Source organism: Nannobrachium achirus (assembly GCF_963921795.1).
Source record: "Nannobrachium achirus genome assembly, chromosome: 5".
In the NCBI taxonomy this organism is placed as follows: Eukaryota; Metazoa; Chordata; class Actinopteri; order Myctophiformes; family Myctophidae; genus Nannobrachium; species Nannobrachium achirus.
The window spans coordinates 72,173,010-72,245,098 of NC_137814.1; the positions used below are offsets into that span (position 1 = coordinate 72,173,010).

Here is a 72,089-nt window from a genome sequence, read left to right on the forward strand (position 1 = left end):
AGCACAGCCTTTACCACATACTGTACAAGTAAATAGCTTTTCCCCTGTATGTGTCCTCATGTGTATTTTTAAATTACCCATGAGATTAAATCCTTTACCACATACTGTACAAGTATAGGGCCTTTCCCCTGTGTGAGTCATCATGTGTTTTTTTACATCACTCTTTTGAACAAAGCCTTTACCACATACTGTACAAGAAAATGGCCTTTCACCTGTATGAATCATCATGTGTGTTTTTAAATAACTTGTTCCACTAAAGCCATGACCACAAACTGTACAAGAAAAGGGCTTTTCCCCTGTGTGAATCATTGCGTGACTCTTCAGATGTGCATTACGACTAAACATTTTGCCACACTCTGTACAACTAAAACTTTTCTTTCCTGTGTGACCCTTCTTGGAATGAGTTTGTTCCAGTGATTGCAGGTCCTGGGACAGCTTGTCCTGTCCTCCCACATTTTGTATCTTGTGTGATTTCAGTGTCATTAAAGCTGACTGATCTCCCCTATTCTCCTCCCACTCATCACTGTCTTCAGTGTCTGATTGAGAACAGTGTGAAGAAGAGAGGAGCTGGTCATCACTGGTTGGTTGTGATGTTCCACAGTCCTCTACACCAGCTTGTGTTTTCATGTGTTCAGTCGAGGTACTGGCTACAGGCTCTCTGATTTCATCATCGCCCTCACTTTTCACTGCTAGTAATGTCAACATTGACCCACCAGCCTCTTCTGGTCTATGAAGTAGCTCCTCCAGTTCCTCTTTAATCTGTGGAGGTTGTGGTTCCTCCTGGACCAGACTGGAGCTCCACTCCTCTTTACACACAGGGATGTACAAGAAGTCTACGGGGGGAAAAAATACAATGAGACTCTATAAAATGTTTTAATCTATTGCAGTGGAGTGCAGTACCTCAGTGCAGAGAAGTAGCTGGATAAAGTATCAACATATTGCTCTTTAATCAAATTGGTGGGCTGATATTATAGAAGATGCAAAACGAGCTGAATGAGAGGTGGCCTCTATTCATTTTCAAGTAATAAATTAATAACATGTAAATGTTCTATCATGGAATCTTCTGCAGCCGTCAATTACTGAAGTAGAAATAACTGCAAAGCGTTAGTTGAACCCATTACTAATAATTGTCTGATTAATGGTACCGTACATTTAGATACATTCAGGGGTTCATTCATCAATGTAGTCACATTGTGAATGCTAAAATCGATGAACTAGGTATAGATTCATGTCGATAACATTATGTTTTTGGATAAAGTGCTTTAAACTTACTTAGATCCAGTTGGTCTCCAGGTTCCTGTTTAAGGTGGTCTTCAGGTTCCTGTTTAATATCTTCAGGTTCCTGTTTAACAGAAACAGTCCTGGCTGGAGAACTGATTTTCACCTGCAGCCCGGACTCCACACTCTGATCTGGAAAGAAGGAATACATTGAGGACTAAAAAAGGCTCAGGCTCACCTCACCGGCACCGCTATTCACTTTTCAAGCATGGGGTGACTCAAAGTACATGACTGAATACAGAATCATTCAATGGGCCTGGAGTACAAAATAAACCACACCACTAAGATACCAGTGTACCTGACAACATATCTCTGTCATGGATGTTGTTCATGATTACATCATGTTCAACCCAGATTTGTCTCAAACAGGATCAAATTTGTTCTTGTGCTATACCACTAAAATGTGGAACGCCCTACTGCAGGCCTTAAAGGAGTGTAAATCTCTAACTTTCTTTGAAACTGCCCTGAAAAAACACTTACAAGGAGCTGCTACTCGAAACTGGCAACCTTACCCTTCTATTGTAAACATAATTTATTTTGCATTGTATTTTTACAACTGTTTTTCTGATGATATCCTCTGCAGAGTACAGTGTTCTGTCTTTCATTCAATGTTATATGCTTGAAACTTACTGAGTTCCGGGTGGTCTTTAGGTCTTAGTCCTGGTTTGTGTGATTAACTTAAACTCAAGGCTTTTTGAATATCCAAAGTACACAAACAATGGTTAAAGTGGTTACATGACACAGACGCGTTCCCGGTCTTAATTATTTGAGGCAGAGGACAAAGGACTTGAGGTTGGAAAAAAGTGGGGATTTAAAAAGAGAAAAGTAATGCCTTTACATGTATTTCCTGTACTTATTTATTCTAATGTAATTACATGCTTATTACTGATTTGTATGCAAAAATGTAACTGCTTAAAATGATTGTAGTCTTAATGTCTTAGTCCTGGTTTGTGTGATTAACTTAAACTCAAGGCTTTCCCCTTGTATGTGTTCTCAAGTGTCTTTTTAAATTACCCATGGCAGCAAAGCCTTTATCACAAACTGTACAAGAAAATGGCTTTTCCCCTGTATGAATCCTCATGTGTCTTTTTAGATGACTTGTGGTAAGACAACCTTTACCACATACTGTACAAATATAGGGCTTTTCCCCTGTATGTGTCCTCATGTGTGCTTTTAGATGTGACATTCTAGCACAGCCTTTACCACATACTGTACAAGTAAATAGCTTTTCCCCTGTATGTGTCCTCATGTGTATTTTTAAATTACCCATGAGATTAAATCCTTTACCACATACTGTACAAGTATAGGGCCTTTCCCCTGTGTGAGTCATCATGTGTTTTTTTACATCACTCTTTTGAACAAAGCCTTTACCACATACTGTACAAGAAAATGGCCTTTCACCTGTATGAATCATCATGTGTGTTTTTAAATAACTTGTTCCACTAAAGCCATGACCACAAACTGTACAAGAAAAGGGCTTTTCCCCTGTGTGAATCATTGCGTGACTCTTCAGATGTGCATTACGACTAAACATTTTGCCACACTCTGTACAACTAAAACTTTTCTTTCCTGTGTGACCCTTCTTGGAATGAGTTTGTTCCAGTGATTGCAGGTCCTGGGACAGCTTGTCCTGTCCTCCCACATTTTGTATCTTGTGTGATTTCAGTGTCATTAAAGCTGACTGATCTCCCCTATTCTCCTCCCACTCATCACTGTCTTCAGTGTCTGATTGAGAACAGTGTGAAGAAGAGAGGAGCTGGTCATCACTGGTTGGTTGTGATGTTCCACAGTCCTCTACACCAGCTTGTGTTTTCATGTGTTCAGTCGAGGTACTGGCTACAGGCTCTCTGATTTCATCATCGCCCTCACTTTTCACTGCTAGTAATGTCAACATTGACCCACCAGCCTCTTCTGGTCTATGAAGTAGCTCCTCCAGTTCCTCTTTAATCTGTGGAGGTTGTGGTTCCTCCTGGACCAGACTGGAGCTCCACTCCTCTTTACACACAGGGATGTACAAGAAGTCTACGGGGGGAAAAAATACAATGAGACTCTATAAAATGTTTTAATCTATTGCAGTGGAGTGCAGTACCTCAGTGCAGAGAAGTAGCTGGATAAAGTATCAACATATTGCTCTTTAATCAAATTGGTGGGCTGATATTATAGAAGATGCAAAACGAGCTGAATGAGAGGTGGCCTCTATTCATTTTCAAGTAATAAATTAATAACATGTAAATGTTCTATCATGGAATCTTCTGCAGCCGTCAATTACTGAAGTAGAAATAACTGCAAAGCGTTAGTTGAACCCATTACTAATAATTGTCTGATTAATGGTACCGTACATTTAGATACATTCAGGGGTTCATTCATCAATGTAGTCACATTGTGAATGCTAAAATCGATGAACTAGGTATAGATTCATGTCGATAACATTATGTTTTTGGATAAAGTGCTTTAAACTTACTTAGATCCAGTTGGTCTCCAGGTTCCTGTTTAAGGTGGTCTTCAGGTTCCTGTTTAATATCTTCAGGTTCCTGTTTAACAGAAACAGTCCTGGCTGGAGAACTGATTTTCACCTGCAGCCCGGACTCCACACTCTGATCTGGAAAGAAGGAATACATTGAGGACTAAAAAAGGCTCAGGCTCACCTCACCGGCACCGCTATTCACTTTTCAAGCATGGGGTGACTCAAAGTACATGACTGAATACAGAATCATTCAATGGGCCTGGAGTACAAAATAAACCACACCACTAAGATACCAGTGTACCTGACAACATATCTCTGTCATGGATGTTGTTCATGATTACATCATGTTCAACCCAGATTTGTCTCAAACAGGATCAAATTTGTTCTTGTGCTATACCACTAAAATGTGGAACGCCCTACTGCAGGCCTTAAAGGAGTGTAAATCTCTAACTTTCTTTGAAACTGCCCTGAAAAAACACTTACAAGGAGCTGCTACTCGAAACTGGCAACCTTACCCTTCTATTGTAAACATAATTTATTTTGCATTGTATTTTTACAACTGTTTTTCTGATGATATCCTCTGCAGAGTACAGTGTTCTGTCTTTCATTCAATGTTATATGCTTGAAACTTACTGAGTTCCGGGTGGTCTTTAGGTCTTAGTCCTGGTTTGTGTGATTAACTTAAACTCAAGGCTTTGTCCCTGTATGTGTTCTCATGTGTTTTTTTAAATGACCCATTCGAGCAAAGCCTTTATCGCATACTGTGCAAGAAAAGGACTTTTCGCCTGTATGAATCCTCATGTGTCTTTTTAGATCACTTGTGGTAAGACAACCTTTACCACATACTGTACACATATAGGGCTTTTCCCCTGTATGTGTCCTCATATGTTTTTGTAGATCACCTGCGGTAAGACAGCCTTTACCACAGACTGTACAAATATAGGGCTTTTCCCCTGTATGCGTCCTCATGTGTGTTTTTAAAGTTCCCATTCTAGCAAAGCCTTTACCACATACTGTACAAGTAAATAGCTTTTCCCCTGTATGCGTATGCATGTGTGTTTTTAGATTCCCTCTGGTAAGACAGCCTTTACCACATACTATGCAAGTATAGGGCTTTTCCCCTGTATGAGTCATCATGTGTGTTTTTAGATGACTTGTTCCACGAAAGCCATTACCACATACTGTACAAGAAAGGGGCTTTTCCCCTGTGTGAATCATTGCGTGACTCTTCAGATGTGCATTACGATTAAACATTTTGCCACACTCTGTACAACTAAAACTTTTCTTTCCTGTTTGACCCTTCTTGGAGTGAGTTTTTTCCGGTGATTGCAGGTCCTGGGACAACTTCTGTTGTCCTCCCACATTTTGTATCTTGTGTGATTTCAGTGTGTTTAAAGCTGACTGATCTCCCCTATTCTCCTCCCACTCATCACTGTCTTCAGTGTCTGATTGAGAACAGTGTGAAGAAAAGAGGAGCTGGTCATCACTGGTTGGTTGTGATGTTCCACAGTCCTCTAAATCAGCTTGTGTTTTCATGTGTTCAGTCGAGGTGCTGGCTACAGGCTCTCTGCTTTCATCATCACCCTTACTTTTCACTGCTAGTAATGTCAACATTGACCCACCAGCCTCTTCTGGTCTATGAAGCAGCTCCTCCTGTTCTTCTTTAATCTGTGGAGGTTGTGGTTCCTCCTGGACCAGACTGGAGCTCCACTCCTCTTCAGGTGAAACCTGCTCTTTACACACAGGGATGTGCAAGAAGTCTATGGGGGGAAAAATACAATGAGACTCTATAAAATGTTGTAATCTACTGCAGTGGAGTGCAGTACCTCAGTGCAGAGTAGTAGCTGGATAAAGTATCAGATTGCTCTTTAATCAACATTTCTAAAACATTGAATTTAATGGTGGGCTGATATTACAGAAGATGCAAAACGAGCTGAATGAGAGGTGGCCCCTATTCATTTTCAAGTAATAAATTAATAACTTGATTAATCTGTCAGAGAGCATTGGTAAAGGAAATGGTATTGACTGTGGTCAGTCAGAGCATGGCTCACAACAGCGCAAGGCGTTGTGAGCTTGTAGATTGGCTATTCTTGTAAATGTTCTATCATGGAATCTTCTGTAGCAGTCAATTACTGAAGCAGAAAGAACTGCAAAGCTTTAGTGAACCCATTAGTAATATTTGTCCGATTAATTGTACATTTAAATACATTCAGGGGTTTGTGCATCCATGTAGTCACATTGTGAATGCTAAAATCGATGAACCAGGTATAGATTCATATCGATACCATTGCTGTTGTTGTTTTTTTTTGGAGAAAGTGCTTTAAACTTACTGAGATCCAGTTGGTCTCCAGGTTCCTGTTTAAGGTGGTCTTCAGGTTCCTGTTTAACATCTTCAGGTTCCTGTTTAACAGAAACAGTCCTGGCTGGAGAACTGATTTTCACCTGCAGTCTGGACTCCACACTCTGATCTGGAATGAAGGAATACAATGAGGACTAAAAAAAACCTTGGGCTCACCTCACCGCTATTCACTTTTCAAGCATGGGGTGGCTCAATGTACAAGACTGAAAACAGAATCCTTCAATGGGCCTGGTGTAGAAAATAAACTACACCACTAAGATACCTGTGTACCTGACAAAATACCTCCACATGTCACGGATGTTCATGATTACATCATGTTCAACCCAGATTCGGCTCAAACAGGATCAAATTCGTTCTCTTGCTATACCACTAAAATGTGGAACGCATTACTGCATGCCTTAAAGGAGTGTACATCTCCAACTTTCTTTGAAACTGTCCTGAAAAAACACTTACAGCGAGCTGCTACTCGAAACTGGCAACCTGACCCTTCTATTGTAAATATCATTTATTTTGCATTGTATTTTTACAGCTGTTTTTTCTGATGATATCCTCTGCAGAGTACAGTGTTCTATCTTTCATTCAATGTTATACCCTATGATGTGTGCTTTCCTGGGCATATCCTTTTAGTAGCCCTTGTGCAAATGTGCCTATGCAAACTCACTGAATAGTCTACTTCAATCAAGTACAAATAATGCAACATAACAACACCTAACCGTGCAAACACTGTAGACCTATCATACCTGCAGCGTGTAGTTTAATGTTGTGTGTGTAACAGACATACCTGCAGTGTGTAGATCGATGTCCATATCAAAGTCAATGTCCAGCAGTTTGTTGTGTTTCTCCAGCAGAGTTTCTAGTGTCTCCATCTCTCTCTGGAAGAGGTTGCACATGAATTCTGTGGCCGCACGAAGGCGCTCCAACACAAACACTCTGACATCAATCTTCACACAACAAACATCAGCACCACGCTGCTGTTTGTCCAAAACACACAATATCTCCTCTCCCACCGACGTCATGTGTTCATTTATCTTCAGCCGTACAGACTCCATTTGACACGTTTTCACCTCCTTTATGAGACGTTTTTCACCACGATCACAACACGTCCAGGAGTTTTCCACTACAAGACTACAACACGCGCTTACTTTCTGCCGGGTCAACGTGTTTCACACATGCGCATTGAAGGATCCAGGCACGCACTGTTGTCTTCTTACGGTGTTTCGCCCCCTGGTGGAAGGAGTGTGTAAGTGAAGATAGAGCCTCCTGTAGCTGTGGAAAGACAGTGTGTCCTTGTGTGTTTGGGTGTCCTGCAGAGTGTAACTGTGGTGTGTCCTGGAGTCTGAGCAGGAGGACAGTGTGGAGATGTGCAGTGATAACACCATGCTTTTATCTTGGAGTGGAGAAACATCTCCTCCCATTCTTCCAGTTCACTGCAGTCAGGGCTATTTCAATGTGAAAGGCTCACAACTAAAGACACAAAAGACAGTGTAGGCCTATGGGCCATCACCAGAGACATTTACATGAATGCAAATTTCTATTTAGCTTCATCAACATATTGGGAAAAGCACTAGCCTATTCTGCTTTCACAGCCACTTGAAGCATGGCAGCTTCCCAGCTTTGATATTTTTGTATGTGATTGATGTTGCATATGGATTGGCTCTTGTTCCAGTACTTTCCATTCCAAGCTCACTATGTCCTTTAATTAAGGAACTCAAACACTCACCTCCCACCACTAACCCCTTTTAAGGAGAAAATACCCATATCCTTATGTAGTATACTGTTCTATAAGCCAAAGTGCAGTAATTACGTTTTTGGTCACACTGACTTATTTGTTGTATCCCAAAGGTCAAATTAGCCTTTGGGATTTTACCTCAAGAACAAAACATACAATTAGTTTTGCTTTGTCGTATGTGCTGTGGCTTGGGGTGCCACTGCTCTGGGCTGGTTAGTCCATTCCCTCTCCCCCTCTTTAAGCCTCAGCATCGAACACTGTAGAGGTAGGATTTATTGTTGAACCACAGTCCATCATTCCAAACTGTTGGTGCATCATTGATTTACTCATTCTTAATAATGCTTTAACTCTTGTATTGAATAAAATAAATGTGCATTTGTCCTTTGTCTTTTAATAAACTTTATTGAACATTTGCAGTTTATAATCATTTTAAGCAGTTACATTCTTGCGTACAAATCATTAATAAGCATGTAATTACATTAGAATAATACATGTAAAGGCATTACTTTTCTCTTTTTAAATCCCCCTTTTTTTCCAACCTCAAGTCCTTTGTCCTCTGCCTCAAATCATTAAGACCGGGAACGTGTCTGTGTCATGTAACCACTTTAACCATTGTTTTGTGTACTTTGGATATTAAAAAATAGAAGATTATTCAAGCTCATGGGCTTGTCTGCTATTTTTGAAGACAAAAAATGTAAGTTTGTGCAAATCTTTGAAATATTATTTTAAAGCAAACAATTTTACTCAAATATTTGCTTCTGGGAGGTCCCTGGAACAAAATATTTTGAGATGGGGGTCTGTGGTAATTCTAGGGGTCCTTGACATTAAAAACTGTGAGTGCCACAGATAAAGAAACATTTTTAGTTATTTTTCAGGTCTTAATGGGTTGAAGGTACAAGGACAGTATGAGGAGAATTTATAATAATGTGTATTCAGGTGATTTGCTTTAGTTTGGATTGGATTGTTAAAACCATTTAGCGAGCCCTGGGTGGCGTAGTTGGCTACCCTATTCATACTAGCCCTGCTACACATGTAGGTGATGCTCTGTTGTTTTTACAAATACACTAGATTCAGTAATACCTGTCTAGTCCATATTACCACCTTAACTTAATCCATTGTTGTTTTTAAAGAAATTAACCCGTTGTCAGCCTTCTGGTTGGTCCCTGACTGACCAAACAGCAGGCTCTATCTGCCTTGTCCCGTCCTGGTTTCGGTCTTTTTATGTTGAATTTTATAAAAACGTGCCGAGTCACTATACTGCCCCTGAGCAGCTCCATTTTACTGAAACCAAGTTTGAAATTAGAATTGAACACACGGAATAACAATACGAAGCAAAATAATTAACATGGTAGTGGATGGAGTGTCCCACCAAGATACAGCAACCAATGGAAAGCCCTGATTACCGAACCATTGTCCGATTAATGGTACATTTAGATAGATTCAGGGGTTCATTCATGCATCAATGTAGTCACATTGTGAATGCTAAAATCGATGAATCAGGTATAGATTCCTATCAATAACATATTATTTTATTGTAAAAAGTGAGCCAGTAGCCTGCCCTCATCAGCTACCGGACCACTTGCTCTGATAAAATAAATACAGACAGTGCTTGAAACTTACTAAGTTCCAGGTAGTCTTAGTCCTGGTTTGTGTGATTAACTTAAACTCAAGGCTTTGTCCCTGTATGTGTTCTCATGTGTTTTTTTAAATGACCCATTCGAGCAAAGCCTTTATCGCATACTGTGCAAGAAAAGGACTTTTCGCCTGTATGAATCCTCATGTGTCTTTTTAGATCACTTGTGGTAAGACAACCTTTACCACATACTGTACACATATAGGGCTTTTCCCCTGTATGTGTCCTCATATGTTTTTGTAGATCACCTGCGGTAAGACAGCCTTTACCACAGACTGTACAAATATAGGGCTTTTCCCCTGTATGCGTCCTCATGTGTGTTTTTAAAGTTCCCATTCTAGCAAAGCCTTTACCACATACTGTACAAGTAAATAGCTTTTCCCCTGTATGCGTATTCATGTGTGTTTTTAGATTCCCTCTGGTAAGACAGCCTTTACCACATACTATGCAAGTATAGGGCTTTTCCCCTGTATGAGTCATCATGTGTGTTTTTAGATGACTTGTTCCACGAAAGCCATTACCACATACTGTACAAGAAAGGGGCTTTTCCCCTGTGTGAATCATTGCGTGACTCTTCAGATGTGCATTACGATTAAACATTTTGCCACACTCTGTACAACTAAAACTTTTCTTTCCTGTTTGACCCTTCTTGGAGTGAGTTTTTTCCGGTGATTGCAGGTCCTGGGACAACTTCTGTTGTCCTCCCACATTAGTAGCCCTTGTGCAAATGTGCCTATGCAAACTCACTGAATAGCCTACTTCAATCAAGTACAAATAATGCAACATAACAACACCTAACCGTGCAAACACTGTAGACCTATCATACCTGCAGCGTGTAGTTTAATGTTGTGTGTGTAACAGACATACCTGCAGTGTGTAGATCGATGTCCATATCAAAGTCAATGTCCAGCAGTTTGTTGTGTTTCTCCAGCAGAGTTTCTAGTGTCTCCATCTCTCTCTGGAAGAGGTTGCACATGAATTCTGTGGCCGCACGAAGGCGCTCCAACACAAACACTCTGACATCAATCTTCACACAACAAACATCAGCACCACGCTGCTGTTTGTCCAAAACACACAATATCTCCTCTCCCACCGACGTCATGTGTTCATTTATCTTCAGCCGTACAGACTCCATTTGACACGTTTTCACCTCCTTTATGAGACGTTTTTCACCACGATCACAACACGTCCAGGAGTTTTCCACTACAAGACTACAACACGCGCTTACTTTCTGCCGGGTCAACGTGTTTCACACATGCGCATTGAAGGATCCAGGCACGCACTGTTGTCTTCTTACGGTGTTTCGCCCCCTGGTGGAAGGAGTGTGTAAGTGAAGATAGAGCCTCCTGTAGCTGTGGAAAGACAGTGTGTCCTTGTGTGTTTGGGTGTCCTGCAGAGTGTAACTGTGGTGTGTCCTGGAGTCTGAGCAGGAGGACAGTGTGGAGATGTGCAGTGATAACACCATGCTTTTATCTTGGAGTGGAGAAACATCTCCTCCCATTCTTCCAGTTCACTGCAGTCAGGGCTATTTCAATGTGAAAGGCTCACAACTAAAGACACAAAAGACAGTGTAGGCCTATGGGCCATCACCAGAGACATTTACATGAATGCAAATTTCTATTTAGCTTCATCAACATATTGGGAAAAGCACTAGCCTATTCTGCTTTCACAGCCACTTGAAGCATGGCAGCTTCCCAGCTTTGATATTTTTGTATGTGATTGATGTTGCATATGGATTGGCTCTTGTTCCAGTACTTTCCATTCCAAGCTCACTATGTCCTTTAATTAAGGAACTCAAACACTCACCTCCCACCACTAACCCCTTTTAAGGAGAAAATACCCATATCCTTATGTAGTATACTGTTCTATAAGCCAAAGTGCAGTAATTACGTTTTTGGTCACACTGACTTATTTGTTGTATCCCAAAGGTCAAATTAGCCTTTGGGATTTTACCTCAAGAACAAAACATACAATTAGTTTTGCTTTGTCGTATGTGCTGTGGCTTGGGGTGCCACTGCTCTGGGCTGGTTAGTCCATTCCCTCTCCCCCTCTTTAAGCCTCAGCATCGAACACTGTAGAGGTAGGATTTATTGTTGAACCACAGTCCATCATTCCAAACTGTTGGTGCATCATTGATTTACTCATTCTTAATAATGCTTTAACTCTTGTATTGAATAAAATAAATGTGCATTTGTCCTTTGTCTTTTAATAAACTTTATTGAACATTTGCAGTTTATAATCATTTTAAGCAGTTACATTCTTGCGTACAAATCATTAATAAGCATGTAATTACATTAGAATAATACATGTAAAGGCATTACTTTTCTCTTTTTAAATCCCCCTTTTTTTCCAACCTCAAGTCCTTTGTCCTCTGCCTCAAATCATTAAGACCGGGAACGTGTCTGTGTCATGTAACCACTTTAACCATTGTTTTGTGTACTTTGGATATTAAAAAATAGAAGATTATTCAAGCTCATGGGCTTGTCTGCTATTTTTGAAGACAAAAAATGTAAGTTTGTGCAAATCTTTGAAATATTATTTTAAAGCAAACAATTTTACTCAAATATTTGCTTCTGGGAGGTCCCTGGAACAAAATATTTTGAGATGGGGGTCTGTGGTAATTCTAGGGGTCCTTGACATTAAAAACTGTGAGTGCCACAGATAAAGAAACATTTTTAGTTATTTTTCAGGTCTTAATGGGTTGAAGGTACAAGGACAGTATGAGGAGAATTTATAATAATGTGTATTCAGGTGATTTGCTTTAGTTTGGATTGGATTGTTAAAACCATTTAGCGAGCCCTGGGTGGCGTAGTTGGCTACCCTATTCATACTAGCCCTGCTACACATGTAGGTGATGCTCTGTTGTTTTTACAAATACACTAGATTCAGTAATACCTGTCTAGTCCATATTACCACCTTAACTTAATCCATTGTTGTTTTTAAAGAAATTAACCCGTTGTCAGCCTTCTGGTTGGTCCCTGACTGACCAAACAGCAGGCTCTATCTGCCTTGTCCCGTCCTGGTTTCGGTCTTTTTATGTTGAATTTTATAAAAACGTGCCGAGTCACTATACTGCCCCTGAGCAGCTCCATTTTACTGAAACCAAGTTTGAAATTAGAATTGAACACACGGAATAACAATACGAAGCAAAATAATTAACATGGTAGTGGATGGAGTGTCCCACCAAGATACAGCAACCAATGGAAAGCCCTGATTACCGAACCATTGTCCGATTAATGGTACATTTAGATAGATTCAGGGGTTCATTCATGCATCAATGTAGTCACATTGTGAATGCTAAAATCGATGAATCAGGTATAGATTCCTATCAATAACATATTATTTTATTGTAAAAAGTGAGCCAGTAGCCTGCCCTCATCAGCTACCGGACCACTTGCTCTGATAAAATAAATACAGACAGTGCTTGAAACTTACTAAGTTCCAGGTAGTCTTAGTCCTGGTTTGTGTGATTAACTTAAACTCAAGGCTTTGTCCCTGTATGTGTTCTCATGTGTTTTTTTAAATGACCCATTCGAGCAAAGCCTTTATCGCATACTGTGCAAGAAAAGGACTTTTCGCCTGTATGAATCCTCATGTGTCTTTTTAGATCACTTGTGGTAAGACAACCTTTACCACATACTGTACACATATAGGGCTTTTCCCCTGTATGTGTCCTCATATGTTTTTGTAGATCACCTGCGGTAAGACAGCCTTTACCACAGACTGTACAAATATAGGGCTTTTCCCCTGTATGCGTCCTCATGTGTGTTTTTAAAGTTCCCATTCTAGCAAAGCCTTTACCACATACTGTACAAGTAAATAGCTTTTCCCCTGTATGCGTATTCATGTGTGTTTTTAGATTCCCTCTGGTAAGACAGCCTTTACCACATACTATGCAAGTATAGGGCTTTTCCCCTGTATGAGTCATCATGTGTGTTTTTAGATGACTTGTTCCACGAAAGCCATTACCACATACTGTACAAGAAAGGGGCTTTTCCCCTGTGTGAATCATTGCGTGACTCTTCAGATGTGCATTACGATTAAACATTTTGCCACACTCTGTACAACTAAAACTTTTCTTTCCTGTTTGACCCTTCTTGGAGTGAGTTTTTTCCGGTGATTGCAGGTCCTGGGACAACTTCTGTTGTCCTCCCACATTTTGTATCTTGTGTGATTTCAGTGTGTTTAAAGCTGACTGATCTCCCCTATTCTCCTCCCACTCATCACTGTCTTCAGTGTCTGATTGAGAACAGTGTGAAGAAAAGAGGAGCTGGTCATCACTGGTTGGTTGTGATGTTCCACAGTCCTCTAAATCAGCTTGTGTTTTCATGTGTTCAGTCGAGGTGCTGGCTACAGGCTCTCTGCTTTCATCATCACCCTTACTTTTCACTGCTAGTAATGTCAACATTGACCCACCAGCCTCTTCTGGTCTATGAAGCAGCTCCTCCTGTTCTTCTTTAATCTGTGGAGGTTGTGGTTCCTCCTGGACCAGACTGGAGCTCCACTCCTCTTCAGGTGAAACCTGCTCTTTACACACAGGGATGTGCAAGAAGTCTATGGGGGGAAAAATACAATGAGACTCTATAAAATGTTGTAATCTACTGCAGTGGAGTGCAGTACCTCAGTGCAGAGTAGTAGCTGGATAAAGTATCAGATTGCTCTTTAATCAACATTTCTAAAACATTGAATTTAATGGTGGGCTGATATTACAGAAGATGCAAAACGAGCTGAATGAGAGGTGGCCCCTATTCATTTTCAAGTAATAAATTAATAACTTGATTAATCTGTCAGAGAGCATTGGTAAAGGAAATGGTATTGACTGTGGTCAGTCAGAGCATGGCTCACAACAGCGCAAGGCGTTGTGAGCTTGTAGATTGGCTATTCTTGTAAATGTTCTATCATGGAATCTTCTGTAGCAGTCAATTACTGAAGCAGAAAGAACTGCAAAGCTTTAGTGAACCCATTAGTAATATTTGTCCGATTAATTGTACATTTAAATACATTCAGGGGTTTGTGCATCCATGTAGTCACATTGTGAATGCTAAAATCGATGAACCAGGTATAGATTCATATCGATACCATTGCTGTTGTTGTTTTTTTTTGGAGAAAGTGCTTTAAACTTACTGAGATCCAGTTGGTCTCCAGGTTCCTGTTTAAGGTGGTCTTCAGGTTCCTGTTTAACATCTTCAGGTTCCTGTTTAACAGAAACAGTCCTGGCTGGAGAACTGATTTTCACCTGCAGTCTGGACTCCACACTCTGATCTGGAATGAAGGAATACAATGAGGACTAAAAAAAACCTTGGGCTCACCTCACCGCTATTCACTTTTCAAGCATGGGGTGGCTCAATGTACAAGACTGAAAACAGAATCCTTCAATGGGCCTGGTGTAGAAAATAAACTACACCACTAAGATACCTGTGTACCTGACAAAATACCTCCACATGTCACGGATGTTCATGATTACATCATGTTCAACCCAGATTCGGCTCAAACAGGATCAAATTCGTTCTCTTGCTATACCACTAAAATGTGGAACGCATTACTGCATGCCTTAAAGGAGTGTACATCTCCAACTTTCTTTGAAACTGTCCTGAAAAAACACTTACAGCGAGCTGCTACTCGAAACTGGCAACCTGACCCTTCTATTGTAAATATCATTTATTTTGCATTGTATTTTTACAGCTGTTTTTTCTGATGATATCCTCTGCAGAGTACAGTGTTCTATCTTTCATTCAATGTTATACCCTATGATGTGTGCTTTCCTGGGCATATCCTTTTAGTAGCCCTTGTGCAAATGTGCCTATGCAAACTCACTGAATAGCCTACTTCAATCAAGTACAAATAATGCAACATAACAACACCTAACCGTGCAAACACTGTAGACCTATCATACCTGCAGCGTGTAGTTTAATGTTGTGTGTGTAACAGACATACCTGCAGTGTGTAGATCGATGTCCATATCAAAGTCAATGTCCAGCAGTTTGTTGTGTTTCTCCAGCAGAGTTTCTAGTGTCTCCATCTCTCTCTGGAAGAGGTTGCACATGAATTCTGTGGCCGCACGAAGGCGCTCCAACACAAACACTCTGACATCAATCTTCACACAACAAACATCAGCACCACGCTGCTGTTTGTCCAAAACACACAATATCTCCTCTCCCACCGACGTCATGTGTTCATTTATCTTCAGCCGTACAGACTCCATTTGACACGTTTTCACCTCCTTTATGAGACGTTTTTCACCACGATCACAACACGTCCAGGAGTTTTCCACTACAAGACTACAACACGCGCTTACTTTCTGCCGGGTCAACGTGTTTCACACATGCGCATTGAAGGATCCAGGCACGCACTGTTGTCTTCTTACGGTGTTTCGCCCCCTGGTGGAAGGAGTGTGTAAGTGAAGATAGAGCCTCCTGTAGCTGTGGAAAGACAGTGTGTCCTTGTGTGTTTGGGTGTCCTGCAGAGTGTAACTGTGGTGTGTCCTGGAGTCTGAGCAGGAGGACAGTGTGGAGATGTGCAGTGATAACACCATGCTTTTATCTTGGAGTGGAGAAACATCTCCTCCCATTCTTCCAGTTCACTGCAGTCAGGGCTATTTCAATGTGAAAGGCTCACAACTAAAGACACAAAAGACAGTGTAGGCCTATGGGCCATCACCAGAGACATTTACATGAATGCAAATTTCTATTTAGCTTCATCAACATATTGGGAAAAGCACTAGCCTATTCTGCTTTCACAGCCACTTGAAGCATGGCAGCTTCCCAGCTTTGATATTTTTGTATGTGATTGATGTTGCATATGGATTGGCTCTTGTTCCAGTACTTTCCATTCCAAGCTCACTATGTCCTTTAATTAAGGAACTCAAACACTCACCTCCCACCACTAACCCCTTTTAAGGAGAAAATACCCATATCCTTATGTAGTATACTGTTCTATAAGCCAAAGTGCAGTAATTACGTTTTTGGTCACACTGACTTATTTGTTGTATCCCAAAGGTCAAATTAGCCTTTGGGATTTTACCTCAAGAACAAAACATACAATTAGTTTTGCTTTGTCGTATGTGCTGTGGCTTGGGGTGCCACTGCTCTGGGCTGGTTAGTCCATTCCCTCTCCCCCTCTTTAAGCCTCAGCATCGAACACTGTAGAGGTAGGATTTATTGTTGAACCACAGTCCATCATTCCAAACTGTTGGTGCATCATTGATTTACTCATTCTTAATAATGCTTTAACTCTTGTATTGAATAAAATAAATGTGCATTTGTCCTTTGTCTTTTAATAAACTTTATTGAACATTTGCAGTTTATAATCATTTTAAGCAGTTACATTCTTGCGTACAAATCATTAATAAGCATGTAATTACATTAGAATAATACATGTAAAGGCATTACTTTTCTCTTTTTAAATCCCCCTTTTTTTCCAACCTCAAGTCCTTTGTCCTCTGCCTCAAATCATTAAGACCGGGAACGTGTCTGTGTCATGTAACCACTTTAACCATTGTTTTGTGTACTTTGGATATTAAAAAATAGAAGATTATTCAAGCTCATGGGCTTGTCTGCTATTTTTGAAGACAAAAAATGTAAGTTTGTGCAAATCTTTGAAATATTATTTTAAAGCAAACAATTTTACTCAAATATTTGCTTCTGGTAGGTCCCTGGAACAAAATATTTTGAGATGGGGGTCTGTGGTAATTCTAGGGGTCCTTGACATTAAAAACTGTGAGTGCCACAGATAAAGAAACATTTTTAGTTATTTTTCAGGTCTTAATGGGTTGAAGGTACAAGGACAGTATGAGGAGAATTTATAATAATGTGTATTCAGGTGATTTGCTTTAGTTTGGATTGGATTGTTAAAACCATTTAGCGAGCCCTGGGTGGCGTAGTTGGCTACCCTATTCATACTAGCCCTGCTACACATGTAGGTGATGCTCTGTTGTTTTTACAAATACACTAGATTCAGTAATACCTGTCTAGTCCATATTACCACCTTAACTTAATCCATTGTTGTTTTTAAAGAAATTAACCCGTTGTCAGCCTTCTGGTTGGTCCCTGACTGACCAAACAGCAGGCTCTATCTGCCTTGTCCCGTCCTGGTTTCGGTCTTTTTATGTTGAATTTTATAAAAACGTGCCGAGTCACTATACTGCCCCTGAGCAGCTCCATTTTACTGAAACCAAGTTTGAAATTAGAATTGAACACACGGAATAACAATACGAAGCAAAATAATTAACATGGTAGTGGATGGAGTGTCCCACCAAGATACAGCAACCAATGGAAAGCCCTGATTACCGAACCATTGTCCGATTAATGGTACATTTAGATAGATTCAGGGGTTCATTCATGCATCAATGTAGTCACATTGTGAATGCTAAAATCGATGAATCAGGTATAGATTCCTATCAATAACATATTATTTTATTGTAAAAAGTGAGCCAGTAGCCTGCCCTCATCAGCTACCGGACCACTTGCTCTGATAAAATAAATACAGACAGTGCTTGAAACTTACTAAGTTCCAGGTAGTCTTAGTCCTGGTTTGTGTGATTAACTTAAACTCAAGGCTTTGTCCCTGTATGTGTTCTCATGTGTTTTTTTAAATGACCCATTCGAGCAAAGCCTTTATCGCATACTGTGCAAGAAAAGGACTTTTCGCCTGTATGAATCCTCATGTGTCTTTTTAGATCACTTGTGGTAAGACAACCTTTACCACATACTGTACACATATAGGGCTTTTCCCCTGTATGTGTCCTCATATGTTTTTGTAGATCACCTGCGGTAAGACAGCCTTTACCACAGACTGTACAAATATAGGGCTTTTCCCCTGTATGCGTCCTCATGTGTGTTTTTAAAGTTCCCATTCTAGCAAAGCCTTTACCACATACTGTACAAGTAAATAGCTTTTCCCCTGTATGCGTATTCATGTGTGTTTTTAGATTCCCTCTGGTAAGACAGCCTTTACCACATACTATGCAAGTATAGGGCTTTTCCCCTGTATGAGTCATCATGTGTGTTTTTAGATGACTTGTTCCACGAAAGCCATTACCACATACTGTACAAGAAAGGGGCTTTTCCCCTGTGTGAATCATTGCGTGACTCTTCAGATGTGCATTACGATTAAACATTTTGCCACACTCTGTACAACTAAAACTTTTCTTTCCTGTTTGACCCTTCTTGGAGTGAGTTTTTTCCGGTGATTGCAGGTCCTGGGACAACTTCTGTTGTCCTCCCACATTTTGTATCTTGTGTGATTTCAGTGTGTTTAAAGCTGACTGATCTCCCCTATTCTCCTCCCACTCATCACTGTCTTCAGTGTCTGATTGAGAACAGTGTGAAGAAAAGAGGAGCTGGTCATCACTGGTTGGTTGTGATGTTCCACAGTCCTCTAAATCAGCTTGTGTTTTCATGTGTTCAGTCGAGGTGCTGGCTACAGGCTCTCTGCTTTCATCATCACCCTTACTTTTCACTGCTAGTAATGTCAACATTGACCCACCAGCCTCTTCTGGTCTATGAAGCAGCTCCTCCTGTTCTTCTTTAATCTGTGGAGGTTGTGGTTCCTCCTGGACCAGACTGGAGCTCCACTCCTCTTCAGGTGAAACCTGCTCTTTACACACAGGGATGTGCAAGAAGTCTATGGGGGGAAAAATACAATGAGACTCTATAAAATGTTGTAATCTACTGCAGTGGAGTGCAGTACCTCAGTGCAGAGTAGTAGCTGGATAAAGTATCAGATTGCTCTTTAATCAACATTTCTAAAACATTGAATTTAATGGTGGGCTGATATTACAGAAGATGCAAAACGAGCTGAATGAGAGGTGGCCCCTATTCATTTTCAAGTAATAAATTAATAACTTGATTAATCTGTCAGAGAGCATTGGTAAAGGAAATGGTATTGACTGTGGTCAGTCAGAGCATGGCTCACAACAGCGCGAGGTGTTGTGAGCTTGTAGATTGGCTATTCTTGTAAATGTTCTATCATGGAATCTTCTGTAGCAGTCAATTACTGAAGCAGAAAGAACTGCAAAGCTTTAGTGAACCCATTAGTAATATTTGTCAGATTAATTGTACATTTAAATACATTCAGGGGTTTGTGCATCCATGTAGTCACATTGTGAATGCTAAAATCGATGAACCAGGTATAGATTCATATCGATACCATTGCTGTTGTTGTTTTTTTTTGGAGAAAGTGCTTTAAACTTACTGAGATCCAGTTGGTCTCCAGGTTCCTGTTTAAGGTGGTCTTCAGGTTCCTGTTTAACATCTTCAGGTTCCTGTTTAACAGAAACAGTCCTGGCTGGAGAACTGATTTTCACCTGCAGTCTGGACTCCACACTCTGATCTGGAATGAAGGAATACAATGAGGACTAAAAAAAACCTTGGGCTCACCTCACCGCTATTCACTTTTCAAGCATGGGGTGGCTCAATGTACAAGACTGAAAACAGAATCCTTCAATGGGCCTGGTGTAGAAAATAAACTACACCACTAAGATACCTGTGTACCTGACAAAATACCTCCACATGTCACGGATGTTCATGATTACATCATGTTCAACCCAGATTCGGCTCAAACAGGATCAAATTCGTTCTCTTGCTATACCACTAAAATGTGGAACGCATTACTGCATGCCTTAAAGGAGTGTACATCTCCAACTTTCTTTGAAACTGTCCTGAAAAAACACTTACAGCTAGCTGCTACTCGAAACTGGCAACCTGACCCTTCTATTGTAAATATCATTTATTTTGCATTGTATTTTTACAGCTGTTTTTTCTGATGATATCCTCTGCAGAGTACAGTGTTCTATCTTTCATTCAATGTTATACCCTATGATGTGTGCTTTCCTGGGCATATCCTTTTAGTAGCCCTTGTGCAAATGTGCCTATGCAAACTCACTGAATAGCCTACTTCAATCAAGTACAAATAATGCAACATAACAACACCTAACCGTGCAAACACTGTAGGCCTATCATACCTGCAGCGTGTAGTTTAATGTTGTGTGTGTAACAGACATACCTGCAGTGTGTAGATCGATGTCCATATCAAAGTCAATGTCCAGCAGTTTGTTGTGTTTCTCCAGCAGAGTTTCTAGTGTCTCCATCTCTCTCTGGAAGAGGTTGCACATGAATTCTGTGGCCGCACGAAGGCGCTCCAACACAAACACTCTGACATCAATCTTCACACAACAAACATCAGCACCACGCTGCTGTTTGTCCAAAACACACAATATCTCCTCTCCCACCGACGTCATGTGTTCATTTATCTTCAGCCGTACAGACTCCATTTGACACGTTTTCACCTCCTTTATGAGACGTTTTTCACCACGATCACAACACGTCCAGGAGTTTTCCACTACAAGACTACAACACGCGCTTACTTTCTGCCGGGTCAACGTGTTTCACACATGCGCATTGAAGGATCCAGGCACGCACTGTTGTCTTCTTACGGTGTTTCGCCCCCTGGTGGAAGGAGTGTGTAAGTGAAGATAGAGCCTCCTGTAGCTGTGGAAAGACAGTGTGTCCTTGTGTGTTTGGGTGTCCTGCAGAGTGTAACTGTGGTGTGTCCTGGAGTCTGAGCAGGAGGACAGTGTGGAGATGTGCAGTGATAACACCATGCTTTTATCTTGGAGTGGAGAAACATCTCCTCCCATTCTTCCAGTTCACTGCAGTCAGGGCTATTTCAATGTGAAAGGCTCACAACTAAAGACACAAAAGACAGTGTAGGCCTATGGGCCATCACCAGAGACATTTACATGAATGCAAATTTCTATTTAGCTTCATCAACATATTGGGAAAAGCACTAGCCTATTCTGCTTTCACAGCCACTTGAAGCATGGCAGCTTCCCAGCTTTGATATTTTTGTATGTGATTGATGTTGCATATGGATTGGCTCTTGTTCCAGTACTTTCCATTCCAAGCTCACTATGTCCTTTAATTAAGGAATTCAAACACTCACCTCCCACCACTAACCCCTTTTAAGGAGAAAATACCCATATCCTTATGTAGTATACTGTTCTATAAGCCAAAGTGCAGTAATTACGTTTTTGGTCACACTGACTTATTTGTTGTATCCCAAAGGTCAAATTAGCCTTTGGGATTTTACCTCAAGAACAAAACATACAATTAGTTTTGCTTTGTCGTATGTGCTGTGGCTTGGGGTGCCACTGCTCTGGGCTGGTTAGTCCATTCCCTCTCCCCCTCTTTAAGCCTCAGCATCGAACACTGTAGAGGTAGGATTTATTGTTGAACCACAGTCCATCATTCCAAACTGTTGGTGCATCATTGATTTACTCATTCTTAATAATGCTTTAACTCTTGTATTGAATAAAATAAATGTGCATTTGTCCTTTGTCTTTTAATAAACTTTATTGAACATTTGCAGTTTATAATCATTTTAAGCAGTTACATTCTTGCATACAAATCATTAATAAGCATGTAATTACATTAGAATAATACATGTAAAGGCATTACTTTTCTCTTTTTAAATCCCCCTTTTTTTCCAACCTCAAGTCCTTTGTCCTCTGCCTCAAATCATTAAGACCGGGAACGCGTCTGTGTCATGTAACCACTTTAACCATTGTTTTGTGTACTTTGGATATTAAAAAATAGAAGATTATTCAAGCTCATGGGCTTGTCTGCTATTTTTGAAGACAAAAAATGTAAGTTTGTGCAAATCTTTGAAATATTATTTTAAAGCAAACAATTTTACTCAAATATTTGCTTCTGGGAGGTCCCTGGAACAAAATATTTTGAGATGGGGGTCTGTGGTAATTCTAGGGGTCCTTGACATTAAAAACTGTGAGTGCCACAGATAAAGAAACATTTTTAGTTATTTTTCAGGTCTTAATGGGTTGAAGGTACAAGGACAGTATGAGGAGAATTTATAATAATGTGTATTCAGGTGATTTGCTTTAGTTTGGATTGGATTGTTAAAACCATTTAGCGAGCCCTGGGTGGCGTAGTTGGCTACCCTATTCATACTAGCCCTGCTACACATGTAGGTGATGCTCTGTTGTTTTTACAAATACACTAGATTCAGTAATACCTGTCTAGTCCATATTACCACCTTAACTTAATCCATTGTTGTTTTTAAAGAAATTAACCCGTTGTCAGCCTTCTGGTTGGTCCCTGACTGACCAAACAGCAGGCTCTATCTGCCTTGTCCCGTCCTGGTTTCGGTCTTTTTATGTTGAATTTTATAAAAACGTGCCGAGTCACTATACTGCCCCTGAGCAGCTCCATTTTACTGAAACCAAGTTTGAAATTAGAATTGAACACACGGAATAACAATACGAAGCAAAATAATTAACATGGTAGTGGATGGAGTGTCCCACCAAGATACAGCAACCAATGGAAAGCCCTGATTACCGAACCATTGTCCGATTAATGGTACATTTAGATAGATTCAGGGGTTCATTCATGCATCAATGTAGTCACATTGTGAATGCTAAAATCGATGAATCAGGTATAGATTCCTATCAATAACATATTATTTTATTGTAAAAAGTGAGCCAGTAGCCTGCCCTCATCAGCTACCGGACCACTTGCTCTGATAAAATAAATACAGACAGTGCTTGAAACTTACTAAGTTCCAGGTAGTCTTAGTCCTGGTTTGTGTGATTAACTTAAACTCAAGGCTTTCCCCCTGTATGTGTTCTCAAGTATTTTTTTAAATTACCCATTATAGCAAAGGCTTTATCACAAACTGTACAAGAAAATGGCTTTTCCCCTGTATGTGTCCTCATGTGTGTTTTTAGATCCCCTGTGGTAACACAACCATTACCACATACTGTACAAATATAGGGCTTTTCCCCTGTATGTGTCCTCAGGTGTATTTTTAGATTCCCTCTGGTACGACAGCCTTTATCACATACTGTACAAGTATAGGGCTTTTCCCCTGTATGAGTCATCATGTGTGTTTTTAAACTACCTGCTCTACTAAAGCCATTACCGCAAACAGTACAAGAAAAGGGCTTTTCCCCTGTGTGAATCATTGCATGTCTCTTCAGATGTACCTTTTGGTTAAACATTTTGCCACACTCTGTGCAACTAAAACTTTTCTTTCCTGTGTGACCCTTCTTGGAGTGAGTTTGTTCCAATGATTGCAGGTCCTGGGACAGCTTGTCCTGTCCTCCCACATTTTGTATCTTGTGTGATTTCAGTGTCATTAAAGCTGACTGATCTCCCCTATTCTCCTCCCACTCATCACTGTCTTCAGTGTCTGATTGAGAACAGTGTGAAGAAGAGAGGAGCTGGTCATCACTGGTTGGTTGTGATGTTCCACAGTCCTCTACATCAGCTTGTGTTTTCATGTGTTCAGTCGAGGTGCTGGCTACAGGCTCACTGCTTTCATCATCGCCCTCACTTTTCACTGCTAGTAATGTCAACATTGACCCACCAGCCTCTTCTGGTCTATGAAGTAGCTCCTCCTGTTCTTCTTTAATCTGTGGAGGTTGTGGTTCCTCCTGGACCAGACTGGAGCTCCATTCCTCTTCAGGTGAAACCTGCTCTTTACACACAGGAATGTGCAAAAAGTCTAGGAGAAAAAAATACAATGAAAATCTATAAAATGTTGTAATCTACTGCAGTGGAGTGCAGTACCTCAGTGCAGAGTAGTAGCTGGATAAAGTATCAGATTGCTCTTTAATCAACATTTCTAAAACATTGAATTTAATGGTGGGCTGATATTACAGAAGATGCAAAAATACAATGAGACCCTATAAAATGGGGGGAGTGCTTTAAACTTACTGAGATCCAGTTGGTCTCCAGGTTCCTGTTTAAGGTGGTCTTCAGGTTCCTGTTTAACATCTCCAGGTTCCTGTTTAACAGAAACAGTCCTGGCTGGAGAACTGATTTTCACCTGCAGTCTGGACTCCACACTCTGATCTGGAATGAAGGAATACGATGAGGACTAAAAAAAAGGCTCGGACTCACCTCACCGCCATTCACCTTTCAAGCATGGGGTGGCTCAAAGTACAAGACTGAATACAGAATCCTTCAATGGGCCTGGAGTACACAATAAACTACACAACTAAGATACCCGTGTACCTGACAAAATACCTCCACATGTCATGGATGTTCATGATTACATCATGTTCAACCCAGATTCGTCTCAAACAGGATCAAATTTGTTCTCGTGCTATACCACTAAAATGTGGAACGCCCTACTGCAGGCCTTAAGGGAGTGTAAATCCACAACTTTCTTTGAAACTGTCCTGAAAAACCACTTACAGGGAGCTGCTACTCGAAACTGGCAACCTGACCCTTCTATTGTAAAGATCATTTATTTTGCATTGTATTTTTACAGCTGTTTTTCTGATGATATCCTCTGCAGAGTACAGTGTTCTGTCTTTCATTCAATGTTATATGCTGTGTGCTTTCCTGTGCATATCCTTTTAGTAGACCTTGTGCAAATGTGCCTAAGCAAGCTCAACTAGAAAAGAACATTTCTAAGAAATTTTAAGTGTGCATGCAGCTCGCTAAGTCTGTGCAACCTTGTGTGAGAGAAAAAAAAACATTTTGAGAAAAAAAAATGTTGAGAGAAAAAAAATTGAGAAAAAAAAAATTTGAGAAAAAAAAATTTTGAGCAAAAATTTTTTTTGAGAAAAAAAGATTTTTGAGATAAAAAAATTTAAGAAAAAAAAATTGAGAAAAAAAATTTTTTGAGAAAAGAAATTGAGAAAAAAGATTTTTGAGAAAAAATTTTTGAGAAAAAAAAATGTTGAGAAAAAATATTTTTGAGAAAAAAAAAATGTTGAGAAAAAAAAATTTTTTGAGAAAAAAAAATTGAGAAAAAAAAAATTATGACACCAGCCGCGAGTCTGTACGACAAACGGTTCATGAGATGTAGAGGCACTTCCTGTTTGGCAAAGGGCACTTCCTGTTATAGAGGGGGCGGGGCTTAATCAATTACAGCTCATCCCTATTGGCTGGAAAAAGACCAAAGTTGTGTGTGCATTTTAAAGTTTAAATCACGTTGCTATGCAAAAGTATGGCAGAGTTATGTGGCGCCAAAGTTTCTAGTTTTTTTTCGGAGTCCCCCATGCAAAGTCAATGGGGGTTTTTGAGCGTAGTTTTTTGCCTAACCCTAACCCTAACCCTTTACCACAGACTGTACAAATATAGGGCTTTTCCCCTGTATGCGTCCTCATGTGTGTTTTTAAATTACCCATGAGATTAAAGCCTTTACCACATACTGTACAAGTACATGGCCTTTCCCCTGTGTGAGTCACCATGTGTTTTTTTACATCACCCTTTTGAACAAAGCCTTTGCCACACACTGTACAAGAAAATGGCTTTTCCCCTGTATGAGTCATCATGTGTGTTTTTAGATGACTTGTTCCACGAAAGCCATTACCACATACTGTACAAGAAAAGGGCTTTTCCCCTGTGTGAATCATTGCGTGACTCTTCAGATGTGCATTACAATTAAACATTTTGCCACACTCTGTACAACTAAAACTTTTCTTTCCTGTGTGACCCTTCTTGGAGTGAGTTTTTTCCGATGATTTCAGGTCCTGGGACAGCTTGTCCTGTCCTCCCACATTTTGTATCTTGTGTGATTTCAGTGTCATTAAAGCTGACTGATCTCCCCTATTCTCCTCCCACTCATCACTGTCTTCAGTGTCTGATTGAGAACAGTGTGAAGAAGAGAGGAGCTGGTCATCACTGGTTGGTTGTGATGTTCCACAGTCCTCTACATCAGCTTGTGTTTTCATGTGTTCAGTGGAGGTGCTGGCTACAGGCTCTCTGCTTTCATCATCGCCCTCACTCTTCACTGCTAGTAATGTCAACATTGACCCACCAGCCTCTTCTGGTCTATGAAGTAGCTCCTCCTGTTCCTCTTTAATCTGTGGAGGTTGTGGTTCATCCTGGACCAGACTGGAGCTCCACTCCTCTTCAGGTGAAACCTACTCTTTACACACATGGATGTGCAAGAAGTCTAGGGGAAAAAATACAATGAAAATCTATAAAATGTTGTAATCTACTAGGGATGTTCCTAGCGACTAATTTCACTGACGTGTACACGACAATTTTGTAAACGAATATTCGACTACTCGAAAATTAATTGTTGTTTTTTTTTTTTTTTTTTAATTGTAATTTCACACAGAAAATAGCCAAAACTGAGCACTTCGATCTGTTAGGGCAAACCTCGTTTGAAAAAAGTATCAAGAGTATATAAAAGCCTTTTAAAATGTTATATAATATTGAAATCTTGCTCAAATTAATCAATTACGTCATTGCGTGAATTTAGGTCAGATCAATAATTAGCGCATCAGTCTCAGCTTGGTCGCTACAACAGCTGCTGACTGGAGTCGCTATACTAACTGAGTAACAGCTCTGTTCTCTGCAAAGTTAGCTACATAATGGTATTCCATTCGATTAAGCATTCTCCTTGGCTTGTTCTCACCCCAAAATATGGATTAATTCATGGACCGGATCACAGATGCAGCATGCAGGCTATCCTACTCGAGGTAACGAGTGATTCACATACAGTATCTTTAAGATACACGTCGCTGCGGACAGCCTGCTTGGTGTGTGTCTGCTATGGTCTGCGTGCAGTGGCATGCACACTCACTGCAGGTCAGCGCGATCACTCTGACCACTGCGCGCAACAGTCAGATTGTGACACAGACACCGCAAATCAACAAAGGGAATGCTTAATTTGCTTGTTAAAACATAACATTTTATTAAGACAAGACAGTAATATGGGCACAGAATTTAAATGTTTAATAAAGTTAATATCTCAATAATTAAAAATATATTTAATAGAATAAGCGAATTGTATTTTCAAAACGAATAGTGGTTTACAAACCGTGTAATCGGATAACCGAATACACGCGCACATCCCTATAATCTACTACAGTGGAGTGCAGTACCTTATGAGGGGCCCTTTAGGCCAAAAATAGTGAGACACTTTTACACACACTAATGAGACAGTCTTATACGTACTACTGAAATGCTTTTACATTCAATATTGAGACACTTTGACACACGCTGTTGAGACACGCTTACATATACTAATGAAATGTTATACGCTCGATAATGAAACACTCTTACGCTCACTACTGAAACACTCGTACATACATACATACTTAGTAAATCTATGCGCGTTCGTATATGAAACCGTATACATACTCAACTGAACACTTACGCATGCATATGACAAACACATACACATACCTATATACTTCTGTGCCATATACACATACGTACAAAATTATTTACACATATATATATCTGAAACACTCACACATCCACCCATGAAAAGGCTGCATATATATTACTGAACACTCGTACGTGTACAACTGAATTTATTGTATTTCACATATATTCATGCAAGTAGTTTCACTAGTATGTATAAATGAATTCAATGATGTATAAACGTATCATTTCAGTGCTATGCATACGTGATTTCAGTGTAATGTATGAAAGAGTTCCACATGTAATCGTACGAGTCATTTCAGTACTATATATATACGTTATTTCGATATTATATATATACATTATTTTGATAGCAATATATAATTTCATTACTATATGCAAATAAATCACATGTATTCATACAAGTAATTTCAGTTATATATATATAAGTCATTTCAATAGTATATATACATGATTTTAATAGCATGTATATATATAATTTCATTACTATATGCAAATAAATCACATGTAATCAAAAAAGTAATTTCAGTACTATATATATAAGTTATTTTGATAATATATATACATTATTTTAATAGCATGTATATATCATTTCACTAGTATGTATGAAACCTCGCCTCACCAGGCTTTCCCTGAGGTTTTCAGTAGCACATACAAATCATTTTCACTGTCAACGGAAGGTGACCAAAGTCATGTGACCGAAGTCACGTGACTTCGTTTTCTTCCTGGCTTCAGACTGCAGACCACAGCTCCATCAGATGTAAACAACATTTGCTACAGACATGGAGGTAGGTGAGGGCAAATCTTCTATTGTTATTATTATAGAATGATAGAATCTATTTAATAAACTAACGTTTGTAAAGTGTTTTTTGTCAGTTGTGTCTTAAGGGTTTTGGTTTTGATTTGATGTAAAGAGAGTTTACTGTTAGCTAGCGAAATTAGCATTTTAGCTAAGTCTTGTTGCTGAGTTGGCTTTAGCCTGCAGTTTTTACAAGCCATGGCTCTATCTGCTTACCCTAATCTGTTCAGAGAGATGACAGTGCAACGTTTTTGCTCATCTATATCAGGCAATCAGGGCAATGAGAACAATGCTAATGACAGCGATTTTTTTCATTGTATTTATCATGGAAGGTGTGAATCTGTGAACAATATCAACAGACCTGACACAATCTAAATGCAAATACTCAAAGCATAAGTTGACGGTCGTTCACACTTAATGCTTGGCGTGAAGAACGGGCCGTTATTCTTTGAAGATATAATGAAAATACATGTGTGGTCACGGTGTTGCACCACGATTGGTTGCCTATAGAATTCCAGCCCGCCACGGCTGCCATGACATAACTGCACTCAGTTTGGCTCTGAGGTCACAGAATCGGATGGGTCACCAATTGCTGTGTAACGGCAATACGTGAAATGTCTGGATTTGCTAGGAGGAACGAGTACATACGTGGAGATGACATGTACACGTCTCGGTTTTAATGCGTGTTCATGTAGGACGGTGGTTCTCAACCTGTGGGTCGGGACCCCGAGGGGCGTCCCCAAGTTATTTTGTGGGGTCCCCAGATGATTAATTTAATGTGCAACATTGTTTTCTCGCTCAACTGTAAACAAACCAACATGGGGTTCAAGTGTATAGAGTGCACATTTCTTAAGTGACAATTTAAGGACTATTTACAACCAATAAAATGACAAACATTGTCCAATTTGTCAAATATTAGTGTCAGAAATTGTGAAAATAGCCGATCTACATTGTAGATGTAATGCCTCAACTCTTAGTGCTCATCAGGGTGGGGGGTCCCCAGTTAAAATATGACAATTTAGGGGGTCGTGGCCTGAAAAGATTGAGAACCAGTGATGTAGGACAGGCAGCGACCCCCAAAATAATCATTTTGTTTTTGCTTCCTTAAAGAATATTATACCTTAATGCAGACTCCAATGCTATTTCCACTATAGTACCTTATTTTATTGGTCATTGTCAGTAATTTTTCTTTTATTTGAGTAATTTGTAGTAGTATTTATTGTAACACCTGGGGCAAACGCTCCACATGTCCCAGACGCTTCCATAGAGCCATTGTTTGGCTCCCAAACTATGTAATGCACTCCTGACTCCTCATTGAAATAGCTCTGCAGACTCACTCCCAATCTTCCACCATAATCTGAAGACTCGCCTCTTCAGACTCCACTTTAGCCACTTGCCCTAGCCTTTACGACTTTGAGGGCTTATCCAAAGGCTAAATGTAATTTAAATGTCATGTTTTATAGAAAGGTGGTCATTCATCCTTTAGTGTATCGTTTCAATGTACAATTTCTTTATTTATTATCTGCTGTTTGTTCATTAGATACTTTCGATTCTTATTTCTATGCATTTGATTTATTACCTTGTGTTGTCCAATGCTTACTGTAAATCGCTCTGGATTCTAAATGTCTGCTAAATGCCTACATTTTAACATATGAGCACTGACCCCTACAGCCTTGGACCGATGAACACTATCTCCAGCAGGCGCCCCCCAGCCTGACATTATCAACACCATGGCATCGACCAGCACAGCGCCCCCCAGCCGTGAAGTGAACACCATGGCATCGACCAACACAGCGCCCCCCCAGCCATGAAGTGAACACCATGGCATCGACCAACACAGCGCCCCCCCAGCCTTTGCCTTTGTGTGGCTTTAGTCACCAGCATGGAAGACCAGTATAGTGAGTATTATAGAATGTTGCCTTTTTGCCACTGTTCCAACACACATTACTTAGACGTTGCATTCATCCGACTCTCATTATTATTAACCTTCACTGCACGTGTAGCCACGTAGTCTGAGTAATGAGATGTTTTGACTGACAACTCAGAAATTGAGCTTGTCATATCATCAGGTGTGTTGCCAGGACATCGACAGGACAGGACATAAAGACAGGATAGAGTCACATAGACAGGATAACCTTTAAAATCAACCCATAGATTAACCAATACGACAGGTAAGGGATAAAGACGAGGCGCAGCCGAGGGGGGTTATCAGGCTGAAGGGATGTTATAGTGTACATGGAGTACCACCAAGGAGGCAGTCTTTATCCTGCTTATTACCCGCAATACCCGGCTACTGAATAAAATTAATAATTTGACTCAAAACTAAAAACAAAACAAAGTACCGGTATTTCCTTGTTTACAGACAGCTGAAAGTATTCCACAAGTGTTGCGCTGGACGTAGCAGCCAGTGGTGTAAAGTACATTTACTTAAATATTGTACTTAAGTATAATCTTTAGGTATTTGTTCTTTATTTGAGCATTTTCTTTATTTACTTTACTCCACTATACAGATCTCAGATCCAAATATGGTACTTTTACTCAATTTATTTGCAAACTTTAGTTATTAGTTACTTTGTAGATTTACAAGCTCACAATGCGAAGCATTCTGAGCTTGCAGATCTGCTATTTTCAAAACTGGGACATCTGCATAATGAGTACTTTTAATTCTTTTTACTTTTTTGATACTTTTACTCAAGTACATTTAGAATTCCGCCTTATTCCGGACATTTACTTGTAACTGAGTATTTCTTCATTGCAGTATTGAAACTTTTACTTGAGTAAAACATTTTTACTTTTTCACCACTGATAGCAGCTATTGTATGCCTGTCTGTTTTTTATGTGGGGGGTGGGGCAGAAGTACACTGCTCTGTTCTTCAGTACCGTGATTGGTCTTGATCAAGGAATTGACGCTCGACTGCATGGGGTTTTCAAGGAAAAGCCCATGCCCTTGTCGAGTCGGGCTTTGCGATCCTGGCTCGACAAAGTCTCTTTCTCAGCCTGGCTTGGCGTTAGTGGAACAGAATAAACCAGGCTATACAGAGGAGGCTTTGTCAAGTCTGGATTTGGCTTAAATCCTGGCTTATTTAATTCAGCTTTCGTGAAACAGGCCCCAGGAGGATGTAGTACAGTTATTGTTAAAGATAAGGATGCTCTCGTCTTTCAATTTTCAACCATAAAGACACTCCTATATTAAAAGTTTGCTAATATCTGCCTAATACTAAGCTGGTGACCAAAGGACAATAGTAAGTCTATTTGCTTTATTTCCATCAGGAAAGTCAACCCCGCTGACTCTGTGGACATGGACTGTGATGCTAAGAAGAAGACGATGCTGAAGGATTTGGACAGGTCCTTCCTGGGTGCAGTAGGTGCTGTGATTCCCCAGTCAGAGTATGAGTGGGATGGGGATCCCAGAAGAGGGTTGGGTGACCACCGCATCCCCAAAATGATGCTCACTTTCCCCAATGGCAGCTGCATCTCTGTGGATACGATCGCACCAAACAAAGGTAGCCAACCTTATAAGTCTGAGTTAAATGAACACTTTGATGCGAGGAAGTCATTTAAGGAATTGGAGCTTACCCATGGCTGTACTTTTTATTTCCTCTGGATGTGAGTTTGCACATACTGGTAGATAAAAGTAGAAGTACATTGGTAATTTGAATAAACGCAATCCCTGTTCAACTTATTGATGTTCTAAACCAGGACAGACACTCAAAATTGTTACAGTAATATTAGAGCAATAGAGCATGGTCACACACACATACAGTATGCCTTAGATAAGAAGAGTCGGCTTCCTTAAACACCAGAATATAAACACCAGAATACCGGCGTTTCCGGTAAAGACAACAAAGCACATTACATTCACCCATTCATACACCGATGGCGGAGGAAAACCCTGCAAGGCACCAACATGCTCATCGGGAGCAATTAGGGGTTCAGCGTCTTGCTCAAAGACACTTGGACACCAACTCTTGGGGATCCCGAGATCGGTTCCCATCTGGCTGCTCTACCGGCCACTCTACCCCTGAGCCACTGCCACCTGATGTGCCTCATGCCTCGACATGCGTCTTTCAAAAAGTCTCATATACAAAAAGTCCATTAAAACTCACTCCTAGTATCTCACTCAGCAATACAGGGTTGCTATAAGAGTCTTTTTTATTTATGTGGAGTTTGGAAGAGTAGACATTTATGTTACTTTTCTATACAGTAAATGATTTAGTCTACAGTTACAAGGACATACCGGTAGGCATCAACAGATGCATGTTGCCCCTATTTTATTTTTTTATTTTGCTTTTGTTTTTTGTGTCTTTAAAGGAGTAGTTCACCACTTTTCAACCTGTCTTCATATCAGACAGGTTGAATTAGTTCTCACTAATGTTGATGATAAAATATCACAATATATATATATATATATATATTTTTTTTATTAGCGCGATAACAATGGCTTCCACTTTAAAATTGCAACTTTTCAGGAATAGAAAGCCTGCAGTTTCTATAAGCTGGATTGGCAATCGATGATGTCACAAGCCTATGGGTTTCTGACCTGCCCACAGCCCTCCTCTGAAAAAAAAAGAAAAGAAAAAAGCTATTTTTGAGTGAGGACCAATTATATGAACATAGGTTGAAAAGTTGTGGAGTGCCCCTTTAAGTATTGTATATAGTATAAACTATACGACTGTATAAGTCTGATGTATGTATTGAACCCTTTTTAATCTTCATTTTCAGGTGTGATCAGGAAGAATTGCACATAATGTGTACCCCTGGCAGAGCTACAAGTTCTTTGGACTGAACTACAGGATGCGGGTGATTGAGAGTCTTGACGCAGACACAGAGACCAGACGCCTGTCTCCTGTAGCTGTACTGGGAGATGGCTATGTGGATCTGATTAATGGTGAAAATAGTTGGTTCAAGGTCCAACCACACACATTCATATCTACACGGGCACATAATCACTTTTGCATCACAATAGAAACACGCCTATGGCAGTACTGTATTTTTATCTATTTTGGTGTATTTAATTGTTGCTCTGTCTTCTTTTAAAGATGTCAGCTCACACACACACACACTTTTCTTTAGCAATGGCAAGTTTGTCTGGCTATAGCTATTTATAGACAGTGTTCCTGACAAACCTCCAAAGAAGTAACAAAACTCTCATCACTGTTGGTTCACAGGCCCTCAGGACCATGGCTGGTGTGCAGGCTACACCTGTCAGAAGAGGCTGTCTCTGTTCCACTGCATTGTGGCCACCGGACGCTCCTACGATGTCTTCAGCAGCGTCACACCTCAGAAACTACGCCTCATGATGATCAATGCCAAACCCTTTGAGGTACAGTACGTAGTATGTACCAGCGTCAAAGGAAAAGCCTGGACCTTCAAAGAGAATTATTTTTTCATGTTTTGAAAGTGGTCTGGTCATAATGAAATTTAACAACCTTTCACCCAGCTGGGCTTTATCAAGTGTGCAGACATGTCCTTTAAGCCGGCATCATAGTCGCCTGGGCGGTGGAAGGCTTTACACCGCGTGTAGTCTTTTCGAGTCTTTTTCAGTCATGAAACTACACCGTTACATCATTCCTCGCGGTGGAGAGCTTTCCACCTCGAGTCCCAACACATCTCTATGTTTTTACTATCAGACAGACAGGCTCTACACCCCGTTCACTGATTGGTCAATCTAGACTAGTCAGTCACGGTGAATAGGTCTCCACCGTGGCGTACTATGATGTCCTGCACTTATTTTCTGACTTGAGGTGGAAAGCTTTCCACCTCAAATTTGCGGTGGATAGCTCTCCACCGTACACTCTGATACGGGCTTTAGTATTCACTTGATTGATTTTGGATCCAGCACGGTGTAAAAAGCTGTGGGGAGGTGCTTATCCTTGTGCTCTTGAGTAGGGATGGAGCTCTTAAATTTTGATTGATAATGAGCACCTTATTGATCCTGCTTATTGAGCCAGGCTTTTATCGAGCCCACTATTGAGCGTTTTCTAATATTTTGTGGAAAGATACGAGACCACAATTTCAGAACATAACTGGTATATATTTTTTAATTGGCCAGTTGTTGCAACTGTGAGTTTAACCATTTATGAAGATGACAATTGAAGTAACAAATATCATTAAAACGATCATTCATTAATGTGCAATATGTGTTAAATGGCTTTAAATTATGAATAGTACTGTAATAATTTCTTGATCGCCTCCTGTCTTGATTGTTTAAACATGACGTAATGGGCCGCTATGCTCAATAACAAGCTTGATAAGCCCAAAACGTATTTATACCGGGTACTCAATAAATCTGTTATCGAGTTACCCTTGTTTAGGGCTCCATCCCTACTCTTGAGTCATCTTTGCTCTTACGTTTGTCTTATAGGTTCAGAGAAGGGTTGAAAACTTGGAGTCCTGGAAAATATGCAGCAAAACCCTGATTCATTCAGACCAGCGATGTGCTTCAGTCCGAAACCCCTCACCGCTAACGAAGTCGATGCGTTTTTCCGTTACTCAGAGATGGGGAGCAACAAGAGAACGGGAGGGGAAAGAACAGTTCCTAGGTGGAGGGACCATTTACAAGATGTTGAAGGTGTGTGTGCCATACCATGTTTTTTTTTTTCTTTTTTTTTCTGGAATTGTATTGGGGCATTCCACTGAAGACAAGTAGTCGAACTCTAGGCGCAGGATTTGTTGGTAAATGTTTAACGTTACGTAGACGTCACGTGATAACTTGCATCCACAACACCACTCCACATTAAGTGGAACATTGGGGAAGAGGAGCGCTTCTTTTTCTTACCTCAATGTAGAGTTTGTGAACCGTTGCACAATTAACTGGAACGTGTGAATATATTTCTTTTTAAAACAAGGCCATGGAGCAGTTATGACAGATTTCTTATGTAAGCCATGGACGTACCTTGACAGATTTATGATTTCTGACCACTAGGTGGCACTGTTGACTTATCAAGTGTGTGTGTGTGTGTGTGTGTGTGTGTGTGTGTGTGTGTGTGTGTGTGTGTGTGTGTGTGTGTGTGTGCTCTCATCCACTCCAATTGTAAACCTTCTTTAAAACAGCTTTTGGAGTACGTTTTGCGGCTCAAAAAATGTATTCGGGGGAATAATAATAAGAATAATCTTTACGATTACAATAGGGTCCTCACACACTGTGTGTGCTCGGGCCCTAATTATTTTAATTATTTTCAGGTCAGGATACAAGACCTGAAAGCAGCCTGGCATCAACCAACACCATGGCAGCCAGCCTAGGAATGCGCCCCCCAGCCATTGACCCTGGAACACCATGGCCAGAAGCCGATACAGCTGGACAAGCACTTCTGTCGGCAGCCAAAGAAAGTTTCGTCTGGGACCTCAAAGATCTTTATAATATATAATATATTTGAATTTGACCATTTAGTGGTAAATGTTTAACATAGACACCACGGTGATGACCTGCGGTTGCAGAGGTTTGGGCGTTATTTAAAGCTGTCTTAAGTGAGCGGTAGTTCTTAAACAAAGATGAAACTGCAACTTCTCTATATTTTTATCAGTCTGCAAGCCTTGCTAGTAATGGTGATCGCGATGATGTTATTGCTTTTTTTTTTAAATAGGGTGCTGAACTGCATTCAACGCCTACAGCAAAACCCAGGAGAACAGAGATATACTAATAATAATAATAATAAAACTTTATTTGTATAGCACCTTTCATGACATGAAATGCAGCTCAAAGTGCTTTACAGAGCATAAAATGAAGCACACGTGCTTAACAGAGAAAAAGTAAATTAGAAATAAAAAATACATAAAAAAGAGATAAGTAAAATGATTACAATAAAGCAAGAAAAAATAAAGGCATAGAACATTGAAGAACAATTTCAGAGCCGTGCGGACGTCAATAGCAGCACAGGGATTAAAAAATTTAGCTAAAAGCAAGAGTAAAGAAATAGGTCTTGAGCTGTGCTAGTAAGACACCTCAGGGTGCCTTTAGGGCGAGGTCGCGCCAATTCTTGGCCATCTGGCCAGTGATGTATATGGGACCAGTTACTCCTATATGGAGACCCCTGGATGATAGTCAACAATGTTATGTCAAAACATGCCCATATATGGTCATTACCAAATATGGGCATTCCCAGATATGTCCTTAATATTTACACAAATATTAACAGCATAACACAATATCCTTAATGTCCTTAATATTGATAATATAGGAATCTCCATATATGGGAATAAAATGTATGTTAATTAGTAAAGCCAAGCAGGGCCTTGGTGAGTTAAGCCCTGGGTTTGGCGCTTGGGGATCTCCATATATGGTCATAAGGGGTCCTTTATTAACCCATTTAGAACGGGTACACATTATTGTGTATCATTATTTTATGCTTTAACTATTGAAAAACAAGCAGATAGCTCACACCGCGCTGCGAGCTTGTAGATCTGCCATTTTTGATAAAAAACGTGAAAATTTGAATTTTGACCAGATTCTATAAGTGTCTTTGGAATCCTAAGGTTTTTTGAAAAACGTATGTTTCTATGTCAGCGATCTGGCTAGCCATCGTCAAAGAAAAGGTCCTTTTCACTTAACTGGAGCTCAGTTAGTCTGTTCTTGAGAGACTACTATGTCAGTGGTGCTCAAACCTTTTCATGTGAAGGACCCAAAAATAGAGCCGCGCTGTGAGCTTGTATTTAGCTGTGAGGCTGTGAGTGTGTTTACTTAGAGTCGAATTGACTCGGCTAGAGCACCCTGGTTAAATAAAACATGCTTCACTTCTGACTCCCAATATCATACTTGAACATGAATGAAAAACCACGCCTGAACATGTATTTAAAAAAATATTTTCGGCGAGTTGGGTCTTGCGGTGTTGCACCACGATTGGTTGCCTATAGAATTCCAGCCCTGCCACGGCTGCCATGACATAACTGCACTCAGTTCGGCTCTGAGGTGGGTCACAGAATCGGATGGGTCACCTAGGAACAAGTACATACATGGAGATGTACACGTCTCGGTTTTAATGCGTGTTCATGTAGGACGGTGGTTCTCAACCTGTGGGGGGGTCCCCAAATTATTTTGTGGGGTCCCCAGATGATTAACTTAATGTGCAACATTGTTTTTTCACTCAGCTGTAAACAAACCAACATGAGGTTCAAGTGTATAGAGTGTATTATGCACATTTCTAAAGTGACAATTTAAGGACTATTTAGAACCTATAAAATGACAAACATTGTCCAATTTGTCAAATATTAGTGGCAGAAATTGTGAAAACAGCCGATCTACATTGTAGATCGGCTATTTTCACAATAGAACCGTGTTATAGAAAATGTAATGCCTCAACTCTTAGTGCTCATCAGGGTGGGGGGTCCCCAGTTAAAATATGACAATTTAGGGGGTCGTGGCCTGAAAAGGTTGAGAACCAGTGATGTAGGACAGACAGCGACCCCCAAAATAATCATTTTGTTTTTGCTTCCTTAAAGAATATTATACCTTATTTTATTGGTCATTGTCAGTAATTTTTCAATGGTTAAAGCATTCAATAATTCTAGGCCTAAATGGGTTAATTAATATATATCCATATACATACAGTATATGGACTTCAAGGGATATTCCACTTTCAACAGGTACTGCAGTGGTAACAGTGGAAGGGCCTCTCTTCCCATACACACCCATTGTAACTTCAAACTCTATTTTAACCATGATAGATTCATTAAAAACACATTATTTTTTCTGGTGACTCATTTTACCTTCCTAATACGTGAGCAGGCTGTGTTTTTTCAATAACCTTTTTCATTTATTTGTAATAATTATTTGGGAAAATGGAAAAAATTAAATACAAACAAATAATTATATTATATATAATGAAAAAAGTTATTGAATAAACCCGGCCTGCTCACATATTAGGAGGGTAGTATGAGTCACCAGAAAAAAAATATGGGTGTTTTTAATGAATCCATCATAGTTAAAATGAAGTTTGAAGTTACAATGGGTGTGTGTGGGGAGAGGCCCTGGAGGGCCTGGTAACATTTACATCAAATATCTAAATATTCAATCAAGCTAATTAATAACTGTTCCGGGTGTTCATAAAAGCCTGATTAGATGATAAGATTACCAAAACAAATTTTTGAAAGTGAAATACCCCTTTAATATTGACGGAAGGTAGGGTGTAAATCAGAGTAAAGCAGGCTTTTGGTCGTCGGACTGTCTAGATATGATCTAATTTGTACACTGTCAGAGTTAATGGGAGACCTTGAAATTTGAAAGTTTGAGAAACACTGATCTAGGATGTGAAATGAACACTTGGCCATTATATGAATGTATTTTAGCTGTACATGCATGGATTATCTACAAGCTCACAACCAGTCAGTGCATTGTGATCTTTGTAGATCTTTACGTATTTTCGTATTTTAATTAAAATATTAATAACCTCCTGTTTCTGTGCATCCTGTTCCTTAAACCAGAAATTAATTTGCAAACCCAGCAAATATTACTCTCTTATAGCATTTAAAACAGTTGTCAAGTGTAATTGTTTACTGTCTGGACACTGTTGTCAAGTGTAATTGTTGTCTCAGTAGTCTGGACTTGAACCATTGGTAATAGACTGGCAACAGATACAATGGAATGATGTTAGACAGTCAGACCTATACAAGTGTGGCATGTAAACAATACCAGTACAGTACTGGAACAGAATGGTATAAGTGTTACATTCAATGCAATTCTAAAATGTAGATGTACTGTAGTTTTGCTTTCAATGTTTTATTTTAGTTAAAGTATTGGCATCCAAATATACTTTTTTTGTAAAGATGTATTTATTGACAGTGCACAAAGTACATCTATCCATTTCTTAGATGTCCAAAAATCTACCAAGTGTCTCCAAAGCAAATGAATCAAATCACCTTCATTTACCTTACACCTCTGACACAGGGTAGAAAATGTGGAGTGACACGGTGGAGTGGTGTCCTGTGATAGATTAAATTGCATTTGTCTATGCTTTGTGGAGACCAGGACTATTTCTAAGACGTTTCCTCAGCTTCCTATTTGCTTTTAAGGGCCAGCTTATAAACCAAAGGATTCCTATTTATTTGGGAGAGATTATTCCCCTGGTGGAGGAGATCCAGTAGTTTCCTCTGATCCAGTGCCTGATTTGGAGAACAGATTATGATTTGCCAATCCAAATATACTTTTAAAGTACAAAAAGTAAAACTGCTCTACTGAATCCCCTGTGTTTTCTTAACCTGTTCTGCTGGCATCGGGACATTTTGAGAGGAAGGGTCGTACAGTAGTTTACCAGGGATAGTCTTCTATCAAAAATGTATTGTCTGCCATCACAGCAATATCCTCTGTCAGCAGGCTTAAACAGTTCTTTATCACTGGCAGATACGAAGGTGACTGCTCCATGCCGTGCCACCCCGATCAGACCCTTCAGGGTGGTATGAGATTTGCAGAGGCAGACTTTCTGGCTGTTGGCATCTTACCTCTGCACAGTCAACAATTACCTACCAATCAAGAAATCAAGAAAAACTTTTTTCACACATCAAAGTCCTACAGCAACATTGAGTGATAAACATCTCATCCAGCAGAGGAAGGGCACTGTACAAACATATTAGATAATCATTATGTCAAGCATTCATTTTACACACAATCTGTGACTACAGGGATGATCAGAAACGGTTTGACAAAAAAAAATGAAGAAAAAATAATGACTTTAATCTGTGAGTCTGAGCCTTAAAATACAGGCAGCTAGATGTGTCATTTAATGCAGTGGTTTTCACACCTTTACATGTCAAGGACCCCCAAATTGACACTTATTAACCTGTGGACCCCATTTGAAAAGATATGCCAGGGACCCCCATATAAGAGAATATGTTTTACTGCTCCAGCAGTGGTTCCTAACTATTTTAATTTCAAGGACCCCCAGTTTGACATGCCCATTGCCCAGTGTGCACGGGCCTTTTAGGTTACAGACCCCATTTAATGGTATTTCTATCTCTGGGACTGCAATTTATATTGTAAAATGTTAATTTAATTGAGTGTACAAATGAGCCTTTTAGGGTCCATTTGGTTCCATTTTACACTCTGAGTTACAGACCCATAATAAGGGTCCATTTGGTTCCTAACTATCATTTAGCTGGGGACCCCCTGGAACTCCCTCAAGGACCCCTGGGGATCCCCGGACCCCACTTTGAGAACCAATGATTTAATGCACCATATAGCTATGATTAATGCCATGTTTGTTGTAAGCTTGTAGATCGGCTATTTTCTGCAAAGAGGTTTCGTGGAGAGGGGAAAAGGAGCCAAGTATTGTCTATTGGGCTTTTTAGGTGGTTAAATGTATGAAACAAACAACTATTTACACAACACGGATGATAGTAAATGGAGCAATCTATGAAAAGGTTTAATCTGCAACAATTTTATGCAATGTGCTTGATCTCAGCTAAGGCCTGAGACATGGCCTGAACACGTTGAAGACTCCTGCAGTAGAAAGTAAGCATCGATGGGTGGATTCAAAACCCGGCTATGGTCATCTTCTCTGGAACCAAGGCGCTGATCATGTCTCTGAGTCTGAAAGATAAAAAAATAAATTGGATGTAAAACAAATGACCCCCTTACAGAAATAACACTGACAGTGGTTCTCAAAGTGGATTTCAGGGACCCCCAGGGGTCCCACTGGTCCCCATCATAATGATTGATATTAAAAACAAATGGACACAAGTTTGTAACTCTGACAGTGTACAAGTGGAACCAAATGGACCCTTACCGGTTCATTTGGTTCCAAAGTTTGACCCGTATGGGTCAATTTAGACCCCCCTAAAGGAACCCACAGACCGAGTCCCACTTTGACAACCCCTTCTTTTTATGGCTACATGATTATATTTAATTAATATGGGATAATTCATGTATTTTCATTATATCTTCAAAGAATAACGGCCCGTTCTTCACGCCAAGCATTAAGTGTGAACGACCGTCAACTTATGCTTTGAGTATTTGCATTTAGATTGTGTCAGGTCTGTTGATATTGTTCACAGATTCACACCTTCCATGATAAATACAATGAAAAAAATCGCTGTCATTAGCATTGTTCTCATTGCCCTGATTGCCTGATATAGATGAGCAAAAACGTTGCACTGTCATCTCTCTGAACAGATTAGGGTAAGCAGATAGAGCCATGGCTTGTAAAAACTGCAGGCTAAAGCCAACTCAGCAACAAGACTTAGCTAAAATGCTAATTTCGCTAGCTAACAGTAAACTCTCTTTACATCAAATCAAAACCAAAACCCTTAAGACACAACTGACAAAAAACACTTTACAAACGTTAGTTTATTAAATAGATTCTATCATTCTATAATAATAACAATAGAAGATTTGCCCTCACCTACCTCCATGTCTGTAGCAAATGTTGTTTACATCTGATGGAGCTGTGGTCTGCAGTCTGAAGCCAGGAAGAAAACGAAGTCACTTCGGTCACATGACTTTGGTCACCTTCCGTTGACAGTGAAAATGATTTGTATGTGCTACTGAAAACCTCAGGGAAAGCCTGGTGAGGCGAGGTTTCATACATACTAGTGAAATGATATATACATGCTATTAAAATAATGTATATATATTATCGAAATAACTTATATATATAGTACTGAAATGACTTTTTTGATTACATGTGATTTATTTGCATATAGTAATGAAATTATATATATACATGCTATTAAAATCATGTATATATACTATTGAAATGACTTATATATATATAACTGAAATTACTTGTATGAATACATGTGATTTATTTGCATATAGTAATGAAATTATATATTGCTATCAAAATAATGTATATATATAATATCGAAATAACGTATATATATAGTACTGAAATGACTCGTACGATTACATGTGGAACTCTTTCATACATTACACTGAAATCACGTATGCATAGCACTGAAATGATACGTTTATACATCATTGAATTCATTTATACATACTAGTGAAACTACTTGCATGAATATATGTGAAATACAATAAATTCAGTTGTACACGTACGAGTGTTCAGTAATATATATGCAGCCTTTTCATGGGTGGATGTGTGAGTGTTTCAGATATATATGTGTAAATAATTTTGTACGTATGTGTATATGGCACAGAAGTATATAGGTATGTGTATGTGTTTGTCATATGCATGCGTAAGTGTTCAGTTGAGTATGTATACGGTTTCATATACGAACGTGCATAGATTTACTAAGTATGTATGTATGTACGAGTGTTTCAGTAGTGAGCGTAAGAGTGTTTCATTATCGAGCGTATAACATTTCATTAGTATATGTAAGCGTGTCTCAACAGCGTGTGTCAAAGTGTCTCAATATTGAATGTAAAAGCATTTCAGTAGTACATATAAGACTGTCTCATTAGTGTGTGTAAAAGTGTCTCACTATTTTTGGCCTAAAGGGCCCCTCATAGTACCTCAGTGCAGAGTAGTAGCTGGATAAAGTATCAGATTGCTCTTTAATCAACATTTCTAAAAAATTGAATTTAATGGTGGGCTGATATTATAGGAGATGCAAAACGAGCTGAATGAGAGGTGGCCCCTATTCATTTTCAAGTAATACATTAATAACTTGATTGGTAGCACTTTACAATAATGACCTGTTATAAATCATTTATAAACATTTATAAGCAGTTTATAGATGAGTAATAAAACATGAACAAACTGTTTATTGACATTTGTAAATGTTTAACTAAACATGTATAACTGTTTTAAACATCATTTACATGTTATTAGTAAGGTATTAGTAAGTAGTAAACTAATCAGGAATAAACCATTTATATACATTTGTAAATGCTTACTAAATCATTTATAACCAATGCTAAAATTCACATAATGTGTAGGTAGGAATGCACTTACAAATGTCTGTTAAGGTGACCTCCATGTGTTGTTCATGTTTAATATACGCTTTGTAGATGTTATCAAGAGCCCTAATGTAAAGTGAAGGCTATTCATTGCGACCGTGAGGTCGCAAGTTACTATACAAACCTCCACCGGATGTCCGTCACGTCACGTCACGTCACGTCACGTCACGTCACACTTTTGGCCCTACTCTTATCTCTGGCACCGTTGCCCCTATCCATGCCAAACTTTGCACACACTCCTTGGCTGCCAAACCACAACCTCCACCCCTGATTTCTCACATGCCCCTCTTCTAGCGCCACCATGAGGTTGCTTATCTCCTTACTGGTTATTTATATCTGTCTGTTAATGTGGCCTCCTTGTTTGTTCATGGTTATGCTTTGTAAAACATTCCTTAAATATCTATAAATCATTAGTAGATGTTATCAAGAGCCCTAATGTAAAGTGAAGACTATTCATTATTTACAACTGTCTGTTAATGTGGCCTCCATGTTTGTTCATGTTTAGCAGTTTGGCAAGTTTGGCATGGATAGGGGAAACGGTGCCGGAGATAAGAGTAGGGCCAAAAGTGTGACGTGACGTGATGTGACGTGACGGACGGACAGACTGACGGAGGGACTGACAGACAGCCGGGGGAGGTTTTCATAGTAACTTGCAACCTGATGGTCGCAATGAATAGTCTTCACTTTACATTAGGGCTCTTGATAACATCTACAAAGCGTATATTAAACATGAACAACACATGGAGGTCACCTTAACAGACATTTGTAAATGCATTCCTACCTACACATTATGTGAATTTTAGCATTGGTTATAAATGATTTAGTAAGCATTTACAAATGTATATAAATTGTTTATTCCTGATTAGTTTACTACTTACTAATACCTTACTAACAACATGTAAATGATGTTTAAAACAGTTATAAATGTTTAGTTAAACATTTACAAATGTCAATAAACAGTTTGTTCATGTTTTATTACTCATCTATAAACTGCTTATAAATGTTTATAAATGATTTATAACAGGTCATTATTGTAAAGTGCTACCACTTGGGTAATCTGTCAGAGAGCATTGGTAAAGCAAATGGTATTGACTGTGGTCAGTCAGAGATGGTAGATTGGCTATTCTTGTAAATGTTCTATCATGGAATCTTCTGTAGCAGTCAATTACTGAAGCAGAAAGAACTGCAAAGCCTTAGTGAACCCATTACTAATATTTGTCCGATTAATGGTACATTTAAATACATTCAGGGGTTTGTGCATCCATGTAGTCACATTGTGAATGCTAAACTCGATGAACCAGGTATAGATTCATATCGATACCATTGCTGTTGTTGTTTTTTTTGTTTTTTTTTTTGTTTTGAGAAAGTGCTTTAAACTTACTGAGATCCAGTTGGTCTCCAGGTTCCTGTTTAAGGTGGTCTTCAGGTTCCTGTTTAATATGTTCAGGTTCCTGTTTAACAGTCCTGGCTGGAGAACTAATTTTCACCTGCAGTCTGGACTCTGATCTGGAATGAAGGAATACAATGAGGACTAAAAATGGCTCGGGCTCACCTCACCGCTATTCACTTTTCAAGCATTGTGTGGCTCAAAGTACATGACTGAATAACAAATCCTTCAATGGGCCTGGTGTACAAAATAAACTACACCACTAGGATACCTGTGTACCTGACAAAATACCTCTACATGTCATCGATGTGATCATGTTCAACCCAGATTCGGCTCAAACAGGATAAAATGTGTTCTTGTGCTATACCACTCAAATGTGGAACACCCTATACTGCAGGTCTTAAAGGAGTGTAAATCTCTAACTTTCTTTGAAACTGCCCTGAAAAACCACTTACAGGGAGCTGCTACTCGAGACTGGCAACCTGACCCTTCTATTGTAAATATCATTTATTTTTACAGATGTTTTTTATGATGATATCCTCTGCAGAGTACAGTGTTCTGTCTTTCATTCAATGTTATATGCTGTGTGCTTTCCTGGGCATATCCTTTTAGTAGACCTTGTGCAAATTTGCCTATGCAAACTCAATGAATAGCCTACTTCAATCAAGTACAAATAATGCAATATAACAACACCTAACCGTGCGAACACTGTGTCATACCTGCATCGTGTAGTTTAATGGTGTGTGTGTAACAGACATACCTGCAGTGTGTAGATCGATGTCCATATCAAAGTCAATGTCCAGCAGTTTGTTTTGTTTCTCCAGCAGAGTTTCTAGTGTCTCTATCTCTCTCTGGAAGAGGTTGCACATGACCTCTGCGGCCGCACTGAGGCGCTCCAACACAAACACTCTGACATCAAGCTTCACACAACAAACATCAGCACCACGCTGCTGTTTGTCCAGAACACACAATCTCTCCTCTCCCACCGACGTCATGTGTTCATTTATCCTCAGCCGTACAGACTCCATTTGACAAGTTTTCACCAGGTTTTCACCTCTTTTATGAGACGTTTTTCGAGATCACAACACACGCTTACTTCCGGGTAAACGTGTTTCACACATGCGCATTGAAGGATCCATGCACCGTCGTCTTCTTACTGCGTTTCGCCTCCTGGTGGAAGAGGTGTGCAAGTGAAGATAGAGCCTCCTGTAGCTGTGGAAAGACAGTGTGTTTTGGTTGTGTGTCCTGCAGAGTGTAACTGTGGTGTGTCCTGGAGTCTGAGCAGGAGGACAGTGTGGAGATGTGCAGTGATAACACCATGCTTTTATCTTGGAGTGGAGAAACTCCTCCTCCCATCTCCTCCCATTCTTCTGGTTCACTGCAGCCAGGGTCCATTTCAATGTGAAAGGCTCACAACAAAAGACAGTGTAGGCCTATGGGCCATCACCAGAGACACATTTACACAAATGCAAATTTCTATTTAGCTTCATCAACATATTGGGAGAAGCACTATTCTGCTTTCAGAGCCACTTGAAGCATGGCAGCTTCAACTGCCAGCTTCGATAACAATAACTTTTGTAGGCCTATGTGATTGATGGGTTGGAATGTTCCAGTATTTTCCATTCTCACTATGTCCATTAAGTAACTTGTATCTGCAGCATAGAAAAAGAAGAACCTGGCATGTGAAGAATCTTGTATGTTTACCTTCATCAAGGGACACACTCAAACAATCACCTCCCTCGCTCTCCTATCTGCAAACGTTACGGTGGACACTACAAGGGAGGACATTCCAGATGGCAATGCTGATAACGTATTTCTGAAATGACTTCATCAAGAACTTTCTTTAACAAAAACAAACGCTGTAAATAAACTGTGAATATTAATACACCTTCAAAAATTACACTCTGAACTATTGGACTATTAGTGGCATACATAGCTAGTGTGTTTACAATCAGTTTACACAAGCAGTGAAGTATATCGCGGCTAGTAAAAGTATCTTGTTGGCTAATATTTAGTTGGAATATGTTTTGTTTTAAGCATTAAGCTGAATATTGTTTAACAGGATTTTAAAACATCTTGAATCTCTGGCCTGATATTAGTCAGTTATTTTCAGTCATCAAAAGCTACAAATCCCATTAGGGTTAGGGAGAATGTTTTCAACTAACTTCAGCTGCAGTACACTGTCAGTCAAGTTACATGTTAATGTCAACACAGAATTATACATTTATATATAGTTATGCAATTGCAAACAATCATTCACACAGGGGTATTGTTATGTGTGCCTATGCATGTACACATTAACTGTGTGCAGTGACATCACAGCAGGCTTCAAATTATCCTGTGTAGCTTGGACACAATGAAACTAAATGTATTTATCATCAAAATAAGTGTTTGTGCTCCCCCTCCATGGTGCCAAAATCGATGTCTTAATGGTTCATTTAGCTGAAAGGTTTGTGTAGGCCTACAGTAAAGCATGATGAAACCTTTGTATCGCATTAGATTTCTACATGGACCGGGTATGGATATGTGAATGGTGGGATCTGCATTAGCATTGATGGAATGTGGGCCTAAAATAAAATACAAATCTAAAGTACATCTATAGCCTAAAGCTGGGTTATAAGCAGGCCTGGAATTTTGTCATTTTAGGGGCACGGCCACTTGGCCTTTGGTGTTGTCCATTTTTTTAGGGAACAAAGACCGAATGCCAGGGCAGGAAGGCCATCAAATAAAAGAAGATTTTAGACCATTGAAAGTATTTGTTGAATTTAAGGGTTGAGGATGCACCTAAACTGCAGTGAAATAGACAAATGTTGGTATCTCCCGATTAGGGAGTCTTACTGGTATTATTATTATGTACTTGACCAATTGGTGTCTAATTAAAGTCGCATCTCTTCTTTAAAGTAATATTAAGATATGTAAATATGCAAATTGCAGTATAACTACATTAATAAAGAATTGGTAAACCTATCTGTAGACTGTAGGCTACACTAGCAGGATTGGAGTTCAGTAAGATGTTTATATCATTCCACCTGAAGTGGATCTCAGAGTCCACACAACTAACTATACAACTGTGTTGAATATGTGGGAGGAGTGGGCACCTGAGAAGGCACCTTTATGTTTTTACTCAAAATTGTATGCTTTGGGAAATGGTCTGAAGTTATTTTGAAAGTACACTGTTGGGGTTGTCATATAATTGTTGTGGAGTAAAAATACAACATTTTGTTTTGTTGTGTGCTGTTTTCAATGACCATCTACTGACATCCTGATTGCCATCTGCCCACTGGCTCTGAATACATGTGAATGCCACATTAATCTGTATCCGGACAACAAATATATTCTCTCCTGAGTCTGTTCCTATACTGCTAGTGTAAATAGATTAGCCGGCACTTCCAAGTCCTTCTGGTACTTTTTAATAAAAGAAAAAAGGAAAAAAATCTGAAAATTGTGTTTCAGCATTAAATGAGGAAAAACGCCTCGCAGCGCGAGGTGGCTATTCTTGGCTAATGTTCCACACAGAATAGGGATACAGGAGTTGAAGTGGTTAGTGTAGAAACAATAAAGTTCTTATGACATAAATATTAGGACCCGCCTGTTGTAACTCTGAAGACCTCCTAGGGGTCCCGGACCTCCTGTTGAAGACCCATGTTCTAGTTGATTATACAATGGTTAAACTCCAACTAATGTTTCTCTTCAAAGATAATTACAGCCATATTCATTGATCATTAGTCTTCTAACTAGAGAGCTACTTTGTGATGTTAAGTTAGTATTTTTTACAGTACATTTCAGACAATACACAGTAACATAATGTTCAGTGATTTTTATTATCCAATGAGAATGTTCCATCAACAATATGTATGAATGTGAAAAAAAAAACTTGAATTTAAAATAGTTCCTGAACAGGGCAAACGTATTTAAACACATTGGTAAAGGAAATGGTATGAACTGTTGTCAGAGCATGGCTTGGTGATCACCCTGTACCGACTCTATAACTGTTAAATCAAGTTAACAGTTTAAACACCTGCAAGCTACTGGATCACACTCCTGAAGAGAAGACATGATAGAACACAGATGACGGCACCCGGGAGCAGGTTGGGTTAGATACAGTAACCAATGGAAAGCCCTGATTACTGAACCATTGTCCGATTAATGGTACATTTAGATAGATTCAGGGGTTCATTCATGCATCAATGTAGTCACATTGTGAATGCTAAAATCGATGAATCAGGTATAGATTCCTATCAATACCATATTATTTTATTGTAAAAAGTGAGCCAGTAGCCTGCCCTCATCAGCTACCGGACCACTTGCTCTGATAAAATAAATACAGTGCTTGAAACTTACTAAGTTCCAGGTAGTCTTAAAGTGATCCCTGGCTAATACGACAAATATGCCTTAATACATTATAAATTATAATTGTCCTCTATAACTACAATGTAAAATTAAAAACATCTCAAATATTTTATTTCTTCTAGAAATAGCTAATCTTTCAGTCAATAGGGGAAATGCCTGTCGCAAGTTGATGATGTCATAAATGTTATGTGTGGTCTAATTTATGGCATGGCATGCATGTGCAAAATAAACCACAAACTCATTTGAAATATTGATTTGATGCTCATATTAACCATAGGAAGTATTAAGTTTGTTTTTATTTGCACATGCATTCCATAAATTCCATAGGGATAGATCACAAATTACATTTATGACATCATCAACCTGCGACAGGCATTTCCCCTATTGAGTGAAAGATTAGCTATTTCTAGAAGAAATACAATATTTAAGGTGTTTTTAATTTTACATTGTAATTATAGAGGACAATTATAATGTATTAAGGCATATTTGTCGTATTAGTCAGGGATCACTTTAATGTCTTAGTCTTGGTTTGTGTGATTAACTTAAACTCAAGGCTTTCCCCCTGTATGTGTTCTCAAGTGTTTTTTTAAATGACCCATTTGAGCAAAGGCTTTATCACAAACTGTACAAGTATAAGGCTTTTCCCCTGTATGAGTCCTCATGTGTGTTTTTAGATTACTTGTATTAACACAGCCTTTACCACATACTGTACAAGAAAATGGCTTTTCGCCTGTATGTGTCCTCATGTGTGTTTTTAGATCACCTGCGGTAAGACAGCCTTTACCACAGACTGTACAAATATAGGGCTTTTCCCCTGTATGAGTCCTCATGTGTGTTTTTAAATTACCCATTTTAGCAAAGCCTTTACCACATACTGTACAAGAAAATAGCTTTTCCCCTGTATGAGTTCTCATGTGTTCTTTTAGATTCCCTCTGGTAAGACAGCCGTTACCACATACAGTACAAATATAGGGCTTTTCCCCTGTATGAGTCCTCGTGTGTTTTTAGATTAGTTGTGTTAACACAGCCTTTACCACATACTGTACAAGAAAAGGGCTTTTCCCCTGTGTGAATCATTGCATGTCTCTTCAGATGTGTATTATGACTAAACATTTTGCCACACTCTGTACAACTAAAACTTTTCTTTCCTGTGTGACCCTTCTTGGAGTGAGTTTGTTCCGGTGATTTCAAGTCCTGGGACAGCTTGTCCTGTCCTGCCACATTTTGTATCTTGTGTGATTTCAGTGTCATTAAAGCTGCCTGATCTCCCCTATCCTCCTCCCACTCATCACTGTCTTCAGTGTCTGATTGAGAACAGTGTGAAGAAGAGAGGAGCTGGTCATCACTGGTTGGTTGTGATGTTCCACAGTCCTCTACACCAGCTTGTGTTTTCATGTGTTCAGTCGAGGTGCTGGCTACAGGCTCTCTGCTTTCATCATCACCCTCACTTTTCACTGCTAGTAACGTCAACATTGACCCACCAGCCTCTTCTGGTCTATGAAGTAGCTCCTCCTGTTCTTCTTTAATCTGTGGAGGTTGTGGTTCCTCCTGGACCAGACTGGAGCTCCACTCCTCTTCAGGTGAAACCTGCTCTTTACACACAGGGATGTGCAAAAAGTCTAGGGGGGAAAAATACAATGAAAATCTATAAAATATTGTAATCTACTGCAGTGGAGTGCAGTACCTCAGTGCAGAGTAGTAGCTGGATAAAGTATCAACAGATTGCTCTTTAATCAAAATGTAGAAAAAAAATAATAATAATAATTTAATGGTCGGCTGATATTATTTATAGAAGATGCAAAACGAGCTGAATGAGAGCCTTTGAGAGGTGGCCCCTATTCATTTTCAAGTAATAAATGAATAACTTGATTAATCTGTCAGAGAGCATTGGTAAAGGAAATGGTATTGACTGTGGTCAGTCAGAGCATGGCTCACAGCGCCTCACAGTGCGAGGCGTTGTGAGCTTGTAGATTGGCTATTCTTGTAAATGTTCTATCATGGAATCTTCTGCAGCAGTCAATTACTAAAGTAGAAAGAACTGCAAAGCTTTAGTGAACCCATTAGTAATATTTGTCTGATTAACGGTACATTTAAATACAATCAGGGGTTCGTGCATCAATGTAGTCACATTGTGGCTAAAATCGATGAACTAGGTATAGATTCATATCGATACCATTGTTGTTGTTTTTTGGGAGAAAGTGCTTTAAACTTACTGAGATCCAGTTGGTCTCCAGGTTCCTGTTTAAGGTGGTCTTCAGGTTCCTGTTTAACAGAAACAGTCCTGGCTGGAGAACTGATTTTCACCTGCAGTCTGGACTCCACACTCTGATCTGGAATGAAGGAATACAATGAGGACTAAAAAAAGGCTCGGGTTCACCTCACCGCTATTCACTTTTCAAGCATGGGGTGGCTCACAGTACATGACTGAATAACGAATCCTTCAATGGGCCTGGTGTACAAAATAAACTACACCACTAAGATACCTGTGTACCTGACAAAATACCTCTACATGTCATAGATGTGATCATGTTCAACCCAGATTCGGCTGAATCAGGATCAAATTTGTTCTCGTGCTATACCACTCAAATGTGGAACACCCTACTGCAGGTCTTAAAGGAGTGTAAATCTCTAACTTTCTTTGAAACTGCCCTGAAAAACCACTTACAGGGAGCTGCTACTCGAAACTGGCAACCTGACCCTTCTATTGTATTTTTACAGCTGTCTTTTATGATGATATCCTCTGCAGAGTACAGTGTTCTGTCTTTCATTCAATGTTATAGCCTATGCTGTGTGCTTTCCTGGGCATATCCTTTTAGTAGACCTTGTGCAAATGTGCCTATGCAAACTCAATTAATAGCCTACTTCAATCAAGCACAAATAATGCAACAAGACAACACCTAACCGTGAAAACACTGTGTCATACCTGCAGCGTGTAGTTTAATGTTGTGTGTGTAACAGACATACCTGCAGTGTGTAGATCGATGTCCATATCAAAGTCAATGTCCAGCAGTTTGTTGTGTTTCTCCAGCAGAGTTTCTAGTGTCTCCATCTCTCTCTGGAAGAGGTTGCACATGACCTCTGCGGCCGCACTGAGGCGCTCCAACACAAACACTCTGACATCAAGCTTCACACAACAAACATCAGCACCACGCTGCTGTTTGTCCAGAACACACAATATCTCCTCTCCCACCGACGTCATGTGTTCATTTATCCTCAGCCGTACAGACTCCATTTGACAAGTTTTCACCAGGTTTTCACCTCTTTTATGAGACGTTTTTCGAGATCACAACACACGCTTACTTCCGGGTAAACGTGTTTCACACATGCGCATTGAAGGATCCATGCACCGTCGTCTTCTTACTGCGTTTCGCCTCCTGGTGGAAGAGGTGTGCAAGTGAAGATAGAGCCTCCTGTAGCTGTGGAAAGACAGTGTGTTTTGGTTGTGTGTCCTGCAGAGTGTAACTGTGGTGTGTCCTGGAGTCTGAGCAGGAGGACAGTGTGGAGATGTGCAGTGATAACACCATGCTTTTATCTTGGAGTGGAGAAACTCCTCCTCCCATCTCCTCCCATTCTTCTGGTTCACTGCAGCCAGGGTCCATTTCAATTTGAAAGGCTCACAACAAAAGACAGTGTAGGCCTATGGGCCATCACCAGAGACACATTTACACAAATGCAAATTTCTATTTAGCTTCATCAACATATTGGGAGAAGCACTATTCTGCTTTCAGAGCCACTTGAAGCATGGCAGCTTCAACTGCCAGCTTCGATAACAATAACTTTTGTAGGCCTATGTGATTGATGGGTTGGAATGTTCCAGTATTTTCCATTCTCACTATGTCCATTAAGTAACTTGTATCTGCAGCATAGAAAAAGAAGAACCTGGCATGTGAAGAAGCTTGTATGTTTACCTTCATCAAGGGACACACTCAAACAATCACCTCCCTTGCTCTCCTATCTGCAAACGTTACGGTGGACACTACAAGGGAGGACATTCCAGATGGCAATGCTGATAACGTATTTCTGAAATGACTTCATCAAGAACTTTCTTTAACAAAAACAAACGCTGTAAATAAACTGTGAATATTAATACACCTTCAAAAATTACACTCTGAACTATTGGACTATTAGTGGCATACATAGCTAGTGTGTTTACAATCAGTTTACACAAGCAGTGAAGTATATCGCGGCTAGTAAAAGTATCTTGTTGGCTAATATTTAGTTGGAATATGTTTTGTTTTAAGCATTAAGCTGAATATTGTTTAACAGGATTTTAAAACATCTTGAATCTCTGGCCTGATATTAGTCAGTTATTTTCAGTCATCAAAAGCTACAAATCCCATTAGGGTTAGGGAGAATGTTTTCAACTAACTTCAGCTGCAGTACACTGTCAGTCAAGTTACATGTTAATGTCAACACAGAATTATACATTTATATATAGGTATGCAATTGCAAACAATCATTCACACAGGGGTATTGTTATGTGTGCCTATGCATGTACACATTAACTGTGTGCAGTGACATCACAGCAGGCTTCAAATTATCCTGTGTAGCTTGGACACAATGAAACTAAATGTATTTATCATCAAAATAAGTGTTTGTGCTCCCCCTCCATGGTGCCAAAATCGATGTCTTAATGGTTCATTTAGCTGAAAGGTTTGTGTAGGCCTACAGTAAAGCATGATGAAACCTTTGTATCGCATTAGATTTCTACATGGACCGGGTATGGATATGTGAATGGTGGGATCTGCATTAGCATTGATGGAATGTGGGCCTAAAATAAAATACAAATCTAAAGTACATCTATAGCCTAAAGCTGGGTTATAAGCAGGCCTGGAATTTTGTCATTTTAGGGGCACGGCCACTTGGCCTTTGGTGTTGTCCATTTTTTTAGGGAACAAAGACCGAATGCCAGGGCAGGAAGGCCATCAAATAAAAGAAGATTTTAGACCATTGAAAGTATTTGTTGAATTTAAGGGTTGAGGATGCACCTAAACTGCAGTGAAATAGACAAATGTTGGTATCTCCCGATTAGGGAGTCTTACTGGTATTATTATTATGTACTTGACCAATTGGTGTCTAATTAAAGTCGCATCTCTTCTTTAAAGTAATATTAAGATATGTAAATATGCAAATTGCAGTATAACTACATTAATAAAGAATTGGTAAACCTATCTGTAGACTGTAGGCTACACTAGCAGGATTGGAGTTCAGTAAGATGTTTATATCATTCCACCTGAAGTGGATCTCAGAGTCCACACAACTAACTATACAACTGTGTTGAATATGTGGGAGGAGTGGGCACCTGAGAAGGCACCTTTATGTTTTTACTCAAAATTGTATGCTTTGGGAAATGGTCTGAAGTTATTTTGAAAGTACACTGTTGGGGTTGTCATATAATTGTTGTGGAGTAAAAATACAACATTTTGTTTTGTTGTGTGCTGTTTTCAATGACCATCTACTGACATCCTGATTGCCATCTGCCCACTGGCTCTGAATACATGTGAATGCCACATTAATCTGTATCCGGACAACAAATATATTCTCTCCTGAGTCTGTTCCTATACTGCTAGTGTAAATAGATTAGCCGGCACTTCCAAGTCCTTCTGGTACTTTTTAATAAAAGAAAAAAGGAAAAAAATCTGAAAATTGTGTTTCAGCATTAAATGAGGAAAAACGCCTCGCAGCGCGAGGTGGCTATTCTTGGCTAATGTTCCACACAGAATAGGGATACAGGAGTTGAAGTGGTTAGTGTAGAAACAATAAAGTTCTTATGACATAAATATTAGGACCCGCCTGTTGTAACTCTGAAGACCTCCTAGGGGTCCCGGACCTCCTGTTGAAGACCCATGTTCTAGTTGATTATACAATGGTTAAACTCCAACTAATGTTTCTCTTCAAAGATAATTACAGCCATATTCATTGATCATTAGTCTTCTAACTAGAGAGCTACTTTGTGATGTTAAGTTAGTATTTTTTACAGTACATTTCAGACAATACACAGTAACATAATGTTCACTGATTTTTATTATCCAATGAGAATGTTCCATCAACAATATGTATGAATGTGAAAAAAAAACTTGAATTTAAAATAGTTCCTGAACAGGGCAAACGTATTTAAACACATTGGTAAAGGAAATGGTATGAACTGTTGTCAGAGCATGGCTTGGTGATCACCCTGTACCGACTCTATAACTGTTAAATCAAGTTAACAGTTTAAACACCTGCAAGCTACTGGATCACACTCCTGAAGAGAAGACATGATAGAACACAGATGACGGCACCCGGGAGCAGGTTGGGTTAGATACAGTAACCAATGGAAAGCCCTGATTACTGAACCATTGTCCGATTAATGGTACATTTAGATAGATTCAGGGGTTCATTCATGCATCAATGTAGTCACATTGTGAATGCTAAAATCGATGAATCAGGTATAGATTCCTATCAATACCATATTATTTTATTGTAAAAAGTGAGCCAGTAGCCTGCCCTCATCAGCTACCGGACCACTTGCTCTGATAAAATAAATACAGTGCTTGAAACTTACTAAGTTCCAGGTAGTCTTAAAGTGATCCCTGGCTAATACGACAAATATGCCTTAATACATTATAAATTATAATTGTCCTCTATAACTACAATGTAAAATTAAAAACATCTCAAATATTTTATTTCTTCTAGAAATAGCTAATCTTTCAGTCAATAGGGGAAATGCCTGTCGCAAGTTGATGATGTCATAAATGTTATGTGTGGTCTAATTTATGGCATGGCATGCATGTGCAAAATAAACCACAAACTCATTTGAAATATTGATTTGATGCTCATATTAACCATAGGAAGTATTAAGTTTGTTTTTATTTGCACATGCATTCCATAAATTCCATAGGGATAGATCACAAATTACATTTATGACATCATCAACCTGCGACAGGCATTTCCCCTATTGAGTGAAAGATTAGCTATTTCTAGAAGAAATACAATATTTAAGGTGTTTTTAATTTTACATTGTAATTATAGAGGACAATTATAATGTATTAAGGCATATTTGTCGTATTAGTCAGGGATCACTTTAATGTCTTAGTCTTGGTTTGTGTGATTAACTTAAACTCAAGGCTTTCCCCCTGTATGTGTTCTCAAGTGTTTTTTTAAATGACCCATTTGAGCAAAGGCTTTATCACAAACTGTACAAGTATAAGGCTTTTCCCCTGTATGAGTCCTCATGTGTGTTTTTAGATTACTTGTATTAACACAGCCTTTACCACATACTGTACAAGAAAATGGCTTTTCGCCTGTATGTGTCCTCATGTGTGTTTTTAGATCACCTGCGGTAAGACAGCCTTTACCACAGACTGTACAAATATAGGGCTTTTCCCCTGTATGAGTCCTCATGTGTGTTTTTAAATTACCCATTTTAGCAAAGCCTTTACCACATACTGTACAAGAAAATAGCTTTTCCCCTGTATGAGTTCTCATGTGTTCTTTTAGATTCCCTCTGGTAAGACAGCCGTTACCACATACAGTACAAATATAGGGCTTTTCCCCTGTATGAGTCCTCGTGTGTTTTTAGATTAGTTGTGTTAACACAGCCTTTACCACATACTGTACAAGAAAAGGGCTTTTCCCCTGTGTGAATCATTGCATGTCTCTTCAGATGTGTATTATGACTAAACATTTTGCCACACTCTGTACAACTAAAACTTTTCTTTCCTGTGTGACCCTTCTTGGAGTGAGTTTGTTCCGGTGATTTCAAGTCCTGGGACAGCTTGTCCTGTCCTGCCACATTTTGTATCTTGTGTGATTTCAGTGTCATTAAAGCTGCCTGATCTCCCCTATCCTCCTCCCACTCATCACTGTCTTCAGTGTCTGATTGAGAACAGTGTGAAGAAGAGAGGAGCTGGTCATCACTGGTTGGTTGTGATGTTCCACAGTCCTCTACACCAGCTTGTGTTTTCATGTGTTCAGTCGAGGTGCTGGCTACAGGCTCTCTGCTTTCATCATCACCCTCACTTTTCACTGCTAGTAACGTCAACATTGACCCACCAGCCTCTTCTGGTCTATGAAGTAGCTCCTCCTGTTCTTCTTTAATCTGTGGAGGTTGTGGTTCCTCCTGGACCAGACTGGAGCTCCACTCCTCTTCAGGTGAAACCTGCTCTTTACACACAGGGATGTGCAAAAAGTCTAGGGGGGAAAATACAATGCAAATCTATAAAATATTGTAATCTACTGCAGTGGAGTGCAGTACCTCAGTGCAGAGTAGTAGCTGGATAAAGTATCAACAGATTGCTCTTTAATCAAAATGTAGAAAAAAAATAATAATAATAATTTAATGGTCGGCTGATATTATTTATAGAAGATGCAAAACGAGCTGAATGAGAGCCTTTGAGAGGTGGCCCCTATTCATTTTCAAGTAATAAATGAATAACTTGATTAATCTGTCAGAGAGCATTGGTAAAGGAAATGGTATTGACTGTGGTCAGTCAGAGCATGGCTCACAGCGCCTCACAGTGCGAGGCGTTGTGAGCTTGTAGATTGGCTATTCTTGTAAATGTTCTATCATGGAATCTTCTGCAGCAGTCAATTACTAAAGTAGAAAGAACTGCAAAGCTTTAGTGAACCCATTAGTAATATTTGTCTGATTAACGGTACATTTAAATACAATCAGGGGTTCGTGCATCAATGTAGTCACATTGTGGCTAAAATCGATGAACTAGGTATAGATTCATATCGATACCATTGTTGTTGTTTTTTGGGAGAAAGTGCTTTAAACTTACTGAGATCCAGTTGGTCTCCAGGTTCCTGTTTAAGGTGGTCTTCAGGTTCCTGTTTAACAGAAACAGTCCTGGCTGGAGAACTGATTTTCACCTGCAGTCTGGACTCCACACTCTGATCTGGAATGAAGGAATACAATGAGGACTAAAAAAAGGCTCGGGTTCACCTCACCGCTATTCACTTTTCAAGCATTGTGTGGCTCAAAGTACATGACTGAATAACGAATCCTTCAATGGGCCTGGTGTACAAAATAAACTACACCACTAAGATACCCGTGTACCTGACAAAATACCTCTACATGTCATAGATGTGATCATGTTCAACCCAGATTCGGCTGAATCAGGATCAAATTTGTTCTCGTGCTATACCACTCAAATGTGGAACACCCTACTGCAGGTCTTAAAGGAGTGTAAATCTCTAACTTTCTTTGAAACTGCCCTGAAAAACCACTTACAGGGAGCTGCTACTCGAAACTGGCAACCTGACCCTTCTATTGTATTTTTACAGCTGTCTTTTATGATGATATCCTCTGCAGAGTACAGTGTTCTGTCTTTCATTCAATGTTATAGCCTATGCTGTGTGCTTTCCTGGGCATATCCTTTTAGTAGACCTTGTGCAAATGTGCCTATGCAAACTCAATTAATAGCCTACTTCAATCAAGCACAAATAATGCAACAAGACAACACCTAACCGTGAAAACACTGTGTCATACCTGCAGCGTGTAGTTTAATGTTGTGTGTGTAACAGACATACCTGCAGTGTGTAGATCGATGTCCATATCAAAGTCAATGTCCAGCAGTTTGTTGTGTTTCTCCAGCAGAGTTTCTAGTGTCTCCATCTCTCTCTGGAAGAGGTTGCACATGACCTCTGCGGCCGCACTGAGGCGCTCCAACACAAACACTCTGACATCAAGCTTCACACAACAAACATCAGCACCACGCTGCTGTTTGTCCAGAACACACAATATCTCCTCTCCCACCGACGTCATGTGTTCATTTATCCTCAGCCGTACAGACTCCATTTGACAAGTTTTCACCAGGTTTTCACCTCTTTTATGAGACGTTTTTCGAGATCACAACACACGCTTACTTCCGGGTAAACGTGTTTCACACATGCGCATTGAAGGATCCATGCACCGTCGTCTTCTTACTGCGTTTCGCCTCCTGGTGGAAGAGGTGTGCAAGTGAAGATAGAGCCTCCTGTAGCTGTGGAAAGACAGTGTGTTTTGGTTGTGTGTCCTGCAGAGTGTAACTGTGGTGTGTCCTGGAGTCTGAGCAGGAGGACAGTGTGGAGATGTGCAGTGATAACACCATGCTTTTATCTTGGAGTGGAGAAACTCCTCCTCCCATCTCCTCCCATTCTTCTGGTTCACTGCAGCCAGGGTCCATTTCAATTTGAAAGGCTCACAACAAAAGACAGTGTAGGCCTATGGGCCATCACCAGAGACACATTTACACAAATGCAAATTTCTATTTAGCTTCATCAACATATTGGGAGAAGCACTATTCTGCTTTCAGAGCCACTTGAAGCATGGCAGCTTCAACTGCCAGCTTCGATAACAATAACTTTTGTAGGCCTATGTGATTGATGGGTTGGAATGTTCCAGTATTTTCCATTCTCACTATGTCCATTAAGTAACTTGTATCTGTAGCATAGAAAAAGAAGAACCTGGCATGTGAAGAAGCTTGTATGTTTACCTTCATCAAGGGACACACTCAAACAATCACCTCCCTTGCTCTCCTATCTGCAAACGTTACGGTGGACACTACAAGGGAGGACATTCCAGATGGCAATGCTGATAACGTATTTCTGAAATGACTTCATCAAGAACTTTCTTTAACAAAAACAAACGCTGTAAATAAACTGTGAATATTAATACACCTTCAAAAATTACACTCTGAACTATTGGACTATTAGTGGCATACATAGCTAGTGTGTTTACAATCAGTTTACACAAGCAGTGAAGTATATCGCGGCTAGTAAAAGTATCTTGTTGGCTAATATTTAGTTGGAATATGTTTTGTTTTAAGCATTAAGCTGAATATTGTTTAACAGGATTTTAAAACATCTTGAATCTCTGGCCTGATATTAGTCAGTTATTTTCAGTCATCAAAAGCTACAAATCCCATTAGGGTTAGGGAGAATGTTTTCAACTAACTTCAGCTGCAGTACACTGTCAGTCAAGTTACATGTTAATGTCAATACAGAATTATACATTTATATATAGTTATGCAATTGCAAACAATCATTCACACAGGGGTATTGTTATGTGTGCCTATGCATGTACACATTAACTGTGTGCAGTGACATCACAGCAGGCTTCAAATTATCCTGTGTAGCTTGGACACAATGAAACTAAATGTATTTATCATCAAAATAAGTGTTTGTGCTCCCCCTCCATGGTGCCAAAATCGATGTCTTAATGGTTCATTTAGCTGAAAGGTTTGTGTAGGCCTACAGTAAAGCATGATGAAACCTTTGTATCGCATTAGATTTCTACATGGACCGGGTATGGATATGTGAATGGTGGGATCTGCATTAGCATTGATGGAATGTGGGCCTAAAATAAAATACAAATCTAAAGTACATCTATAGCCTAAAGCTGGGTTATAAGCAGGCCTGGAATTTTGTCATTTTAGGGGCACGGCCACTTGGCCTTTGGTGTTGTCCATTTTTTTAGGGAACAAAGACCGAATGCCAGGGCAGGAAGGCCATCAAATAAAAGAAGATTTTAGACCATTGAAAGTATTTGTTGAATTTAAGGGTTGAGGATGCACCTAAACTGCAGTGAAATAGACAAATGTTGGTATCTCCCGATTAGGGAGTCTTACTGGTATTATTATTATGTACTTGACCAATTGGTGTCTAATTAAAGTCGCATCTCTTCTTTAAAGTAATATTAAGATATGTAAATATGCAAATTGCAGTATAACTACATTAATAAAGAATTGGTAAACCTATCTGTAGACTGTAGGCTACACTAGCAGGATTGGAGTTCAGTAAGATGTTTATATCATTCCACCTGAAGTGGATCTCAGAGTCCACACAACTAACTATACAACTGTGTTGAATATGTGGGAGGAGTGGGCACCTGAGAAGGCACCTTTATGTTTTTACTCAAAATTGTATGCTTTGGGAAATGGTCTGAAGTTATTTTGAAAGTACACTGTTGGGGTTGTCATATAATTGTTGTGGAGTAAAAATACAACATTTTGTTTTGTTGTGTGCTGTTTTCAATGACCATCTACTGACATCCTGATTGCCATCTGCCCACTGGCTCTGAATACATGTGAATGCCACATTAATCTGTATCCGGACAACAAATATATTCTCTCCTGAGTCTGTTCCTATACTGCTAGTGTAAATAGATTAGCCGGCACTTCCAAGTCCTTCTGGTACTTTTTAATAAAAGAAAAAAGGAAAAAAATCTGAAAATTGTGTTTCAGCATTAAATGAGGAAAAACGCCTCGCAGCGCGAGGTGGCTATTCTTGGCTAATGTTCCACACAGAATAGGGATACAGGAGTTGAAGTGGTTAGTGTAGAAACAATAAAGTTCTTACGACATAAATATTAGGACCCGCCTGTTGTAACTCTGAAGACCTCCTAGGGGTCCCGGACCTCCTGTTGAAGACCCATGTTCTAGTTGATTATACAATGGTTAAACTCCAACTAATGTTTCTCTTCAAAGATAATTACAGCCATATTCATTGATCATTAGTCTTCTAACTAGAGAGCTACTTTGTGATGTTAAGTTAGTATTTTTTACAGTACATTTCAGACAATACACAGTAACATAATGTTCACTGATTTTTATTATCCAATGAGAATGTTCCATCAACAATATGTATGAATGTGAAAAAAAAAACTTGAATTTAAAATAGTTCCTGAACAGGGCAAACGTATTTAAACACATTGGTAAAGGAAATGGTATGAACTGTTGTCAGAGCATGGCTTGGTGATCACCCTGTACCGACTCTATAACTGTTAAATCAAGTTAACAGTTTAAACACCTGCAAGCTACTGGATCACACTCCTGAAGAGAAGACATGATAGAACACAGATGACGGCACCCGGGAGCAGGTTGGGTTAGATACAGTAACCAATGGAAAGCCCTGATTACTGAACCATTGTCCGATTAATGGTACATTTAGATAGATTCAGGGGTTCATTCATGCATCAATGTAGTCACATTGTGAATGCTAAAATCGATGAATCAGGTATAGATTCCTATCAATACCATATTATTGTATTGTAAAAAGTGAGCCAGTAGCCTGCCCTCATCAGCTACCGGACCACTTGCTCTGATAAAATAAATACAGTGCTTGAAACTTACTAAGTTCCAGGTAGTCTTAAAGTGATCCCTGGCTAATACGACAAATATGCCTTAATACATTATAAATTATAATTGTCCTCTATAACTACAATGTAAAATTAAAAACATCTCAAATATTTTATTTCTTCTAGAAATAGCTAATCTTTCAGTCAATAGGGGAAATGCCTGTCGCAAGTTGATGATGTCATAAATGTTATGTGTGGTCTAATTTATGGCATGGCATGCATGTGCAAAATAAACCACAAACTCATTTGAAATATTGATTTGATGCTCATATTAACCATAGGAAGTATTAAGTTTGTTTTTATTTGCACATGCATTCCATAAATTCCATAGGGATAGATCACAAATTACATTTATGACATCATCAACCTGCGACAGGCATTTCCCCTATTGAGTGAAAGATTAGCTATTTCTAGAAGAAATACAATATTTAAGGTGTTTTTAATTTTACATTGTAATTATAGAGGACAATTATAATGTATTAAGGCATATTTGTCGTATTAGTCAGGGATCACTTTAATGTCTTAGTCTTGGTTTGTGTGATTAACTTAAACTCAAGGCTTTCCCCCTGTATGTGTTCTCAAGTGTTTTTTTAAATGACCCATTTGAGCAAAGGCTTTATCACAAACTGTACAAGTATAAGGCTTTTCCCCTGTATGAGTCCTCATGTGTGTTTTTAGATTACTTGTATTAACACAGCCTTTACCACATACTGTACAAGAAAATGGCTTTTCGCCTGTATGTGTCCTCATGTGTGTTTTTAGATCACCTGCGGTAAGACAGCCTTTACCACAGACTGTACAAATATAGGGCTTTTCCCCTGTATGAGTCCTCATGTGTGTTTTTAAATTACCCATTTTAGCAAAGCCTTTACCACATACTGTACAAGAAAATAGCTTTTCCCCTGTATGAGTTCTCATGTGTTCTTTTAGATTCCCTCTGGTAAGACAGCCGTTATCACATACAGTACAAATATAGGGCTTTTCCCCTGTATGAGTCCTCATGTGTGTTTTTAGATTAGTTGTGTTAACACAGCCTTTACCACATACTGTACAAGAAAAGGGCTTTTCCCCTGTGTGAATCATTGCATGTCTCTTCAGATGTGTATTATGACTAAACATTTTGCCACACTCTGTACAACTAAAACTTTTCTTTCCTGTGTGACCCTTCTTGGAGTGAGTTTGTTCCGGTGATTTCAAGTCCTGGGACAGCTTGTCCTGTCCTGCCACATTTTGTATCTTGTGTGATTTCAGTGTCATTAAAGCTGCCTGATCTCCCCTATCCTCCTCCCACTCATCACTGTCTTCAGTGTCTGATTGAGAACAGTGTGAAGAAGAGAGGAGCTGGTCATCACTGGTTGGTTGTGATGTTCCACAGTCCTCTACATCAGCTTGTGTTTTCATGTGTTCAGTTGAGGTGCTGGCTACAGGCTCTCTGCTTTCATCATCACCCTCACTTTTCACTGCTAGTAACGTCAACATTGACCCACCAGCCTCTTCTGGTCTATGAAGTAGCTCCTCCTGTTCTTCTTTAATCTGTGGAGGTTGTGGTTCCTCCTGGACCAGACTGGAGCTCCACTCCTCTTCAGGTGAAACCTGCTCTTTACACACAGGGATGTGCAAAAAGTCTAGAGGGGAAAAATACAATGAAAATCTATAAAATATTGTAATCTACTGCAGTGGAGTGCAGTACCTCAGTGCAGAGTAGTAGCTGGATAAAGTATCAACAGATTGCTCTTTAATCAAAATGTAAAAAAAAAATAATAATAATAATTTAATGGTCGGCTGATATTATTTATAGAAGATGCAAAACGAGCTGAATGAGAGCCTTTGAGAGGTGGCCCCTATTCATTTTCAAGTAATAAATGAATAACTTGATTAATCTGTCAGAGAGCATTGGTAAAGGAAATGGTATTGACTGTGGTCAGTCAGAGCATGGCTCACAGCGCCTCACAGTGCGAGGCGTTGTGAGCTTGTAGATTGGCTATTCTTGTAAATGTTCTATCATGGAATCTTCTGCAGCAGTCAATTACTAAAGTAGAAAGAACTGCAAAGCTTTAGTGAACCCATTAGTAATATTTGTCTGATTAACGGTACATTTAAATACAATCAGGGGTTCGTGCATCAATGTAGTCACATTGTGGCTAAAATCGATGAACTAGGTATAGATTCATATCGATACCATTGTTGTTGTTTTTTGGGAGAAAGTGCTTTAAACTTACTGAGATCCAGTTGGTCTCCAGGTTCCTGTTTAACATCTTCAGGTTCCTGTTTAACAGAAACAGTCCTGGCTGGAGAACTGATTTTCACCTGCAGTCTGGACTCCACACTCTGATCTGGAATGAAGGAATACAATGAGGACTAAAAAAAGGCTCGGGCTCACCTCACCGCTATTCACTTTTCAAGCATTGTGTGGCTCAAAGTACATGAATGAATAACGAATCCTTCAATGGGCCTGGTGTACAAAATAAACTACACCACTAAGATATACCTGACAAAATACCTCCACATGTCATAGATGTGATCATGTTCAACCCAGATTCGGCTCAAACAGGATCAAATTCGTTCTTGTGGGGTGTATTTCGCCATTCCGAAACACCGCCATTCCGAAAGGGTTAGGGTTAGGGGTTAGGGTTAGGGTTAGGGGTTAGGGTTAGGGTTAGGCTAACAATGGAAGTCAATGTTCGGAATGGCGGTGTTTCGGAATGGCGGGGTGTAACCGTTCTTGTGCTATACCACTCGGAAGGAGTGTAAATCTCTAACTTTCTTTGAAACTGCCCTGAACCACTTACAGTGAGCTGCTACTCGAAACTGGCAACCGTACCCTTCTATAATTATCATTTATTTTGCATTGTATTTTTACAGCTGTTTTTCTGATGTTAGCCTCTGCAGAGTACAGTGTTCTGTCTTTCATTCAATGTTATATGCTGTGTGCTTTCCTGGGCATATCCTTTTAGTAGACATTGTGCAAATGTGCCTAAGCAAATTTGCAGAATAGCCTACTTCAATCAAGTACAAATAATGCAACATAACAACACCTAACCGTGCAAACACTGTGTCATACCTGCAGCGTGTAGTTTAATGTTGTGTGTGTAACAGACATACCTGCAGTGTGTAGATCGATGTCCATATGAAAGTCAATGTCCAGCAGTTTGTTTTGTTTCTCCAGCAGAGTTTCTAGTGTCTCCATCTCTCTCTGGAAGAGGTTGCACATGACCTCTGCGGCCGCACTGAGGCGCTCCAACACAAACACTCTGACGTCAAGCTTCACACAACAAACATCAGCACCACGCTGCTGTTTGTCCAAAACACACAATATCTCCTCTCCCACCGATGTCATGTGTTCATTTATCTTCAGCCGTACAGACTCCATTTGACATGTTTTCACCTCCTTTATGAGACGTTTTTCGAGATCACAACCATAGTTATCACAACACGCGCTTACTTCCGGGTAAACGAGGTTCACACATGCGCATTGAAGGATCCCGGCACCGTCGTCTTCTTACTGCGCCTCGCCCCCTGGTGGAAAAGGTGTGTAAGTGAAGATAGAGCCTCCTGTCGCTGTGGAAAGACAGTGTGTTTTGGTTGTGTGTCCTGCAGAGTGTAACTGTGGTGTGTCCTGGAGTCTGAGCAGGAGGACAGTGTGGAGATGTGCAGTGATAACACCATGCTTTTATCTTGGAGTGGAGAAACTCCTCCTCCCATCTCCTCCCATTCTTCTGGTTCACTGCAGCCAGGGTCCATTTCAATGTGAAAGGCTCACAACAAAAGACAGTGTAGGCCTATGGGCCATCACCAGAGACACATTTACACAAATGCAAATTTCTATTTAGCTTCATCAACATATTGGGAGAAGCACTATTCTGCTTTCAGAGCCACTTGAAGCATGGCAGCTTCAGCTTTGATAACAATAACTTTTGTAGGCCTATGTGATTGATGGGTTGGAATGTTCCAGTATTTTCCATTCTCACTATGTCCATTAAGTAACTTGTATCTGCAGCATAGAAAAAGAAGAACCTGGCATGTGAAGAAGCTTGTATGTTTACCTTCATCAAGGGACACACTCAAACAATCACCTCCCTTGCTCTCCTATCTGCAAACGTTACGGTGGACACTACAAGGGAGGACATTCCAGATGGCAATGCTGATAACGTATTTCTGAAATGACTTCATCAAGAACTTTCTTTAACAAAAACAAACGCTGTAAATAAACTGTGAATACTAATACACCTTCAAAAATTACACTCTGAACTATTGGACTATTAGTGGCATACATAGCTAGTGTGTCTACAATCAGTTTACACAAGCAGTGAAGTATATCGCGGCTAGTATAAGTATCTTGTTGGCTAATATTTAGTTGGAATATGTTTTGTTTTAAGCATTAAGCTGAATATTGTTTAACATGATTTTAAAACATCTTGAATCTCTGGCCTGATATTAGTCAGTTATTCTCAGTCATCATCATCAAAAGCTACAAATCCCATTAGGGTTAGGGAGAATGTTATGTTCAACTAACTTCAGCTGCAGTACACTGTCAGTCAAGTTACATGTTAATGTCAACACAGAATTATACATTGGTTATGGAATTGCAAACAATCATTCACACAGGGGTATTGTTATGTGTGCCTTTATGCATGTACACATTAACTGTGTGCAGTGACATCACAGCAGGCTTCAAATTATCCTGTGTAGCTTGGACACAATGAAACTAAATGTATTTATCATCAAAATAAGTGTTTGTGCTCCCCTCCATGGTGCCAATATTGATGTCTTAATGGTTAATTTAGCTGAAAGGTTTGTGTAGGCCTACAGTAAAGCACGATGAAACCATTTGCATCGCATTAGATTCCTACATGGACCGAGTATGGATGTGTGAATGGTGGGATCTGCATTAGCATTGATGGAATGTGGGCCTAAAATAAAATACAAATCTAAAGTACATTGTGGCGACTGAACCCAAACCAGACACAAGAGAGCGTAAACAGTGTTGCCAACTCGGGCATTTATTGAACAGTTCTTAATTTACAACAGCAGTATGATGCAACGTAGCATGAATGTGCAACAGAAATGTGAATAACTCAAATAATCATTAATAGGTCAACATAGGTTCTTCCCCGGACGGGGGCTGCCGTCTCTCCTCTTCGGGGGCCAGGGGTAGGTAAGAGTCAATTAGGGGGGCTTCTTTCCACAGGTAATAGGTGAGTATGGTTCTAGCAAAGTCTTTCTTTCCCACAGGTAATAGGTGCGTATGGCTCTAGCATAGTCTTTCTTTCCCACAGGTGATAGGTGAGTATTCCTCTCTACAGGTGACAGGTAAAGTATCTCTTTCCCACAGGTAATAGGTGAGTATTCTTCTCCATAGGTGACAGGTAAAGTATCTCTTTCCCACAGATAATAGGTGAGTATTTCTCTCTACAGGTGACAGGTAAGTAGGGCGCCCGCTCTCAATTAAATCCGACTAATTCTCTATCTTCTAAATAAAATGAACACGGGGATTAAGGGACCTAGGGCCAGAGAATTGTCGGATACAAGGTAAGTTTTAAAGGGAAGTGAGATCTACTCAACAAAACGGGACGGGTGGTGGCTCCCTGGGGGTCCGGTTGGTAAGGCTGCTTTGTCCTTTTCCAGGTCCATCTCCACAGGTCGCCCGAGTACTCACTCTCCAGTGGAAGGTACACACTCCTCAGTGAAAGGTACACACTCCTCAGTGAAAGGTACACACTCCTCAGTGTCGGTCCGCTCCCGGTCCAGCCTAGAAGTAATGAGTAGAAAGGATATTACTATAATGCGCTTTACCCAGAAATATGCGGTGGAGGGAGAAGTATGGTGGTTTCTTACCGCCTGTTTGCCCATGTTCGCCTGTCGGAGTCCCAGCACAGACTGGCGGAGAGAGCGAGGCTTCTATTTATGCACCCTGTGTTTGGAATAGCCCACAGGTGCATATGCTTGTGCCTGATGAAGCATGTGTGCCGGCAGGTAACGCCCTTCAATGACTTGACCCACAGCATGCGTTGCTCTGCTGGGCCTCGCTCTCCCATCCAGGGTGCGCTTCTCCGACGTGCGGGGCCTACCTGGCGGGCGGTGTCTGAACGAACCACCACACATCCCCCCCGTTAAGTTTGCTGCTGGTCCGCAAACTTGCTGCTCTTCCTCATAGAGCCGGGACAATGCATCGGCATGGGGGATATCCTTCCCCGGCCTATGCTCCACTTCGAAGTTGTAGTCCTGCAACTCCAGAAACCAACGTGTTATTCTCTTATTTGTATCTTTACTTCTAGCCATCCACTTTAATGGTGCGTGGTCCGTTATCAGTGTAAAACGTCTCCCCCACAGATAATAGCGTAGATGGTGTATGGACCATTTTATGGCAAGAGCTTCTTTCTCTATCGTTGCATAATTAAGTTCATGCTTTAAGAGCTTTCGGCTAATAAAAGTGACAGGATGCTCTTCGTTGTCAATGATTTGCGAGAGCACGGCCCCGAGGCCCGTGTTCGAGGCGTCGGTGTGGAGTAGAAAATTCTTACCGAAGTCGGGGGCTTTTAGGACCGGCTCATCACAGAGCTTCAGTTTGAGGCCTCGGAAGACGGCCTCCGTCTCCTCTGTCCAGTGCAGCACATTGGGCCGACTTTGTCGGGTCATCTCGTACAAAGGAGCTGCAACAGTAGCATAATTGTTTATGAACTTATTATAATAAGACATTATTCCCAAGAATGACTTTAACTGCTTCTTGTTGACGGGTTTGGGCCACTCCCGTATTCGTTCCACTTTACGTAGCTGGGGTTTTACACACCCCCGCCCAATAGTGAAACCCAAATATTCGGTCTCATACAGACCTATGCGGCATTTCTTGGCGTTGGCGGTCAGACCCGCTCTGCGAAGGGCTTCCAGGACCGCCTCGATGTGATGGAGGTGATTCTCCCAGGTGCTGCTGTGGATCACAATGTCATCTAAATATGCTGCTGCATAAAGATGGTGAGGCCTTAACACTCGGTCCATGAGTCTCTGAAATGTCGCGGGAGCGCCATGCACACCAAAGGGTAAGACTGTATATTGAAACAGCCCTTCAGGGGTAGAAAAGGCCGTTTTCTCTTTCGTTTCGTTTGTTAGGGGCACTTGCCAATAGCCTTTTGTCAAATCTAGCGTACTTACGAATCGAGCGGGGCCTAGCCGCTCAATTAATTCGTCTACCCTGGGCATGGGGTACGCATCAAAATTTGATATCTCATTTAACTTTCGGAAATCATTACAGAATCGGATCGTGCCGTCCGGTTTAGGGACCAGCACGATGGGGCTTGACCAGGCACTGTGTGATTCCTCTATTACTCCCAGCTGTAGCATGCTTTTTACCTCCTCTTTCACGGCTTCCCGCCTGGCCTCCGGGATGCGGTAAGGCCGCTGCCGCACTATTTTCCCCGGAAGGGTTTGGATGTCGTGCTTTATAGCGTGGGTTCGGCCCGGCAGCTCTGAGAATCGGTCTGCATTTCTGTTCAGGAGCTCGCGTATATCTTGCACCTGAGCCGGAGACCGTTCCTCTCCAATAGGGACTGGCGGCGGGTTCTGGGAGGAGAGAGTGGTTAGTAACGCTGGGAGAGCGACAGGAGGAGCGGCGTGCCACTTTTTCAATAGATTGATATGGTATATCTGCATGGTTTTCCGCCGCCCTACTTGGCGCACCCGGTAGTTCACAGGGCCAAGCTTCTCCACAATTTCATAAGGGCCCTGCCATTTTGCGAGGAATTTGCATTCACTGGTGGGAATGAGCACTAGTACCTTTTCGCCCACCTCAAAGCTCCGCAGCGTGGCGCCTCTGTTGTACACTTTGCACTGGGCGCGTTGAGCTTGCTCCATGTGTTCACGGACGAGCGGCCAGACCTTCTTGGCTCTCTCCTGCAACTGTTCAACATGGTCAATGACAGAGCGGTGAGGAGATGGCTGGCTTTCCCATGTCTCCTTCGCTATGTCCAGTAACCCCCGTGGCTGCCGTCCGTATAGTAACTCAAAGGGGGAAAACCCCGTGGACGCTTGTGGCACCTCCCGTATGGCGAACAAGACGAAGGGAATCAAGCGATCCCAATCTTTGCCATCTATATCGATCAATTTCTTTAACATTTGCTTTAAACTTTTATTAAAGCGTTCAACTAATCCGTCCGATTGCGGGTGAAAGATAGAGGTCTTTATCTTATCTATTTTTAACCATTTATAGAGTTCAGTGATGACGCGAGACATGAAGCAGGTGCCTTGATCCGATAAAATGGCATCGGCTATTCCAACTCGGCTAAATAGCATAAAGAGCTCGTGCGCCACTGCTCTGGCTGTAGCGGCTCTCAATGGTATTGCCTCGGGGTACCGAGTTGCATAGTCCACAATGACTAATATATATTTGTGCCCCCGGGCTGACTTGGGGAGGGGGCCAACTATGTCCATGCCAATGCGGCTGAACGGAGTGGAAATTATCGGCATGGGGATGAGTGGATTACGCTGGAAGGGACGGGGTGCGGTGAGCTGGCAAACACCGCATCCTTTACAGAAGTCTTCTACTGCCCGCCTTATTCCCGGCCAATAAAACCGTGCATTAATTCGATCGCTAGTTTTTTTTAATGCCTAGGTGCGCCCCCAGCTGATGAGTATGGGCCAGGTACAACACTCTAGTCACGTAGTCTTTTGGCACGAGCAGTTGTTCTACAATGACCCCAGTGTTATTCTGCCACCCTCGATATAATAAATCTCTCCGTACAAAGAAATATGGGGAAATTAGTTCACTCACCCCGTCACATAGTTTTCCGTCAACTGCACTGATGTTTTTCCGAGCATTTTCTAAGTTCGGGTCACTCCACTGCTGTGTGGCAAAGTCTCCTCTGAGCACGGCGCTCTCATCCTCCTCTTCGGGAAAGTCGGGCCATCTCACCGGCTCAGGGTCCTCGGATGAGGGGCCCCGGGGCGGCTCGTCCGCTTCGGGTTCGTCTCTTGGCGACTCCTCGTCTGGCGAGGCTTCAGTCTGTGGACCCTCCGTCTCGGCGCGGAAGACCGGGCACGCGGGTAAGGGGTTTCTCCCCCGGGGACCCGGCCGGATCCTTCTTCTCCGTCGCGGGTGAGGCGGGCCACCGCCGCCCGGGTTCCAATGTCTTTCAAACAGCACACAGTCCGTGCCGATGAGCAAGGGGACCGGTAGGTTGGGGACGACGCCAGCCTCCACATCAACATCTCCTCTGGTTGTCTGTACGCGGATCAGCGTCACCGGATAGGACCGTACATCCCCGTGTACACAGCTGACCGGCATCCGGCTGGAGGTGGAACGCCCGGCATAGCTAGCGTGGACCAGCGTGACAACGCTCCCCGAGTCTAGTAGAGCCCGGGTGTCCACCCCTTCGATTTTCACCGGCAGATTATAGTGGCGCGGCTGTTGGCTCCCTGAGTGCAGACAGGGGCGCCGGCCGTCAGAAGCCGCGGCGGCGGAGGGCATGGATACATCCCGGTCCCGATCCGGACAGAACCATGCGATATGATCACTTTTTCCGCAGACGTAGCACCGGCGTGTCATCTGCGGCTGGCTTCGGGCAGTCCGCTCTGTGGCGGCTCGTTTCGTAGCAGGGGGAGACGGGGGAGTAGCCGAGGGCCGCGAGCGGTCCCGGCTGTAACGTACCTCCCCTGTCCCTCTGGGAATCTCCGACCTTGTACTTTTCATCATCTCTGTACTCACTTGGTGATTCTCTAGGAGCGCAATAAGAGCCTCCACAGAGCTTGGGCTTACTTGTGAGGCGTAGCGGCGGGCATCAGGCGGCAGGGAGCGTATACATTTGTCTATGACAATCCTCTCAATTAGTGGCGGGTCACCGGCCGTAGTCAGCCAGCCGTGTGTTAGGCGGAGGAGAGCGGCTATTTGGGGCCGAGGCGGCAGCGCCGCTTGCATGTTCCAACCATGGAAGCGCTGGGCTCGGGCCGGCATACTATAACCTTGACTAGCTAAAATAGCTGCTTTCAGGCGCCTGTACTCACG

General features: G+C 40.5%; 1 protein-coding gene and 1 long non-coding RNA gene across 2 annotated transcripts; both read left to right on the top strand.

The window, feature by feature from the left end:
- Positions 1 to 30,103: 30,103 nt before the first annotated feature.
- On the top strand, positions 30,104 to 33,184 carry LOC308285957. The gene is made up of 3 exons (XR_013962097.1): positions 30,104 to 30,309; positions 31,682 to 31,914; positions 33,134 to 33,184. It is a non-coding gene; the product is annotated as an uncharacterized lncRNA (long non-coding RNA).
- Positions 33,185 to 33,199: 15 nt separating this feature from the next.
- On the top strand, positions 33,200 to 36,028 carry LOC308285956 (uncharacterized protein). The gene is made up of 4 exons (XM_080726903.1): positions 33,200 to 33,299; positions 33,580 to 33,734; positions 34,776 to 34,982; positions 35,594 to 36,028. Exons 1-4 carry the CDS (start codon positions 33,206 to 33,208, stop codon positions 35,651 to 35,653), a joined length of 516 nt encoding a protein of 171 aa, XP_080583029.1. The 5' UTR covers positions 33,200 to 33,205; the 3' UTR covers positions 35,654 to 36,028.
- Positions 36,029 to 72,089: the final 36,061 nt, after the last annotated feature.

Coding starts and splice junctions, on each gene's coding strand:
- LOC308285956 (XM_080726903.1), top strand. CDS start 33,206: ATGCGGGTGATTGAGAGTCTTGACGCAGACACAGAGACCAGACGCCTG. Junction 33,300..33,579: donor CTATGTGGATCTGATTAATG/GTGAAAATAGTT, acceptor GTTGGTTCACAG/GCCCTCAGGACCATGGCTGG. Junction 33,735..34,775: donor TCAATGCCAAACCCTTTGAG/GTACAGTACGTA, acceptor TTTGTCTTATAG/GTTCAGAGAAGGGTTGAAAA.